The 72,089-nt window shown below is 44.0% G+C and overlaps 1 protein-coding gene and 1 long non-coding RNA gene across 2 annotated transcripts; one reads left to right on the top strand and one right to left on the bottom strand.

Moving 5' to 3' along the window:
• Positions 1-1,410: 1,410 nt before the first annotated feature.
• On the bottom strand, positions 1,411-20,066 carry LOC307207993. Its single transcript, XR_013834927.1, has 2 exons — positions 19,752-20,066; positions 1,411-1,929 (listed from the first exon to the last, which is right to left on the bottom strand). It is a non-coding gene; the product is annotated as an uncharacterized lncRNA (long non-coding RNA).
• On the top strand, positions 11,535-40,894 carry TNFSF8 (TNF superfamily member 8). Its single transcript, XM_079962256.1, has 4 exons — positions 11,535-12,160; positions 24,384-24,429; positions 29,681-29,758; positions 40,342-40,894. The coding sequence occupies exons 1-4, from the start codon at positions 11,963-11,965 to the stop codon at positions 40,773-40,775; spliced, it is 756 nt and encodes a 251-aa protein (XP_079818382.1). The 5' UTR covers positions 11,535-11,962; the 3' UTR covers positions 40,776-40,894.
• Positions 40,895-72,089: the final 31,195 nt, after the last annotated feature.

Consider the following 72,089-nt stretch of genomic DNA (forward strand, 5'->3'; position numbering starts at 1 on the left):
GCTCTAGTTATCTCCCGCTTGGACTACTGCAATGCGCTCTACGTGGGGCTACCTTTGAAGGTGACTCGGAAACTACAACTAATCCAGAATGCGGCAGCCAGACTGGTGACTGGGGGCGGCCGCCGAGACCACATAACACCGGTCTTGAAAGACCTACATTGGCTCCCAGTACGTTTCCGAGCACAATTCAAAGTGCTGGTGTTGACCTTTAAAGCCCTAAACGGCCTCGGCCCAGTATACCTGAAGGAGCGTCTCCACCTCCATCGTTCTGCCCGGACGCTGAGGTCCAGTGCCGAGGGCCTTCTGGCGGTTCCCTCATTGCGAGAAGCAAAGCTACAGGGAACCAGGCAGAGGGCCTTCTCGGTCGTGGCGCCTGCCCTGTGGAACGCCCTCCCATCAGATGTCAAAGCAATAAATAACTACCTGACATTCAGAAGACATCTTAAGGCAGCCCTGTTCAGGGAAGTTTTTAATCTGTGATATTTTAGTGTATTTTTGGTTTTTATGGAAGCCGCCCAGAGTGGCTGGGGAGACCCAGCCAGATGGGCGGGATATAAATAATAAATTATTATTATTATTATTATTATTATTATTATATTCCCTTACTACCTCTTTTCCTATCTTGGGCTGCAGCTCTCTCCTTACATCATTTATTCTGTTGCTATTCTGATAGCAACTGTTGGCTCCTCATGTATACTCCTCCTTTGTGATTTCCCCTTTTTACACTTTTTATCCATGCCCTTCTTAACTCAAAGCTCATCCGTTCACTCCTTATGCCGCCACGCCAGTTTCCTTATATGCCTCCCACTTTTCTTTCTTCTTGGAATTGTCTGCATTTGGGCCTTCAATATTTCTCTTTTTAGAAACTCCCATCCCTCTTGAACTCCCTTCTCTCTGAGTATTTCTGACCATGGGATCTCACCCATTAGCTCCTTCAGTTTTTTGAAATTGGCCTACTTAAAATCCAGAGTGCGTGTCCGACTACACTTAGCTTTCCCTTTCCTTTGTATTGTGAAACATAGGAGGACATTATCATGTCATACCAAGTTTCCAAGTGTATCTACTTCGTTGATCAGTTCCTCCCTGTTGGTGAGGACCTGGTCCAAAGTAGATGATCCCCTTGTTGCTTCTTCCACCTTCTGGGCAATGAAATTGTCAGTGAAGCAATGGAGGAATTTGTCAGACTTTACATTCTTGTGTGAGTTTGAGTCCCAACAGATATTGGGGAAGTTGAAGTCCCCCACGATTGTTATTTCTCTCTATTTTGAATGTTTGGTAATCTGCTCAAATAAGGCATCATCCAAGTTTTCAGTATGGGTTGGCAGTATATAGCATTCACACACAGTCAAGTCACTGTTGTTTCTCTCTCCTTCAATTTCCCCACCCCACCCCCATATACTCTCAATCTGCTTTCTATGTTCCAGGTCATGGATTTATTCACAAGTGTAAACATCCTTTACATAAAATGCTACTCCTCCTCCTGTCCTGTTTGATCTATTCCTTTTGAACAGGTTATACCTCTCAATTCCTACATTCTAGTCATGAGTCTCATCCCACATTTGACATCCTGTATTAAAAGCTCCAGTTTGTCTTGCTTGGTTCCCATACTTGTTACCTATCAAGAAAAAGCTAAAACAGACACTGCATGTTTGATTTCCAGATTATTATTTTTATAGAAACCCTCCTAGGTAAACCACAATTCAGAGCAAGCAAAGAGAACAAAAAAGGTACAGAACAGGGGAATTCTACGATCTCCTCATTCATAGGACTGCTTTGTAGATGAACTGGATAACTTTCTCATGTCATCTAATATTCTAGAATCACAAGAACTCGGTTTGGCAGCTTAGTTGTAATGGATTTGTCGGGGGGGGGGGGCGGGATTCTTTTTTCAGTACTATGCCCACACATTGCAGGATCTTTATGCAGTCCCTGAAAGATAGTAGATGTGTGGTAAATAACACCCCAAAATATTTGTGCATCTATGTGCATTTTCCCATGCAAACACACACACACACACACACACACAAATACACAGGATGAACGCAAACCCCCAGTGGAAATGACACATTGGAAACTTCTTATTGTAGTCACAAACTGCCAAGAGTCAAAAGCATAGAGTCAGACAGATCTTTATCTATTGCCACTGAAATGCTGAGGCTTATTTCTCAAAATTCCAGAACTGAAGTTTCTTCCCCTTGAGGTTATTGCTTATTTCATAACACCCACCACTGCCTCCTCCACCCCAATCATCTTCTTATTTGGCTTCCCTAAGTGCTCATTTTATGAAACTTATGCCCTGCTCTACCCCTTCAGTTTTTAGGGTGCATAACATTTTTTTAAATCACATTGGTGTTCTTTTTTAAAAAAAGCAAGAAGAGATTATAATTACACTTTAAGGCCCCATGGATTCTCAGAACCCCAGGTTGTCTCATTTTGTCAGAGATTTCCTGGTGGGACCTTCACCAGTCAGGCAAAGGTAACCCTCTCATCATTTCCTGAGCCATCAATGCATTCTGTGGGAGTGAGTTCCACAGTTTTTTCCTCTGGCCTGAATCTTCCAGCATTCAGCTTCATTTGATCTCCATGAGTTCTAACATTATGGGAAAGGGAGAAAAGCTTTCATTTATCCTCCTTCTCCATGCCACAGATGCTTTTATAAACTTTTATCATGTCACGTCTTACTCACCTTTTCTCTAAACTAGAAAGTCCCAAACACTGCAACCTCTCCGCCCCGCCCCCCATTTCTCTCTACCTGACTCTGTTTCACAGTGTTTCACAGCTGCTGATGTCCCATCATATCTGGCTCACCTGTGCCTTCATTTGAACTGGCAGCAAAGGGAGCAATGTGGAAGGCAACAGCAATTCCTATCTCTTCCCAACAACAGTGCAACCCTATGCAGAAGTAAGCAGATTTACAACACAAGTCCCTTTGAGTAAGCAGGTGTAGGAATGCAGTCCCATTTTCCTTCTGACCCTTTCCTCTTCTGACCAATGCTTACAAGAGCTTTTTGTGCACACTGATACAATCGAAGATGAAGAAGAGGAGGAGGAAGAATTACGACTGTGGCCACACACATGCATGTATTGTGCTTTCACAGTTACCTCATGAATGTTTGGCTGCAATCTATCCAGATAGGCTGTGGCAGGGATGGGGAACCTGAGACTCTCCAGATATTGTTTCTCTACAACACCCAACATCCCTTATCCCTGGAGAATGGGACTTTGCTATACATCTCAAATAAGAGCAAGAGTAAGCATCCTCATTGTGCACTTCTGCCAGGATGGCTTCTTTGACTGCTGCCCATCAATCAGGATTCTAGCTCTACGAATGTTAAATCTGTCTAACCACTTGAATCCCCTCCTATGCCCAAAAGGGGAACCTATATCTCTCTGGGTTTTTCTGGAATCCAACACCCATTATCCCTGACCGATAGACAGGCAAATGGGAGCAATTGGTGGCAGTATCTGTAGAGCCAAAAGTTAGTCACTCTTGACTTCTGCCAAAACATGTCAAAGTCTCTCTCATAAATACTCATTCCACTATGTTAAATGCATTTTTTGATTAATAAATGTGTCAAATGTCTTCTCCACCCCACTTGACTCATACCTATGTACGCAGGTCTTTGCTTATGTCAAGTTCCAGAGAATTATGTTAATTTGCCCTGACTCACTGTTGCATTCCCATTTTTCAAAGATTGTAACACTGTTTTAATGTTTTTAATGGACTGTTGTATTTTTTTGGCTTTGTGCCATCTTGAGTTGCTATACAAAGAGCAGCACTGAAATGAAAAAATAGTGGGGTCTAACCATTTTTACTGTCATCTTAACGTCAAAGCGTATGAATCTTATAACTCCTCTGATTATAGCACTAAACCACCTCTCTCTCTGTTTCTTTCATGTTATTAGATCTTCTGTTATCTAAATCTTCTGTGGTATCTTGTATATCATTAATATCTCCCTCATTCCATTGAAACCCTTCTCCAATATATAAAAAGATTATCAAGTTTATCTCTTTTTGCCAAAGTTATTTTTATCTCAAATTCAGATCACTTTGTGTTCCAAAGCTGTATTTGATGTCTAATTTATTAATATATTTTTTCCTCATCACAGGAAGGAAATATGCAGCCCACCCCTTCCCTGTACGTGAGACCTACTGCATGCAAAGCACCAATGTACCAATGAGCTACCACACTTCCCCTAAAATAGGAACATAGGAATCTGCCTTATACTGAGCCTGATCATTGGCTCATCTATTGTCAACCCTGGTTGGTAGCAGCTCCCAAGAATTGCAAGGGCATTTCCCTGCCCTACCTGAAGATGCTGGAGATTGAATCATACAAAGCATATACTCTATCACTCATTCACAGCATGAGAAATAATAAATAATAGAGAATGAATGTATTTGAGTGCAGCCCTAACAGAAATTCTTGCTAATGAGCTGTCTGAAGATGACAAAAAAAAAAAAAAGATTGATTCAGTCAGTGAAAATAAAATCAGATGTATATATTTGGAATGGGCTTAGTGGATAAAAGCCATGAGAACTTTGATTGTACTTTTTTAAATAATAATTTTTTATTAATTTGCCAATATTTGCCCAATTGGAAAAGAGCCAGTGTGGTGTAGTGGTTAAGAGCGATAGACTCGTAATCTGGTGAACCGGGTTCGTGTCTCCACTCCTCCACATGCAGCTGCTGGGTGACCCTGGGCTAGTCACACTTCTCTGAAGTCTCTCAGCCCCACACACCTCACAGATTGTTTGTTGTGGGGGAGGAAGGGAAAGGAGAATGTTAGCCGCTTTGAGACTCCTTAGGGTAGTGATAAAGCGGGATATCAAATCCAAACTCTTCTTCTTCTTCTTCAGTATTACCACAGTTTTGCCAATTATACAGATTCCAATTAATATCAAAATAATTCCAATTATTTCCAGATTTATACAATTTAATCAAAGTGGTTTCCCATGCTCCTTGATCAATGTTTTTTGTCCAATTCTTATTATTGCTGCGGTTCATATCTTTTATTAAAACCTAATTACATTTCAGTTGGTATTTTAATCATTAAGATAACAGCTGCATTTTTAGCAATTTCTATCCATTTTAATACCTTATCTAACTTTCCATAGGATTTCAAATGAATTGTTCTAATTATTTTCCTTTTTTCTGTGTGTGTCAGTCTGAATATGTCCATTTATGTAGTCCTTGGCATTTGCCTGCTGTCCTATTCTTGAAATTCCTCCACATGCTGTTGTCTCTCAACGTAACTGGGGTGGGGCTATAATCCTGGAGAATTATCAAAGTATCTCAATAGCTCCCTCCCATCATGCTCTCATCTTGCTTGGTGTTTCCGGACAACAACATACTCCCAGTCCACTCTTTCTCACTACTCAGTCAACATCTAGAAATTTCCACAGCCCAGGAAAGAGGGATCCAGCTTCCGCCACAGGGGATCTTGGAGTACTTTCATTTTAATTAATCACCATGAGGGTCTCCATGCCTCCCTCATCCATGCCTCCAAATTCCTTTCATCTTTACGGCTGCATTTTAGCCAAAGTCCACTAAAGTTGTATCTCTTCTCTGTTGTTGCTGTTGTTGTTGCTGTTTGCGGGGTAGAGATGGTATCTGCTCTAATTTCCCAAGATAATCCATTCAAGCAATAGAGCTCCCCACCACCACCACACAGCTAATTGTTATTTTAATCACAAGTTTTATTCCATACTGCAATCAAATCTAATTTTGTATCTTTAAAATTTTGCATCTGGAGCGGGTTGCCAAATCATTAATAAAGAAACTCAAAATAAACAGGAAACCAGAGGCTCCCCTATCCATCATCCACTGCCCACACCAAATAAAATCATTTTCTCAGTTTTAAACCTCAGATCAATGCAGCTGGGTAATTTTGCAGTTCGGATGACATCTCTCAGAGCGCACCTGCCTTTAAACCCAATTAAAAATCTTAATGGCAGCGTAGGAGAGTTTTTAGCAGGCAAAGTGCTTTTACACTCACCACCTCCCTGCCATTCCATGCCAGAGTGGAGCCAGGTACTGAGACAAGGTAAAAAAAGGTAATGGACCCCTGGATGGTTAAGTCCAGTCAAAAGCGACTATGGGGTGTGGCCCTCATCTCACTTTCAGGCCGAGGGAGCCAACATTTGTCCACAGACAGTTTTTCCGGGTCATGTGGCCAGCATGACTAAACCACTTCTGGTGCAATGGAACACCGTTACGGAAACCAGAGCGCATGGAAACGCTGTTTACCTTCCTGCCGGAGTGGTACCTATTTATCTACTTGCACTTGTGTGCTTTCGAATTGCTAGGTAGGCAGGAGCAGGGACAGAGCAACAGGAGCTCACCCCATTATGCAGATTCAAACCGCCAGCCTTCTGATCGGCAAGTCCAAGAGGCTCCATGGTTTTGACCACAGTGAAGCCTATTCCTCCCTTCCCTGAGAGGAATTTCCAATAATGATTTATCCTCTATCATTGCTGTTTTTCTCTGCCTTCGATCCCCTCAATGTCATGGGAACTGCCTCCGTTAAGGCAGATAGGAACCTGAAACCAAGAACTTTGGTTGTACTGTTAGTTCATATTTATTTACTCTAACATTTTCTGAAAACAAATTATTCATCAAGGGATTGTGCAGCACCAATGACTGCTCCCCGCATCAAATGGGGGGTGCATTTTGATTGGTTGCATGCAGCCCCCCCCCCCAAATCCCAATGTGACTCCTGGTAGTTTGGGCTGGCTTCATCCTTCCCAGGCTGGATACCTGGAGGTCTCCACCTACCTCAGCCAATTGCCCAATCCCGCCTGGGGAGGCGTTGCCAGGAGATTGGCCAGGTAAGGGGAGGGACCATCCTGCCCACATAATAGAAGGTGAATTTTACCTGCGAAGTGGCAGTCAGCACTATTCCTCCAGATTAGTATTGTCTACAGTATTGCTTACTTCTTGACACAGTGCATAGTGGATTAGACAAATTCATGGAGGAGAGGGACACATATCTATGAGAACTTCCCCTCCCTCCAAAAAATTCCATAATCACATCCTACAATACATTATTCAATCTATGCTGAAATAATTCACTCTTGTGGGAAATAATAGCAATAGTATTTTCTGTCATTAACTATGCGCTTGAGTGGCTATGATTGGAATGCAACCTACAGGTTGTGCAATATGAAACATGAAACCATGATGAGGAAGTACAGTCACTTTGAGTCTGTTCATAGGGTATTGGATGCCTCCATTTTCTGTGGGCTTGAGCAGTTGTGGTCATCACATTATCAGCTGAAGTGAGTATTCCAGATACATGTTAATTAATAGGGATGCTGCAGAATTTCTCCCAAAACAGTCTCAGCAAAGTTTTTCAGGGACTTGTTAATACCCACCAAAAAGCAGGGGTAAGTTTTTAAACACACTGAATTCTTTCCCAGTTCAGAAATTCAAGCTGCAGAAGAATTTAGGTAGCAAAATGTCAAATACAATTCAATGTAAACAACTGTAAAGTGATGCACATTGGGGCAAAAATAATAGGAATCACATATACACTAATGGTTCTGAACTGATAGTGACTGACTGACCAGGAACTGCCAGTATTATAATGTTGTTATAGAAAGCTAAAATGCAATCACATTTTAAATATTCTGTACAGTTCTGGTAAGGAACACGCGTGGCGCTGTGGGTTAAACCACAGAGCCCAGGGCTTGCCGATCAGAAGGTCAGCGGTTTGAATCCCTGCAACGGGGTGAGCTCGGTCCCGTTGCTCGGTCCCTGCTCCTGCCCCTGCTCCTGCCCACCTAGCAGTTCGAAAGCACGTCAAAAGTGCAAGTAGATAAATAGATAAATAGGTACCAGAAGGTAAATGGTGTTTCTGTGCACTGCTCTGGTTTCGCCAGAAGCGGCTTAGTCATGCTGGCCACATGCCCCATAAGCTGTATGCTGGCTCCCTTGGCCAGTAAAGCGAGATGAGTGCCGCAACCCCAGAGTTGACCACAACTGGACCCAATGCCCAGGGGTCCCTTTACCTTTACAGTTCTGGTAATCTCACCTCAATAAAGAATCTGGAAGAGATTCCCAAAAAGGCAACCAAAACAATCAGGGGGAGTGAAACAACTCCCAAGTGAGAAAAAGTGGCAACATTTGGGGGTTTTCAGTCTGAAAAGGTGAAGCATCGGGGCAGTATCATGTTTCTAAGATCTGGTCTAAGCTTGCTCATCTCACTGGCCATATCCATCGAAGCAGGAAGAGTTTCACAAGGGTTCTTATTAGGCTGGATTTTGCTGGAAAATAATATTCCTGGGTTGATGCGGTTCACTTTTAGCTTGTGACTTTGCCCCTGAACTCTTGCTTCCATCTTTTTTTTTTTTTTTAATAAAAAATTTTATTGGGTTTTTACATTTTATAAAGACACACACACATAAAAAGACAAAGACAACACATATACATTTTCATACCCTTACTTTCTTTACCCTCTTTCCCGGACTTCCCCCCACCCCCTCTTCATACATCCCAATTCCAATAATTAGTTCAGCAAGTTCTTGCCTATCATCTTAAACATATTGTTATTATTTTTAAAACTTAGCTCTTTTTAGTTGTCCACATTTAACTTATCCAATTCTCTTATAAACATTAAATCCTTTTTCTAAGGTCGACCTAACTTCCCTTCCATGAATTTCTCCCATTCTTATACTAATTATAGATCACAATAGCCAAATACAAAAATCATAAAATTTTGAAATTCAATTCTCCCCTCCCTCCCTACCCCGGTCTCCGTCCCTTCCCAAGCAAACGTCCACAAAAACAGTTCCTAGCCCGGACTCCTCACATCCGAGGCCCTCAACTCTCTGTTAGTCTCTCTCTGCCGATTTTGTTGGTAATCCTTTTTGTTGGTCCTCAGGTCTCGAAGGAGTTCTGTCACAGTTACAACAAATTTTCTTCCATCCGAAATATTTAGAAGCAGTTGCTGCAAAAGGTCAGCTGCTCTCCCATACTCAAAAAGGAAGTCACAATCATGTTTCTTTATTCTTTTAAATTCCAGTGTTCCAAGTACTCCAGGGACTTCCTTCTTTATCTTTCTCATCTTTCGCAGATTTATAATCCGAAGATCTTCTTCTTTCTTTTCTGACAATATAAATTTCTGGTTGGTATTTTCCGCCTGTACTTTCTCCACTCCTTCTTTCCTCTCCATCGGTTCCAAAGATGTCATTTCTGGTTCAGCCACAGATTCTTTATCAGTTGAATCCTTTATGCATTCAGCAGAGTTGTTTGTTTTAGAATTCAAGGTCAAAAGTTCTTTGTTCATAGCCGTGCTCTGCTCTTGCAAAATTCCCACGAGAAAAAACATTTTTTCTATCTCTTGCTTCCATCTTGACTGGGCCCCAGCATAGTCCTGATGCACAGTTCCTTGCTCCACTCTGCCAATTGTATAAACATTTGTGTACAAAAGCCCACAAGAAGCCTTAGTGAAACTAACATGCTTTCTCTCTGCCACCACAAGTACAGATAGAGGTGAAAATGACAAGAAGTTCAAACCCACTGCAATATTCATCTCCATAGTGAAATGGTATCTCTGATTCACTGCAGAGATAGAGGGCAGGGGAGAGAAGCCTAATCAAGATGTGAGACCTCACCACAGAACAGAAAAGATGAAATTGACAAGCTTCAGCAGTTGGAAGGTGTGAGATGGGGAGCTGTTTCCATTCCCTCGTAGCCAGTCTCCCAGCAGTATACATACCAAGGGTGGGTGAGGCCTCAGCCAAAAGTGGACAAGGCAATTGATGTGACTCTCAGTACAGTACTCTACTTTTCAGCCATGCAAAATCCAGATGTTTCTACAGCTTCCGCCTATGCTTCTCCATTACCTGTCCAGACAAACAAGAGACATTTGCACAGTTGGAGGACACATTGCAGTCAGGCAACAACACTCCATGTGAGCATGGAGCAGGGCCAGTGAACAGGATGATCAGTAGAGAGGGGACAACATGGCCCACCTTTCAGTGTGATATTAAGGTAGGGAGACAGCAGAAGAAATGAGAGTGCTTTTATCTATAAATACATGCTTGTATATTTTGTAGGTATGGCTGATTTTTTTTCTTTTGTATTGTGGATCTGCTAATAGTTTTTATGAGCCCTGTATGTTGTTATTTTTTGTAGTTTATACTGATGTTTTAAGAGGGTATCTTATCTCAGGCATAGCCAACATGGTGCACTCTAGATGTTGGACTGTAGAATCATAGAATTATAGAGTTGGAAGGGACCATGAGCATCATCTAGTCTAAGCACCTGCAATGCAGGAATCTTTTGCCCAACGTGGATCTGAAGCCCATGTCCTGAGATTAAAAGTCCCATAACTCCCTCCGCCTCTGGCTGCTGGTCATGCTGTCTTGGGATGATGGGCGTTGGAGCCTGAAAGCATCTTGAGACCACAACATTGGCTATGCCTGTCTTATCCAATTGATCAGTGCTACTCTAAACTGTAGTGGCCCTTTTGAACCTGTATACGGAAATAGAATGAGATTCAGAAAGTAAAAAAAAATATTTCTCATCTCCAGGGCTGTACTGAAAGAACTTCAATTTTAATAATCTAGATTGCAGGTATTCAAGGCTTTGACAAATTGGTCTTCTCACAAACGAAACATATTTAAAGGGCAGGGGTCAAATGACCTTTTAAAAAATATGTGGCATGATTTTATTTCTCATACAAATACAGTGGTACCTCGGGTTAAGAACTTAATTCGTTCTGGAGGTCCATTCTTAACCTGAAACTGTTCTTAACCTGAGGTACCACTTTAGCCAATCGGGCCTCCCACTGCTGCCACGGCGTGATTTCTGTTCTTATCCTGAAGCAAAGTCCTTAACCCGAGGTACTATTTCTGGGTTAGCAGAGTCTGTAACCTGAAGTGCCTGTAACCTGAAGCGTCTGTAACCCGAGGTGCCACTGTATTGAGGCACATGATCACTCAGTGCCATCACATATGCAAATGCCTGGCTCATTTAAGGCTATATAGAACATTTATTCTCAATAATGATGGAATTCATAGATGGAAAATACTTTTATTTTTACAAAACTTTATTATTTGTAAAGGAAATCTTTGTATGAATTAATGCATTGTTATTCCTTAGGAGTTGTGCTGTATCTTTGTACTTCTGTCCTGGGATGCCTTATGATTTAAATTTTTGATTCTTTGTTATTGTTTTTGTTGTTATTGCCCTTTTATTTCTTTTATTTTTATTTTTCTGATATCTTGATGCTGTAAACTGCTCAGAGATTTCGTTATAATATGGAGCAGTATATGCACGACTTAAATAAATAAATAATGAACAAATGTGCTTGGGATGTCTCTAGATACCCAGAAAAAAAAACCTGTGAATATTTGATACCATGGAGTGGAACAGTGTAAAAAGAAAGGAGCATGTTTTCCATTGCATTTATGTTGAGGTTGTACACTTGTTTCTATATATATATATATATATATATATATATCTGAATCAGCAGCTCTGGGAATTCAGATCTCCAAAGCGGAAATCACTCAGTGTAGCTGCATCATCACATGAAGAAAGGAAACAAGTCTGCAATTTGTGAAAGAGGAAGTCACCAAAATTGAGAGTGATTTATTTTACCAAAATGTGACAATGGGGTTGTACAAATCTACTGAGAGAGGGGAATGAGCCGTGTTTTGTTGCTACTCACTATTCAGTGTGAGGCACTACAAATGGGCTCACGCAAGCACTGTCCTTGTGGAAGTCTGTTTTGGGAGTACCGAAAAGCCTTCTCTTTGTTGAGATCATAGTCGACTCACCTCCCGCCTCCAGATCTCCTCTCCTTTTTTTTTTTCTTCATACAGCAAGTGATGAATCTATTTTTTCCAGATCACATGAGCCAAAATGTGGGGGAATCCTCTAAGGAGCAGAGACTTGTTTGAAGGTGATCAGAAAGAGGTATGGAGTGAAAGACTTGAGGACTTCATAAGGGGATGAACTCTCAGGCAGAACGGAAAGCTTTCATGCAAGTGAATTGTCCTCAGGAAGCTACCAGAGATATGACTGAAGAAAGTGTCACCAGGAAGTTCAGTGCCCCAATCCAAACATACTTCTGTTTCGCCATCATTTCTCTCACAATCTGCCTTCTTGCATCTTTGGGAACCATTGTGGTCTTGGTACTTCAAAGGACGGTAAGTTGCTTCCTGCTTCTGCCCTAGGGCTCTCTTAACTCCTGTTATCCAGATAAAATGTTGAGTTTCAGCTTTCACGGCACACCTTTTGCAATTATTCAGGCTTTGGCTTCAACTGATCCATGAAAGCCAACTCCACTGTACTATGCCAGTCAATTGCATTGCAGAGAGTAGGTGATTGGATATGAAATACAGGCTGAGATCTTTACTGCTTGAAATGTCACAAAATTCCTACAAGCAGACTCAATGTGTTGATTTCAAGCTCTTGGAATAAGGACATTTGTTTTGCTGATGGTATTCTGTAAAACATGGGTAGGTAAAATGTTGACATCCAGATATTGTTGGACTCCAATTCTCATTAGAAATGTGGTCAATATTCAAGCATGTTTTAACCCAAGAACTATTTCACAAATACAGAGAACAGCAAAATTTAAAGCGCTATTACATTTTGTTTTATGTATTAGTCTAGAAGGTGAGAAATAGGTTGGTTTGCTCAATTTAAATTCTCCTCCATCCCTAATTGGAAACTGTCTTATACGTGGTCATATTTTACTCCTTGGAGTCTAAGGCAGAGACAGGTCTTTCCTATCACATGCTGAGGTCCTTTAACCGGGAAATGACTGAAACTGATCCTAGGACCTTCTGCATGCAAACACTATGCTCTAGCACTGAGCTATGGTCCTGATCTACCTAGTGAATGCTTATTTAAGAAAAGAAAATGTTTGATAGACTAAAAAGGTGCCCCATATAATTGTGCACATATGTATGTACACACTTATTGGATCCAACTAAATTATACACACACTAGACCCACTGAAATTAATAAACCTAAGCCAGAGATATCCATTCATTTCAATGGGTCTACTCTAAGCAGAACAAACACTGAATTCATAAAATCATATAACGGTAGAGTTGGAGTGAACCTTAGCATCATTCAGTCCAACCCCCAGCAAGACAAGAATCTCAGTAAGGATAGCAATAAGGATTCAAAACAGAGAATGGGGAGAAGGGTTAGAAAAGAAATGGCAGAAGCAATGACTTTAGGGGCATCCAATATCCTTGCTTGGATACTTTCCCCTCCAAAAAGTATGGCCCATTAGTAGATGATTTTGGGATAGTCTCCCTCATGTTCTGAGCTCCTGGGGAGTCTCCAGAGGAAGCTCTCTCACAACCCTTGATTAGTCATTATTAATTTGTGGGTTTCTTTTTACAAAAAATCTCAAGAAAATTCATAGAAATATAATAAGATCATAGTTTTAAAAGCAGTACAAAGCACATACTGAAAGCATGACTTAAAACAGTTCAAAATGAACCCCTAAGGCACAATTTTTTATCCATTGAGCTGTTGAAATGTCTTCAGGTATTCTTGTTATTATTTTTATGTGTTTAATGGCTGCTCACAATAAATTGAACTGATTGCGGAGTAAAACACAGTCAGACTATTTGCTATGCAATATTAACTTGTTTTATTTCTTTTCCCTGGCAGTGAGGCAGTTGAATGCTACTTTTGATTCTTTCTTTTGTCATCCTTTTCTTTGTATATTGTTTAAAACCATATAGAAATAAATAGTAGTAGTAGTAGTAATGATAATAATAATAATAATAATAATAATAATAATAATAATAATAATTTGGGAATGGAAAGAACCAAAGAACAAAATGTTTGGAGAGTGAGATAAGATGAATAGTGGTGGAAATAGCCATGATAATCTCATGAGAAACTGAATTTGAGGTGGGGGGGGCATGTCACTCAAGGGCAGTGGTATGTATTAGAAGGAATGGAACCTACTTTGTAAAGTTGTGCCAACAGAGATGGAGGGTTAGATTCCATTCCCATTAAAAGGCAAATCAACCTGCTTTGCAGTTTCTGAAACAGTATGCAAACCAAAACAGAGCCATTCTATGAAATGAGTACTTCTCCAAAATTTTGCAGGTCATAAATTAACATTATAGATGTGATTGGTTTCCAGGATTATTATTATTTCAATAGGAAACAAGGTCTTAATAGCATTGAATTTAGGAAATTGTTTCTTAATGTTACTGCATAGAAAAATTATCAGTAAGAGTTAAGAGGGGAGGGAGAAACCTGACTGTCTAAGCTAAATTTCACAAGCAAAATTCTGAAAAGGTTTGAAATCCAAAGTCTCAAGGGCATAGGAGCCAACCCTAATAAAATATTTGAGGGGGCTGGGGGCCCCCAAAGTTGAAGAGCATTGTCATTCATATGGTGTGTGTGCATTGCATCATGTGATTGATTATGTGGGGCAGGGCTTACCTGGGTCTTCCCAATGGGATTACATAGGGATGTAATATGAGGATCTCATAATACTAGAATTTGAGGCTATTCATCCAACAAAGCTGAATGTCAGAAGATTCAGAACAGACAAATTATTTCTTCCTGCAGTGCATAGTTAAAGCTATGAAGTTCACTTCCACAAGTTATACTGGTGGCCTCCAACTTGGGTGATTTTAAAAGAGGATTAGATAAGTTCATGGAAGATAAAACCATCAAGGATACTAGCTTACAGTGACTGTACTTTGCCTTCATGGTCAGAGGTAGCATGCCTCTGAATACCAGTTGCTGGGACTCATAAGCGTGGACAGTGCTGCTGTTGCACTCAGGTCCACAGTTTGTGTGCTTTCCATGGGCATCTAGTTTGCCACCTTGCAAACAGGATGCTGGACTAGATGGGCTAGTGACTAGATCAAACAGGTCTACTCCGAAGTTCTTATGAAGGGAAGTTCCTAGCACAGATAATTCAACAGTCGGTCTGTGAGCATTTATAAAAGGATTCTGTGGTTACTAAGACCCAGCATGAGATTCCTAACAATTTTTTTTTTGGGGGGGAGGGATTACAAACTTGGTGGATCAGGGAAATGCTGTGGATATAGTACCGTATTTTCCGCTCTATAGGGCGCACCAGACCATAGGGCGCACCTAGTTTTTAGGGGGGGAATAAAGAAAAAAAATTATTTCCCCCCCCCCAGCCCCAAAGAGCAAAGAAGCCAAGACAGCCAGCGGGATCCATCCTGCTGGCTGTCTTGGCTTCCTCTTTAGCCGCGCGCAACCTCTCCAGCCGGGAGAGGCTGTGTGCAGCTTTGGCAGAAGCCAAGACAGTGAGCGGGATGGATCCCGCTCGCTGTCTTGGCTTCATTTCTAGCCGCGGGGCTGGGGTGGGGGAAGCCCGAGCTTCCCCCGACCCCAGCCCCCAGAACAGGTCCGGGAGCCGTGGCAAGGTTGCAAAGCCTTTGGAGCGCAGCGCGAGTTCCCGCTGCACTCCAAAGGCTTCCGGGATAGCCGACTGAAGCCTTTGGAGCACAGCGGGACTTCGTGCTGTGCTCCAAAGTCTTCGGGTTCCTTTCGCTGAAGCCAGGAGAGTCTTGCTCTCCTGGCTTCAGCAAAAGGAACCCAAAGCCTTTGGAGCACAGCGCGAGTTCCCGCTGCACTCCAAAGGATTCAGGCGGCTATCCCTGAAGCGTGGAGAGCGAGAGGGGTCGGTGCTCACTGACCCCTCTCGCTCTCCATTTGCTCCATAGGACACACACACATTTCCCCTTCATTTTTGGAGGGGGAAAAGTGCATCCTATAGAGCGAAAAATACGGTATATCTTGATTTCAGTAAGGCTTTTGATAAAGTCCTCTATGATTTTCTCTCGAGGAAGCTGCTAAAATGTAGGTTGAATGAGGTAACTGTTAGGTGGATTTGTAGCTGGTTGACTGACCAGACCCAAAGAGTACTCATTAATGGTTCCTCAACATCCTGGAAAAAAAGTGACAAGTGGGGTGCCGCAGGGTTCTGTCCTGGGTCTGTTGTTGTTCAGCATCTTTATAAATGATTTGGATGAAGGAATTGAGGGGAAGCTCATCACATTTGCAGATGACTCCAAACTGGGAGGGGTAGCTAATGCCACAGAATGCAGAATGAGAATTCAAAATGACCTTAATGGATTAGAGAACAGGGCACAAGCTAACAAAATGAATTATAATAAGGACAAATGCACTTAGGCAGGAAGATGCACAAATATAGGAAGGGGGACATCTGGCTTACTAGTAGTACATGTGAAAAGGATCTAGGGGTCTTGGTGGACCACAAACTTAACATGAGTCAACAGTGTGATGCAGCAGCAAAAAAAGCCTAGGCTACTCTAGGCTGAATCAACAGACGTATCAAGGGAAGTCATAGTACCATTCTACTCTGCCTTGGTTAGACCACACCTGGAATACTTTGTCCAGTTCCGGGCACCACAATTTAAGAAGGATGTTGACAAGCTGGAATGTGTGCAGAGGAGGGCAACCAAGATGATCAAGAGTCTGGAAACTAAGTCTTATGAGAAATGCTTGAAGGAGCTGGGTATTTTATTTTATTTTTAAATAATATTTATTGAAATTTCCAAAAAAATAACAGAAAAAAGAAAGAGAAAAAGAAGAAAAAGGAAACATTTGCATTTAGACCTTACTTTCATTAACATCCTTCCAGGACTTCCCCACCCCACCCCCTCTTGTATTCCATTTCCATTAAGTTAGTTCAACAAGTTCTTACCCCAACTTTTAAGCTTATTATCATTGATCCAATATTCAAACCGTTCTTCAACTTAAAAATATTTTTTCCCCCTAAGATCGGCCCCTGTTCACTTCCACGAATTCCCCTCTTTAATACGCAGAACAAAACAAAAAAAAGAATAAAGAACATAATATAATTTTACACCCTTTGGATTCCAAATTTCCCTCCCCCCTTTCCCGGTTTCGATCCCCAATGTCCATCAAGTCTGCTGTCAGCCTGGGAACCCCGCATCCATGTCCAAATCTCTCTCTACTCCACTTTGCCGTCTTTTTGATAGTCTTTGCCATCTTTTTGATAGTCTTTAGTTTCAAACACCCCATCTTGGAAAAACTCTATCTCAAGAAGGTCCATTTTTTCCATCCAGATCTCTATATTTAAGAGTAAAACTCAAATTTTGTTTCTTAGTCCTTTTAAGTCTGAATGTCCCAAATGTTCCCACTTCCAACTTTGTCCAATTCTTGTTGTTCTCTTCCTCACTTTCCTCTGGTTTCTTTTCCTGTTCCGCTGCAAAAATGTTCTAATTCCAAAAGCTTCTAGTTCCTCTACAGAGGCTTTATTTGTTCAGGAACAAAAACTTGCGTCAAGTCCCTTCCGTTCTTCAATAGATATATCTATTGTCTCCTTTAGTGTAGAGACCTCTGTAGACAAAACAATGTTTCATTTTTGCAGCTTTCCCAGGAGATAAAAAGTCCTATTCAGTTCCATAAGTATTTTTCCACTTGCATCAATTCTTGTAGTGTCCCAAAACCCCCTCTAGAGGGATTATGGTAACTCAGTTTCCTTCCAGATCACACCCAAAAGTCAAAGTAACTTGTTATCCCTTGTTTTCAACAATTTATATCCAGATTGTAACGAATCTAACCGGCAAAGTCATCGTAACTGTCAGAGCTGCCCAAGGTCCCAGCTCACAAAGGACCAACGCCAGTTCTTGCTATATACAAAAGTCTTTATTAAGGTTCAGTTTCCATTTCAAAGCCACGGCGTGCAGCTCTACGTCTCAACCCTAGACCGCTGAAGCTCCATCTGACTCTCCTCCCCCTCGACACCAGTTCAAGACCCTAGCCTTGCTCCACCTTCTCCTTTGCTCCTTTCTCCTCTGGGTCCTTCTGCCCGCTGGGGTGTTGCCCTTTCTGGACTCTTCTGATGCTGATTCCCCGGATTCTTCCCCCTGCTTCTGGCGTGCTTTAGGACCTGGCTCCCAATCCGACCTCCCTGCTGTCCCGCGCTCCTGTACATTTGAACTTGGCGTGCGCACCCAGCCAGCAACCTCCCTCCTGACCGTTACACTGCTCCTGTCACTGCTTCCCCCTTCGGGGGGGGGCTAGCTGGATCTGACTTCCCCCCCGTTCCCTCACTTAGCGATAGGGGCGTGGTCAGCCCTGCCTCATCTTCTCTCCCCACTGGAGGGGAAGCCGGCCCTGACACATGGGACTCTTCCCCCCCGCTACGCCCTGGTGGGGAAGCTGGTCCCGATCTCCAGCTGCTGCTTTGGGAGTCGCCGCTGGCCCCTTGCTTCTGGTGCGTCCTTCCCGGGACCCCCCTTGCCCTGGCCATTGGTGCCCCCTTCTGGGAATCTTCCGAATCGCTGGAGAAGCTCATGGAATCTCTCAGCCCACTGTCATACTCTCCTACGCTGCCCTCGGATTGTTCCCCTTCGCTCTCCGCCTCCTCTCTCCCCTGTGCCTCTGCTCCTGATCCCCTGACAGTAACAAAGTTCTCTTTTCATTCTCCAACTTTGACAGCTACTTTGACAGCTGTCAAAATCTCTATATCTCCTCACCAGGCACTCTCATGGATCACTCCCGGTTCCCGGGGGGATTACACTTTAGTCCACACAATCCACTTTTCTCCTCCAGCACAATCTTATAATTTTCCATCGTGAAATTAATAACTTTTCTCAATAAAAAACAAACTCTTCTCTCGATCTTAATTATCAAATCCTTGCTTTAAATCCTCTACAACGGGGGGGAGGCGGACTTCCTTTTTGCACCTCCCCCACTCGTTCCAAATTTTTAAAAAAATTTTCCTTTTAAATCCGATTTTCCAATTACTCACGGGTTATTATTTTCAGTCCAAATTTTCAATAGAAGAAGTCAGCGCTCTCCGTCGAATGGCAAGTGGCTTCGCTCGGCAGGGGAAGCGGAGGACTCGTAGCACCACACCACCTCCCATCCCCCGCTCCGAAGCCTTTAAAAAGGCTTCTTCGCGGGTCGGGGGGCGCAAACGGTGCCCGCTGAGTCACCAAGTCCATGGGCTTCTGCGCCCATGGTTTTTGAGGGTCCCCGCATCGCCGGCGCAATGGGACCCAACCCCTGCCAAGCAGGCTCCCTCCGGAGCTTGGAGGGAGTCCGCCATTCGGCGATGGCGCAAACCCGGAAGTGAAGGAGCTGGGTATTTTTAGCCTGGAAAAGAGGAGACTGAGAGGAGATATGATAGCCATCTTCAGATATCTTAAGGGCTGTCACATGGAAGAGGGAGCTTCCTTGTTTTCTCCTGCCCTTGAGGGTAGGATTCGAGGTAATGGCTTCAAGCTCCAAGAAAGGAGATTCCAACTAAGCTATCAGAAAAACTTTCTGATAGGAAGAACTGTTCAGCAGTGGAACAGACTCCCACAAGAGGTGATGAACTCTGCTTCCTTGGAGGTTGGATGGCCATCTGTCATGGATACTTTAGCTGAGATTCCTGCATTGCAGGGAGTTGGACTAGATGACCCTTGGGTAACTTCCTGTTCTAAGATTCTATGATTCTATGGTTTTAAGTCTGGAAGATTCAGGACAGACAAAAAAAAGTACTTCTTCACATAGCACCTTGCTAAACTATGGATTTCAATGTCACAAGAGGTGGTGATGGCCACCACCAACATGAATGGATTTAATAGAGGATCGGACAAATTCATGGAGGATAAGGAGGATATTGATGGCTAAGTTCTACCTCCTGAATACTAGGAATGAGGGGTGTGTGCAGAAAGCAGTATTTTGTAAGGCACAGCACACAAATTAAGATGCACATCTGCATCTGGTCCCACTTACCATTGGTGTGTCGCCCCCAGAATAATATCCATGAGGGTGAGCACCACCAGGATTGACACCATGATGCCAGAAACAAAGCCCCCAGGATTTGTGCTTTGATCTGGTAGACGTCAGTGCTTCACTTCCCAGACGTCACAAAAGTGGGGGAGGCCAGAAAGAAAATGATGTTGCTATACTTTCAAGAAGTAGCAGCCTGCGGTCATTACATTGGTTGATAGTGTTTATGCAAATCCAGCTGCGAAAATCAGGTGTTGCTTGCTGGTCCTCTTCTTAGCGTTGCCAAGCAGTACAGCTGCAGTAAAAGATAGAAACCAAAACTAGGAAAATTCCCCCATTAATGTCTAGACTCTAGACATTTAGCAACCACTTTCTTCAGCCACCCTGGGTCTATGGAACTCTCCTTCGTAATCCCATCTCTCCATACTTACAATCCTTCCTAGTCTCAACCACTATGGGATATCTTTCCTAAATAAAGCCATACAATCAAAGAGTCACAAGGGATCTTGAAAGTTAGCTAATCCAACCCCAATGGGTCTGTGCTGGATCTTCCATGCAGGATCTGTAAATGGAGAAATCTGAGGGCTCCTTTGGACAAAAAACAAGGACACCAGCCAGGAATACCAGAGCAAAACAGCAACCAGTAGGCTTGGTCTTTATTGAAGACTGTCACGACAGGACTCCCACCTGCCACAAGGTGGAACAAGATAGAAGCCCCGAACAAAAGAGCCCCAAACTTTTATTAGCTGCTAATCCCCATGTTATACCCCCCCAAAAAAAACTGCATCACTCATACATCACGGTTACATCATGAAAGGGGAGGTCTGGTGGCAGTAATCTGAGCATCCTGGACCCTGCCCCGTGGTTCTCCTTGCCCTCCACCAAACACTCATCAATTGTAACAAAAGAGATATTTACATTTCCCTGTTTCCCAGCCAAGTTGATCACACCCTTTTGTCTTCATCTTCATCTGGGTTTATTATTTCTGGAATGGCTACCAGGGATTATCACTCAGGCAGAGGGGCTGCTGAGTTGCTGAGCTCACATGTCTATATGACTTTCTGAAGTTTTCCCTGTGAAACAGTACACAGATACATTTATCAGTGAATTCTTACATTTGGTACCATGCAGCAAAGGCCCTTTGAATAGATAGAAAGAAACTGTGATGAAGTGTTTTGTGGGGACAAATCACAAAAGTCACAAAAGCGATTGTGCTGATTTTGGTAGTGGGTTGCATGTGCATGATATCTGCTGGAGGGGCAACCCCCCCCCCAACCTATACATAAATTCCTGCAACAGATCCAATTACAGCATCCTTGATGCATGACTGCCCAGCCTCTATGACAGAACATAAGAAGAGTCCTACTGCTTAATACCCAAGGCAGGGCTGATGAATTTTAATGAGGATTTGTTTTCTTTACAAAGTGATGTAGGAAAATGAAAAATCAAGAGAAATTGGTATTGACAGATTTGACCAGTCCTAGTCCTGCTAGATCTCCACATGGATTTGCCCTGCCAGACCTTAAGCTTTATTATGAATCAGCCGCATTTTGTTGGCTGAGAGAATGGCTGCTTCTTGAAAACACTGACATTCTGGACTTAGAAGGTTTTAACAACGTATTTGGGTGGCATGCATATTTGTGGTATGATAAGGTCAAAGCACATAAAGCGTTTAAAAACCATATTGTTAGGAAAGCACTGTTTAATGTCTGAATAAGATATAAGGACTTGCTTGAAAACAAAACTCCAAGGTGGCTGTCACCAATGGAAGCGAAGGCTCAGAAAAAAGCTCAATATGGAGGCCAAATGGCCGAAATATTGGGAAATTTTGGAACAAGAGGGAGATAGATTAAAATTGCAGAGTTTTGAAAAACTAAAAAACAAAATGCGAGATTGGCTTCATTATTACCAAATAATGGAGGCTTACAATTTGGACAAGAAAATTGGCTTCCAGGTGGAAAAATCAAAATTGGAAACAGAACTGTTAGATCCCAAAATCAAGAACTTGTCAAGAATGTATAACTTGCTGTTGAAATGGAACACTCAGGATGAAACGGTGAAATCTGCTATGATTAAATGGGCACAAGATGTTGGACATAACATTATGATGGCTGACTGGGAACAGTTATGGACCACGGGTATGAAATTTACGGCATGTAATGCCCTAAGAGAGAATTTAATGAAAATGATTTACAGGTGGTACATGACACCAGTCAAGCTGGCAAAGATCTATCACTTGCCCGAAAACAAATGTTGGAAATGTAATGAGACTGAAGGTACATTTTTTCACCTTTGGTGGACATGCCCAAGGATTAAGACTTTCTTGGGAGATGATCTATAATGAAATGAAAAAGGTATTTAAATATACCTTTCTGAAGAAACCAGAGGCCTTTCTCCTGGGCATGGTCGGCCAATTGGTGCCAAAGAAGGATAGAACTTTCTTTATGTATGCTACAACAGCAGCAAGAATACTTATTGAAAAGTACTGGAAGACACAAGATCTACCCACCCGGGAAGAATGGCAGATGAAGGTGATGGACTACATGGAACTGGCAGAAATGACTGGCAGAATCCGAGACCAGGGAGAAGAGTCGGTGGAAGAAGATTGGAAGAAATTTAAAGTTTACTTACAGAAACATTGTAAAATTAAGGAATGTTAGAAGGATGCTGGAATGAAGTTATGTGGTTTTAGCAGAAATGTTATAAAAGACTAAGTAAAAATGGATTGTTAATTGGTGAAAGAAGAGAATGTAAAATTACAGTATATTAAGATAAACTATTAGGATAAAAACAAAGATGGAAACGATTTGCTGAAATATCTAACTGAACCAGAATACAAAAAAGGGAGGTGTGAGGAGGTCAAGGAAACAGGCAAATGAAAGATAAGTTATGGGAAGGTTTGATTTGGTGTTTTTTTAAAATTGTTTGTATTTTTCTTTTTTTTCTTTTTTTCCCCTTTGTAACCTTTAAAATTTGAATAATTTTTTAAAAAAAATCTCCACATGTGGCCAGTGAGGCTATTTTGGTGAAGTCACATCCACTGGCCCTACTCCTGATGGAGAAAGTGTAACTAGATCTCGGGTGATTGATAGATTGGTAAACCCACCCACCTATCAAGCTTGTCCCTCAGGGGTTTGAGGGAGTTAAGTATCTGACCCAGGGGATAGATCCAGTTCCCCAGGATGGACTGAATGACAGACAGGTAGAAAGCTGTGTGTGTATCTTTCTAGGGAAGGTTGAGAGGGCCATAGCTCAATGGCAATTAAGGATGGAAAGCTCTGTCATTTTGGTGCTCACAGTTTCTGATTTTTCTTAAATTTGGTTCTCCACATTTCTGATATTTATATATAATAATCACCATGAACATTCTTCAGTATTTTAGGAGGAACACATTTTGTGAGCAATTAATCCTCATATAATGCATTTTGGTATGCCATTTTCATTCTTCATGCACACCTTCCCCTGGCATGTGCATTTTTGTAAACATTGCTTGGTTGGAGAAATGAATCACAAAATTCAAAGAAGTGTGCATTTTGAATGATGGCTGTGTTTTAGTTCTCAAATTGTTTTGGAAAGTGCAAACTTATACATTTGGCTTTAAATGCAAACTGAATCAAAGTTGTCCCCCTTCCCTAGTAGTAGAGCATCTGCTTTGCATGCAGAAGAATCCAAGTTCAATTCCTGGTGTCCCCAGGTGGACTGAGCCCGGACAAATGAGATGCATTTTAAATAAATGGACACATTCTTCTCATGTAAAAACACGCTGATTCCTGGACTATCCATGGGCCGGATTGAGAAGGTGATTGGACCGCATCTGCCTACCCCTGGCCAAGATCTATAAAGACTGTTGATTTTAATACCCAGGGAGACCTGTAGAGAAGGACGTGGTCTTTCAGGTATTTGGGGTCTGTGTCATCTAGGGCTTAAAATGCTAAGATAAGCAGCTTTAAATGGGCCCAGAAATGAACTAGCAACCAGTGCTGCTGTTTTTTTTAAAAAAGGGAGTTATGTGAGATTTAAATGGAACCCAACCCAGTAATCTGGCTGCTGCATTTTAGGCCAACTGACGTTTCTGAGTCATCTTCAAGGGCAGTGCAATGTAGAGTGCATTGCAATAATCCAAATCTGGATGTTATAACCCCTGAAACTTCATGCCCCATTGTTGGTGTCTCACATCACCTAAGGATGTTTTATCTCGCTTTGAGAATGTGGGGTTTCAAAACATCATTGACTTCTTTACAAACATATTGGCATTGTCCAGTGGTCCAGGTTTGATGGGGCACAGTTGCAATTTTATCAGTGAAACAACTGGATACTCATTACCACAATTTTCCAAAATAATATTATGTTATTTGAAAAATATGGTATTGGTCAGTGGACTGGAGTGACTAGGCTAGTCCCCTAAATGTTCCCCGGCGCCTCCTTCCCAAAGCCTGGGAAGCTTCTTAGGGATGATGGATGTTGTATCTTAACATATGGGGTGCAGTTTAGCCACCTCTGATTTAAAATAAACTATTATGAGTCAAAGTTCATTTAAATGTAATCTACGATAATGAAAGCAAAGAACACACACACACAAAATATGTCTAGGACATCATAGATGTAACTTTCTCTTGGCTTTTTGTCTCTTTGAAGGGATCTACGGCTGAGTACGATGGACACCAAGGTAGAGAGAAATGTGGTAAGATGATATGAATGAGATAAATTACAAGTGAATATTTTTGGCATGGATGGCCTGAAAATGTTGGATTTGAGCCAGTTGTTGCTTGGGCTGATAATTCCTTGGTGGTGGGGAGGGGGTGCACTTAAAGCAGGCACAGGCACACCTGCCAGGTGGGTTTGCCGAGTCACGCAAAACAATGTAAACAGGTCCCAAGTTGCTAAGGGCTTTATATACTTGGCCTAGTAGCAAATCAGTAACCAGTGTAAAGCACAGGTGTTACACATGCCTCACTCCTGTCAGTGATTGTCCTGCAGCATTTTGCACTAGCTGCAGCTTCCAGATCAAATGTGAGGGAAGTCCCACATGGAACACATTGCAGTAATCCACTTTTGAAGTAATCGGTGCATGAACTATTATGGCAAGGCTTCCCCAGTCCAGGAATGGCTGTTGCTGTCAAAACAGCAGCACTTGGTAAAAGGTACTTCCAGACACTGTGGCTACCTGAGCCTCCAGTGACACAGCTGGATCCAAAAGCACCCCAAACTGTGAACCTGCTCCTTAAAGGAGAAAGCAACCTCATCCAAGGTAGACAACTGACCAGTTTCTTAGAAACAAGAGCTATTCACCCATGGTGCCTACTTGAACTAGTACCAGTGACAGGATGAAGTGGTTTCAGTGCTAGAAAACAGAGGTTTCTGTATGCCAGATGTGTATCCTATAATTTTTGCCTTGCCTTTGTCAGCTACATTGCACAATCTTCATTGGTTGGGCAAAGATGGACCTATTCTACATCACGGTGGGGGACATTTTCCAGACTGAGGGATACATACCCTTCTGATCAACCTCCCGAGGGCCAAATGCCATTGATGGGTGGAGGTCAGAGGCAAAAGTGATCAGTGCAACAAGTGCAAAGTTCTACCTTTGTACATTGACCTGGTTTCTACACTAACACTCATATTGCCCCGTCTATTCTCCATCCAGGAAAGCGAGAGGCATCAACAGAGTTCCATGACAGGCAAAAACACTCCAGAAGGTTGCAAAGCAGAACCAGTGAGGGTTGTGGTTCAGGAGGGTCTGTTTGGCTTAGAGAGAGAAACCAAGGACCAGATAGAGAAGCCTAGTGGACCACATTTTCTCCCATGCACCCAAGCCTGAAGCTCCCCTGTTCTACATGCTGATATCATTTCATCAGATTGATTCCCTCCTTTGCAGCATGTGCCACACTCCCCATAAGAGAGGTGTAAAATGTAAAGAGAAACAAAAAGTGTTCAGTAAGAGATGGAGAGAAATGGTACAGAGCTGTTGTCCCAACACTCCTGTGCCTGGGACTTTATGTTTTTAACCCTGAGTCTTCAGAACCCCACTCTGAGCACACCTGAAGGCCATCCAGGTTGCCTGGGGATTTGTTCTTCTCGTGAGGAGTAGCTTACTCATGAGTGTGCATGTGTGTGTGAACAATGACTGCAAAGAAGTGAAAGAGAGAAGAGTAGCAGCAGTGGGACCCTTTGCAGGGAGAAATGCTTTGCTCCCCCCCCCCACCACCACCACCAAATGTGAAACTTCCATTTGCAACTTCACCACATGTAAACAAGAAGCATATAGGGAGTGGTGAACTGTTTTGGACACTCATTCTCCTTTTTCTTCCTATTATCAGCATTTCTGTCCCAACTTTTATCAAGGTGGCAATCCTGGCTTCCCCCCGCCCCCCAGGTTTTATCCTTGCAACAGCCCTGTGAGGTAGATTAGACTGAGGGACTGTGACTGGCCCAAAGTCATGCAGTGAGCTTCATGGTCGAGTGAGGATTTGAACCCTGGTTTCCCAAGGCCAACATACTAACCAATACATTACACCAGTGCTAGTACATGGGCATAGTAGACAGGGCAACAAGAATGGTAGTTCTCCTAGTCCAGTTCATTTGGCTTTTTCCATTTTGCCTCCATAGAATTAGAATATAAGATGGTTGGGGGTTAATGAGTTCACGAGTAGTCAATATATCCATTAAAAGAGCAAAGTATCCAATCTTAATGCAAGGGTATTTTGTTGGCAAGATAAAGGAAGCTCATGTCTAAAATTGAGCAGATTATCTACAAGACTCTCAAGGCCAAACAGCCTTGCTGAGTTGATTCAGAGCTATTAAAACCACCTAATAAATCTTCATCCCACATTTCTTTTGGCAGAGAACAGGATACCGTTAGCTAAATACCTAGAGGTACTCAAATGTGACTTTATGTGTACACACACACATTACTCAGCTATCAATCATCAAGGGCTGAATTGGAAACACCCCACTAGGATTTAATTGAGATTAATGCATGGATAGATAATTGAAGGGGTATCATGCTCGCATTCAGTGACATAGTGTAGCCTATGTTGTGAGCAAGGAGGAAGTGTCACAGAATCAATCATCCTAGAGAGGCAAAGCTCTGCTTTTGTGCAGTCAATGCTATGTTTCATTCATTTACCCTTGACTGAATATTGAAATCTACGGTATTTTCTACTGATCCAGAAAGATAGCCCATCCATTTAGTTCTAGGGTAGACAATCTTCTTGGTTCAGCAGGTCAGATCCTTATCAGGATCAGCCTTGAGGGACCTCCCAGTTGTCAGTCATCTGAAGTCATGATACAATGCCAGCTGCAATGTACTTTGGAAAAGCACCTTGCAAGGTGTTGCTAAAAGGAAGCTTTCCCTTCTCCTCTCAGTTTTAGCAAAGGAGTCTGATACAAATCCCTTCCTGATTTGATGTGGAACCCTACCAAACTGAGCAGGATTTAAGTCCCATTCATCGGCTGATAAGTGAAGGGGTTAAATCCTGTTATGCTAAGGTTACCAGATGTCGAACTAAGCTAATCAAAAACTGAGGTACCACTGTACAGTATTTATTTTTCCCAATTTGAACCGTATATGAATGATTATTTATTACAACAGCAGTCATAAAGAAGAAACGTGAAACACACAGAAAAAAATGGGATATACAGGTTAAATTGCCCCATTGGCACTTTGCAATAAATAAGTGGGTTTTGGGTTGCAGTTTGGGCACTCGGTCTCTAAAAGGTTCACCATCACTGTACTAGGGCTATGCCCCGATTCTGATGAAACCCAAATTCTGAACAAAATTAGCTTTGGCTGGATTGGGTTGTCCCATGCCAAATTGACTCATCTAGAGCAATCCGGTGCTGTCAAAAGACAGGGCAGGCAACCTCTGCACAGCCTCCTTCACCAACCCTTCCTTGCGAGGAGCACAAGTGGTGAAACAACAAGCAGCCAATGAGCAGAACATTAACTCCTGCTTTCTGCACGGGCTCCTTGACTAGTGCAATTTCCCCAGGGAACATGTTGGCAAGGCAGCACCCAGAAGGATTGAATGCAGTTTTTCTTCTTCCCCTGTTACCACCCTTCTGACAACTTTAAAACAGGCCCCCAAATCAATTTGGAGCCTGGACTCTGAATTGGATTGGTATGTGGGTACACAGCCATAGAATGTGTTCCACATCTCACACTGATGGGCTAAATTGGAACCTGTGTCTCACCTACTTAGGTCTGCTGGTAGGAGACTCCTCACCAGTGCTCTAGAGGTTGCTAGGTTCCAACTTCCATCAGCCCTGCTGACTACAGCTGATGTGACTTTGAGTCCAAAAAAACATCTGGAGAGCACCATGTGGGCTACCTCCATTCTATACCTTGTACCCGTAGAAGTCTTTGCTTAGATCTTGTAGTTACAATGCTGTTTGTCAAGTGTTGTGATACATAAACCATTCAGAAAGCCAGGCAATAACTGAAAAAACATGTTTAATCAAGTGAAAGAACCTAGAGAAGTATTAATAACATATTTGTTGTCCCAGCTGAGTTCAGGCATGAAATTTCCACCCAAAGCCAGTAGAAGGCTCTGTTCTATCACATATGAGAAATGTGGTAGATGCACACAACCTGTTTCTAAGAATCCTGCATCCATCTAGTGTAAAGTCAGAATTAATGACACCAATCAAGCCTCAGCATCAGGCTCTGATCCTTGTCAAGCCAATACAGTAATGTTCTTAAGTTGTGAAATTCTTCCTTGGTGATAGAACTCAAAAAGCTGAATCATTGCTTCTAATTTGAGATGGTGTCTCTATCTAGGTGATTCTTGGTGAATTAATCACAGTGAAAGTTCATTATCCCACCGATAAACTCACATGATCCAGTTCAATGCATTAATAAAGAAATGTTTTATGGTAATGCTCTAACACAGGGGTGGAAGAAGATGTCTATCAGCCCAGCCAATACTGCAAATAGACTGACTTTATAAAGGCTAGAGTCCACTATATCTGGAGTGTCTGAGGTTTACCAGCCAAATGTTTACCACCCAGCTCTGATATTTACAAAGATTCTTCCTTCAATGCTGCCAGCATGTTGAAGCAGTTTGCACATTCACCTAAGGCCTGGGAGGTAACGGTTCATATGCCCACTCAGCCATGAAGCTTACTGGGTGACCCTGGACCAGTCACCATATCTCAACCTACCCCACAGGGCTGTTGTGAAAATAAAATGGAGAGGGAGGGGAGCCATGCATGCCACCTTGAGCTCTTTGAAGCGAATATAAAGAAATTGCTTAATGCAGTACCAACCTACCAATGACACAAGGTGAGGCAACTGCCTCAGGCAGCAGGATCCACAGGGGCAACTGATCTGGCCTCCAAGGAATTCATAACTGTTGCCACTGCTGTGGTGCACTGCTTGGAATCCAGATCTGCCACCTCCTTGGCAACCCCCACCCACCCAATGCTGCCTCTAGGCCAGGGGTCAGCAACCTTTTTCAACCGTGGGCCAGTCCACCGTCCCTCAGACCATGTGGGGGGCCAGGCTATATTTTGGAAAAAATATATATGAATGAATTCCTATGCCCCACAAATAACCCAGAGATGCATTTGAAATAAAAGCACACATTCCACTCATGTAAAAACACACTGATGGGCCGGATTGAGAAGGCGATTGGGCCGGATCCAGCCCCTGGGCCTTAGGTTGCCTACCCCTACTCTAGGCAAATAGGAGGAGCTGCTGGTCTCCTCCCACCCTTATGGAGGAAGTGGGGGGGGGAGCTGCTCTCTGAATTGTCCTGGGGTCTGCAGCCTCCAGTTGTGATTCAGAGCAGGCACCTTTCCCCTCTGTAATGGCCTTTGATTCCCACTTTAACCATCAGGTAAGGATGCTAAGTCACTTTGGAGCATCATTTTTGTTTAAAGAAAGAGCAGTAGTAACAAGGGTTTTGTTTATTTTCTTCTTGTCTTTTCAGTGCCATGGAAAATATCAGCAGAGGCTTTGAAAGGTCTGCAGACAATGGCATCTGAGAAAGCAGCTGCATATCTTCAAGGTCAGTGAGAATAGTCTATAAATCAAACTATGAGAGGTCGCCCTCTCCCACCATAAAAGCCTCATTGCTTCTTTCTGTATACCTTATATTCTTTGAGTTTCACAAATGCTCTTATCTACCCCATGACTCTCCACTGTATACATGTGTATACATGTGTGTAGAATAGGATGTTCCAGAGGCATGTTGTAGATATCTGTGAATCCATAGGATTGCCAGTCAGTGTAGGCGGTCCTCTGCTAGATGGACCAATAGTCTGACTCAGAATAAGCCAGCTTCCTATGCTCCTTTTGCTGTTCACCTAGAGTGAGTCCCCTATCTGGGCCTTCATTTTTTGTCGTGCTCAAGCCGGTGCCTTCAGCAGCTAAGGTCCCACTCCTAGGAGACAGTAAGTGGGCACACTCACTTGCAAAGCCATGGTTGGTAATGCGGTGCGATCTAAACCAAGGTCAAGCACAGATTATCAGCCCAGGTCAAAAACATGATCTAGAGATAAGGCCAGTTCAAGGTCAATATCACAAAGCATTCCAACAAGGTACAGCGTAGCAAGATAGACTTGGGAACAAGGAAACAGAGACTTTTGTTGTCACCATAAAATGGAAGGCTCGCCTTCTCTGACTTCTTAGAACAAACCCCAGCCACAGCTGCTGATAATAAATGCATTTCAGGGACCCCTTACACACAAGGAGACCCAGTCTACTTCTACTTGTGGGAATGTTAAGGATTGTAGGAAAGGATATAATGATTAAGTAGTATCCTTCCTTCACTCACGCTAGTGAGTAATGTAGCAGAGCAAATTCCCCTCAATATAGCTGGAAGCTGTTTGTGAATTTGCTTGAATCTCTTAGTTAATATTATTTCCCGGTGTCCCCTTAAAAGAATAAAGACACAAGAGTCTTTCTGAGTAAAGTAACAAAAAGTTTACTCACATTTCAGTTCACGATTTGATCCCTGAAAGGAAGGCTTTACTTAATAGTTACACAAAGAAGCAGTGAGTTTGTCTCATATGGAGACTGAACTCGTGTGCTGCTGGCTGAGAGCCAGCAGACAGCAAAATTAGATTAAGAAAGACAACAAAATGGCTGGAGGAGAGCAGCATGATAGCAAAAAAAGAGAACAAGACAACACTGGAACAAGACAACTTCAAGACTGACAAAATGGGTGTATGACTCCTTTTATGGAGTCAGCCAGAGCCATGCCCATCTCCCAGATCACATGCAGGGGGAGGAAACTCCAGACCAGTGGAATAGGCAGTTACACTGACTGGATGTCCCCGTGCCTGTGCCCACTCTAGGGGAATAAGGAATGTTGCATCTGACTGTGTACCAGTGGATTACATCCCACACTACTCACATGCCACATGATGACTCTGGGTCTGCAGCCACATGTCATGTCATCTGTCTTAGCAGACCTTTTGGTACTGGTGTTCTTCATGCCTGGAGTTGTGATGACTGCACTTCCTCTGACAGTTCCAAGGGTTCTTTAGCAGGTCTCTCCCAGAGGGCCCCTCAGTCCTGGCTCCAAGGAAACCTGTCTGCTCCTCAGGGTCCTTGGGGCACCTGGTTTATCCTCTAAGGAAGGTGTTGCTGAACTACAACTCCCATCATCCCTAGTTATTGGCCATGTTTGCTGGGGCTGACGGGAGTTGTAGTTCAGCAACATCTGGAGGACTGAAGCCCTGCTCTAAGGACTCCATGTCTGGTATCAGGTGCGGACTCGGTATGACAAGGATTCAGTCCCTCTCATTCCCTACAAAATTAGACTCAAACTGTGCCAGCCCTGGTGACAATAGAAGGAAAACAAATCTCCATACATTCTGCTTCTGTCCTAGCTGCAGCAGGCAACCAGAAATAAAGATCTGGTGGTTACAACTGGGATAATTTTCATTGCTCGTGTTTCCATAGAGCAAGAATGGTCCTAACAAGATGTCGGCCCTGTCATTCTTGGCTCTTAACCATGCCCTTTGGGGGCTGATGGGAGTTGCACTCCAGTGACATCCAGAAGACCAAAGGTTCCCCATCCCTGCCTTGTGGTTAACACTAGGGCTGCCATACATCCGGAATTTCCTGGGCATACCTGGGATTGAGACTCAATCCAGATTAGGGGTGGGAAGAAAAGAAGCCCCCTACACCACAAACACTCGTTTGACTTTATTGCATCTTTGGCCAGGGCCAGCCCATGATGTGTTGTTGCTTGAGGCAAAGCAGAAAATGGTACACCCTTCCCCCACCACTGCCACCTCCTCCGCCTGAGGCAACCAGAGGCAGTCCAGGGGAGCCTCTGCATGCTGAAGGAAGCAGGGGAGAAAAAAAGGCGGCCAGAGAGCAGCAAACAGTGGGTAGGGGTGGAGCAGGAAGTGAGGTGGTGGTGACAGCAAGCAACAAGCACAGGAGGCGGTGAGCGGTGTGCTCTTGGGGCCCCAGACCTGCTGCCCCTCCCAGCTGTTCCCAGCATGCTGCCTGAGGTGACTGCCTCACTCACTGTCTTTGCCTGCCTTACACCTTGTATCACATATTTAAAAAAACCAATCAGGAAATTTGTAGCTTATCTCCATGCCAGTCTACACATATTGGCAGGCAGGCCGGCCTACCCATGAGGCAGGCTGAGGCAGCTGTCACCAGTGATAGAAGCCCAAGAGGTGATATCCCTGTAGACACCTTTTCTGCCCTGCTACCTCTGGCAGTGACAGAGAAGCAGGGGTGCTTCCAGTGAAATCTTGTGAGATTTCATTGACATCTTGCAAGATCTCATGTGGAACCTGCCCCAACTGCTTTGTGGTCACCACTACACTACCCAGGTAAGGAAGGCTACATTATGGCCAGGGGGCAGGGGCAGGGTGGCCTTTTCTCGCTGAGCCTCAGATGGAGAAAAGGGACACATTTCCCCTGCATATTGGCCTAGTGTACATGTCACAGTAAGCATGTCTTAAACAAGCAATGGTTAAATGTAAATGAGCAGTAGGCTTGTGAACACTGCTCAGACTTTCCTGAATTATTCTCCTCCACCAAAGAAGAATTCAGATACCTTACATGTGTTGAGCTTAGCTCCCATCCTTGTCGCCAGTGAAATGTATTCAGAATCGAGAGTGGATTTCATGCTCTTTATTCAGCTCATAGTGGTGAGGAGGAATGGAAGTTCCCCCAGAATGTCTGCTTTATATACATTATTTACACAATGGCCTGCATGTGAGTGGCTAATTCTCCTGTAAGCCAATCAGATCGTGGATTCACTTCCACCTGGAGCTCCTGTGGACCAATCAGACTGCTGCATTCTGGAGCCTATTCAACTCAGTACATTACAGAGCCATATAATAAGAACTTTATTGTTCAACACATCTTTCTTATTGAAGTCTAATTAACCTTGGGGAGTGTTGTAGAGAGGGAAGGAATTGGTTACAGAGGAACAAAACACCCACACCATCTCCAGATGTCACCAAGCTCAACAATCAGGTGCTTTTGTGCTTCCGTGTGTTGCATTTCTAGCCCACTCCACCCCCCAAGGAGCTCAAGGTGGCATACATGGTTCTTTCCCTCCTCATTTAACCCCCACAAGAGCCCTGTGAGGTAGGCTAAGAGATGACGACCCAGTGAGCTTCATTGCCAAGTGGGGATTTGAAACCTGGTCTCCCAGGTCCTAGTCCAACACTCTAACTTCAACACCATAGCACATGAAGTAAAGAATTATGATGTTGGCAAATGTGTCTGTTGGAGAAATTTGCACTAAACTGATGACAGGTGCATGTGACTTGGCTTAAAAGGCTTCATGGGTCATAGGGAGAAACCAAGAGTCCTCATTAGGCCAATCTACTGCAGGATTTCCAACAACTATCTTCTTGTCACCTTGAGACAATTTTTTATAGTAGGCATCTAACACGCTTAACTAATAATAATAATAGAATTATATAATTGTAGAGTTGGAAGGAACACCCCAAGGGTCACCAAGTATTCCTAAAAGAAAAGCTTCTGGTTTCTTAAAAAAAGTTATATTGAACATCCCCCCCCCCAGCTCATTATATATCATTTCCCAGAACAACATCTGCTTCTATATTTAGTAGAGACAAGGCATCCAGCTTGCCTTGTTGCATAGTTGTTGGTTGTTCTGTTGTGGTTTTTAATATACTTCAACCAAGAAAATGAAAGCTCACCTGAGCAATTTCTGCCAATTAATGTTAAAAATCTGGCAATGGAAAATGTTTGTGCTGCCCCCCTTCCCTTGATGCCTTAAACACTGCTTACTTTGCTTAATAGTTAAACTAGCCCTGATGAAGGGCCTTCTGCTCTTCTGCTCTGGGTGAGGCAAAGTAATCTACTGATTATTTTTGGCACAGTGGGAGGTTTCAGATTGCCTTGAAAGCCTTTTGATTGATGAGCTTCTATCTCACCACAATGTCATCAGCTGGTCATGCAACAAATGGTTGCATCAACTGGATGACCTCAATCCACATCCACTTGCATTCTCAGAGCTCAGCTGAAAGCAGCCATAAGGGCGAAACTGAACCAGACATAAGAGCAGGAAGGTCAAATGAGGAGCCAAAACTAGAAACTATTCAATGAGTAATTTCCTTCAGCTTTCTCCTATGCTGCTGCTGGGACTGCAGAAGTGTGTGCCACCACCTGCAGATGTGCTGCATGACAGGATTTGACTCAGTCCTATGCAATAGTCATACACAGTTACTGATGTAACTGAAGTTTCTGATACACAAAGAAGTTCCTCTGGGATTACATCTTCAGTAGGAACATGCTTTGTGTTGAGTCAATTATTTACAGATTTTGCTCCTAGCATGTTTTCTTGACTAAATTCTAAAACAGGTTGCAATTGAGAAGATTTTGGATATGAAGGGTCATCGTCAACTGAATTCTACTCAAAGCAGACCCACTGAAATGAATAATAATTAATAATAATTTATTATTTATATCCCGCCCATCTGGCTGGGCCTTCCCAGCCACTCTGGGCGGCTTCAGATAGCCATGCCCATTCATTTCAGTGGGTCTACACTTTATGACTTGGTTGAACACAACTGAAGGCTTTATTATATCAGGGATGAGGAACCTGTCAACCTCCAAATGCTGCTAGACTAAGATCCCTGGCCACTGGACATGTCCATTGAGGCTGTTGAGAGTTGGAGTCCAACAACATATGGAGAGCCAGAAGCTCTACTTCTGCTGTATATGGCCTGGTGTGTCCACATTGACTTGGTGGTGTGTTCACATTGACACTCCTGACTAGATTCAAGCTCAGAAGTGGGTGCTTAATTCACAGATCCTAACATACCTGTTTCTGCTGGTTATGTAGCAGAAGGTCAGGCACCAAACCCCGTTTACTGGAGTTACTAATTCAGGGATAGGGAACCTGTAGCCCTCCAGCTGCTATTGGACTCCCATCAGCCTCTGCCACTATGTCCAATGGCCAAGGATGATGGGAGTTATAGTTAAACTACATCTGGAGGGTTACAGGTTCTCAATCTCTACCCTGCTTCAAGACTTTTCAGTACCTGGTTCTTTGAATATATACCACCATCTATTTGTGCTTCTTGGAGCAATTGCAAAAAATAAAATAAAATAAAATAAAACAACAACAACACAGCATTAGTGAATTTGACAGTGATAGTTTCTGAGAGAAGCTGAAACTAAAAGGTTTGTTCATCCCACCTGAGTCTGAAGTTTGCTTGAAATGAATTTAGATCTGTGTCTGGGTCAGGACTCAGGACCCACTACTGGGTCATGGCCTGATCCAATGTGGGTTGCAATAGGAGCACCAGTACAATGCAAATATATAAGAAAAGTGGTCCTGGGCCTGAGAAAGCTGAAGATACCTGATCTAATATTCCCAGATCCAATGACAACCTTTTGAGAAGGTGGTACACTATTGCCTACTTAAGGGTAACATAAGGTTGTATTAACTTTTTTGCATGGGCAGAAATGTGTGTGTTCCCATTAGTAAAATGCAACACAAATAGAATCCACACAATGCCACACAAACAGAAGTATGTTGCATTTCATCATACAATCAGATTTGGCTGTTAGGTTTTGCAGTTTCTTATTAATGAGCATTGGTAGCAAGGGGGGGCCGGACAAATGAATGGAAAGTTTCAGAGGACATTATAAAAAAAATTTTTAAAGAAACTCTCAATTTTAAACAAGAATTCAGGACAGGAACTGAGGATAAAGCAAAGCCACAGAAGAACAAAGAAGTGAAAAAGTGAAAATCCTATTGGGCAGGGTCAACATTATTGAGCTCATGGCAAGGAGCATGCCCCAGCAGGAGGTACATGTGCAATATCTGGAGCCATCTGGCCCTACTGCATCTTCTTATCACTATTGAATACCTATTATTTCTGAGCAAATGAGCAGTGGTAGAAGGAGCAGTTCACTGCCAGAGTCCTTGACTTTCCCTCTGAGAGATGGTCAGAGTAGGGACAGAAGGAAAGCCAATGAGTGGTCAGTGATGCAGAGGTGATGTAAACACTGGGTAGTGTGACCCACTGGTGACAGCTTGCCCTAGGTCCCCCAAAATCCTGGCACCAACCCTGGTACCCAGCTTTTTCTAAATAAAATTATTGATGGATTATTATTATTTTATTAAACAATAAAGCAGACAGTACAAATGGAAAAAGACAAACAAAAAATTATATGAATTCAGTACAAGGAGCTTTTGATGATAAAATCCAAAACTCAAATAGTAACACATCAGGAGTAAATAGATTGAATATAGTTATAAAGTTATAAATGGGTGTAAAAGTAATAAATGGGATTTACATTGAACAAGAAAAGAAAAGAAAAGAAAAGAAAAGAAAAGGATATTGCCTGTTTGTAAATTACTCCCGTGTAATTGTGTTGTCATATAGTTTTTATTATTATTTATTGTTCATTAGATTTATATACCACCCTTCATCATAAGATCTCAGTGCAGTTCACAGAATAAAATACAGGATAAAAACACAAGTAAATAATTAAAACAAAACAGCAAAACAATAACCCCGGTGTTATGTATTCAGTGGTCTGTGTATGCCTGAGGTTGAGTCTGGAGTCTGGCCTAGGAATCTGAGCTCCTGTGTTCTGATTCGATACATGTTGTCCAATCACAGAACATTTCAGGATTTTTGCCTCTGCCATTGGCCCTTGAACTCTGAGTCAGACAGCCAGTCTCGTTGGGAGTAGAGTGGCCCAGGTTTTCAGAAATGTATATAAGTAGTTGCTTTGGCTCTGTTTCCCAGTTACGTAGTTCAGTAAAGGTTCTTGCTGTTATCACTATGTCTTGCCTCGTGGGAACCCACCTACACTTTACCCCCCCCCCTTCTCACAGATACATTTAAAAGGCTATGGAATATTAATCAGCTGAAGGCAGAAGAGGAATGTTTTTGCCTGGCATCTAAAAATATATAATGAAGGTGTCTCCCTGTGGAGAGCATTCCACAAGCAGGGAGTTCTTGTGTTGCCACCCTCCAGACCTCACATGGAGGAGGCACACAAAAAAGGGCCTCAGAGGATGAATGCAGAGATCATGACGGTTAAATGGAGAGAGGCAGTCCTTGAGGTATTGTGGTCCTGAGCCATTTAAGGCTTTATAGGTCAAAACCAGCGCTCTGAATTGGGCCCATAAGCTAACTGGCAGCCAGTGGAGTCAGGCCAGGATCAGTGTAATAATATGCTCAAACCGTTATGTCCCAGTGAGCAGCTTGGCTGTCAAATTCTGCACCAGCTGAAGCTTCTGAACCATCTTCAGAGGCAGCCCCACATAATTAATCATTAACCCTCAAATAGAAGTGAAATCAGAAAGATCAGTGCTGTCCCTAACCACATAAAGTCAACAGGTCAATTTCCCTGAGCATTGGATATAATTTTCTTGAGCCAGTCTAAAGTATAAGATGAGACATCTTTCCAGCCCTAAGCAATTATTAATCAAGTGACCACCAAGAGATATATAATTAACTGTTTACATATAAGATCCATACCTAGTTTTTGCATTCATTAAATTAGTCTCTACGCCAATACATTTATTTATTTATTAAATATTTATTAAAAGTTTAAAGATTACAGAAAGAAGAAGAAAGAAAAAAATTAAGCAAAACAAATCAATACATTACAATACACAAAAACAAACAAACAAAAATACATCCAAAACAAAAATAAAAGCAAAAACAGTTAAAAACACATCCAATTTTTCCATTTCTTTGTCTTTCATTTACTTGTTTCATCGACTTCCTCACACCTCCCTTTTTTGTATTCTAGTTATTAATTATTTCAGCAAATCCATTCTTATCTTAATTTATTTTAACCTTATCTTACCATTAATACCATAAAACTTATTTGTATTTAACTCCTTATATCATTTCTACTAAAGCTATGTAATTTCATTCCAACATTTTTCTAACACTCATTAATTTTACAATATTTCTATAAATAACTTTTAAACTTCTTTTCCAATCTTCTTCCACCGTCCCTTTTCCCTGGTCTCGGATTCTGCCAGTCCTTTCTGTCAATTCCATATGGTCCATCAGCCTGGTGATCTTCTGTCCAAGGCTCTTAACTCTTTTCCATGTCCCTTCTGTGGATCTTCTTCATATTTATACATACGCTTTACTTTATCTTCTGCTGATCTTGTTCTTAATTTCCTTCCTTTGGCGCTGAGGAGTAGATCTCGGGGAAGCTCCAACCTAACAATGTCTTTATTCCTTCTCGACAGGTCAGCCCGTTCTCCGTAGTCAAAATTAAACTCCAAAACATATTTCAGGACATGTTTCAAAATCCCTCCAAAGCTGGAGGCCCCCACAACTCCGATCTCTTCCTGATCCAAATCCAAATCCCAAAAGCCAGAACATCCCTGTATAAGGGGATCTGTCCATCTTTCCTTCTCCAGTCCAAGCGAGGCTCCGATCCTCAAAATCTGACTTTCTCTAAATTCAGTCATAGAAGGCAACAACTTATATTCATCAAATTGCCTCTGTAAGGCTGGGGCTCTCTCCACTTGTATTACTTGAGGTTCAACAACCACTTCCTCCCTCGCCTTCTCCACAACTTGCCGTGTCGTAGTTTCTGTATAGATGTTCACTTTTTGTCCCAAGTCAGTCACATTTTGTCCCAGATTATCAATTTTAATAATCATAACATCTGTCTTCTTATGAAGCTGATCCAATAAAGCACTTATCTTACAAAATGCAGTCACCAAAGCTTCTTCTGTCGACATTCTTACCCGTTCAAGGTCAATCCCTGATTCTCACAGTCTTTTATCTCTGCAGCTGGGAAATTCCCTAGATCCACTTCTGTAACAGTTTCAAAGACTCCCTCTAGAGGAAACAATTTCTATTTGTATCAAACCTTTTAAACGCAGATCCAGCAACAAAATTAGTTTCAATTTTCAGTTACTTTTGCTCCTTTTTGAGCGCAGAAGGAAATAATTCTACGCCAATACATTTAATTGCTATCCTTTTGCATTATTGTTATTAATAGCTATACAGTGGTACCTTGGGTTAAGAAGTTAATTTGTTCCGGAGGTCCGTTCTTAACCTGAAACTTAACCTGAGGCACCACTTTAGCTAATGGGGCCTCCTGCTGCCGCCGCACAATTTCTGTTCTCATCCTGAGGTAAAGTTCTTAACCCGAGGCATAGCTGTCAACTTTCAGATTTGAAAATAAGGGATCAGCAGCCTCGAAAATAAGGGATCAGCAGCCTCACCTGTCCCGGGGACAGTCTACTGGATATCTAACAATCCGGGATAGCAGCAGGAACCAGCGGGAAACGGCGCTGGAATAAGGGAATTTCCCACAAAATAAGGGAAGGTTGAGAGCTATGACCTGAGGTACTATTTCTGGGTTAGCAGAGTCTGTAACCTGAAGCGTCTGTAACCTGAAGCGTCTGTAACCCGAGGTACCACTGTACTGCTTACCGGCAAAAATAGCTTATAGGCAGTTTACAAGTATATAATCAATTGTAATATGCACACAGAATTAAAATCCACAATAAAACAATTTCATTAAAGCATTCAAAAACATCCATGATTAAAATGTGCAATAAAACAAGTTACAATATGGTTGAAAGACATAGCAATTTAAAACTTTTTTAGTAAAGCAATTAAAACAATTATAACAGGAAGCTCAAGTTCAGGGGAATGTTTCTCTAAACAGGTGTCTCTTCAAGAGCTGACAGAATGCCAATCTTGATGGGGTCTCTTGTATTACAGCATGGATCGGATAAATCATGGGTGGGAAACCCTGGAACCAAATGTTACCCTCTAAGTTATCTGGCCCTCGGGACTCTCCACACCACACTCCCTCCCCCAAGCCACGCCACTCACTGGCTCTGCTTCATTGAGTGTGCCCCCCCCCCCGAGTAGAATATGTCCTTGAGCTGTGATAATGTTTCTTGCTTGCTTAGATGGAGGATAGAGAGGAGTATGTGAGTGCAGGCTGTAGAAAACAGCCTACTGTACAAAGGCAAAAATTACAATTGCCGGGCCTCTCACTTTTGTCCCAGGCCCGGCCCACCTCTGACACGGTTGTCCCAGAAGATAATGTGATGGTCTGGCTGAAATTGGCTTCCCACCCATTTTAAATGATGAATGCTTATATCTCATCCTCTCCTTTCTTTAGTGCTTAGGCCAATCAACCAGTCAGAACTGCGATGGATTAATGAGGGCATCCTGTACAACATTCACTACAACCATGGAAGGCTGGTGATCCAGACACCTGGAATGTACTTCATCTATTGTCATTTGCACTTTTACATTGCCGAGTGCAAAGGTGGGGAGATCACCATAAAGTTGGAGATTCTTGTGAACACATCTGTGGCGAGGTCAACTTTGCTCACTTTGTGCAGCTCTCAGAAAACTTTCAGAGACAAAAGACAAGACCTCTTCGTAACTTTACTGGCAGAATTGAAGAAGGGGAATACAATAGGAGTACAGGTCAATGAATTCAGCTATGTTGATGTATCTGACTTTCCTGAAAACAATGTTTTTGGAGCCTTCAAGTACACTGGTGAAAACTGGAGGTACTCTTTGTTCAGGACAGAAGATGAAAAATGACTTTAATTGTTCTAAATAAAGGTATATGTATACTGAAGGCCTGTCATTTGAGATGTGCCAAATTCAGTCCCTCTTGAAGGGACTATGGAACATTTGGTGGCTATTATGCAGAGAACACGGGTGGCGCGGGTGGCGCTGTGGGTAAAACCTCAGTGCCTAGGACTTGCCGATCGTATGGTCGGCGGTTCGAATCCCCACGGCAGGGTGAGCTCCCGTCGTTTGGTCCCAGCTCCTGCCCACCTAGCAGTTCGAAAGCACCCTTAAGTGCAAGTAGATAAATAGGTACCGCTTTATAGCGGGAAGGTAAATGGCGTTTCCGTGTGCTGCGCTGGTGCTGGCTTGCCAGCTGCAGCTTTGTCATGCTGGCCACGTGACCTGGAAGTGTCCTTGGACGGTGCCGGCTCACGGCCTCTAGAGCAAGATGAGCACGCAACCCTAGAGTCGGACACGACTGGCCCCTACCTTTACCTTTACCTTTATGCAGAGAACAGTGGAGGCTGGTCCACTAGGACAAACAGGGCACTGCCCCATCAACATCAATCTGTCCTTAGCCAGCCTGCCCTTGCCTGCCTTCTTCTTTACAACCAGACAAGGGTTGACCCTGGCTTTCAGCTTCATAGTGTTATCCTGGTAGAACTCAAAGGGGAGGAGGATGGGGACAAAACCAGAATTAGTTGACTCCACCTGTCATTGGCTCTGGATCTAGATCTGTCTTCTGCCCTCCCTCCCAGTCCCTTTGGGCACCACTCACCAATCGCAGAAAGTGGGGTGTGAAATACACATACACACACAAAGAAACAAACTTGTTATTGCTGCAAAAAAGTTCAAAGGTATTTCTGATCTTATAAAATACAGTGGACGCTCGGGTTGCAAACATGATCTGTGCGGGATGCACGTTTGCAACCCACAGCATTCGCAACCCGCGTCTGCGTGTTTGTGCACACGCGGGTTGCGATTCAGCACTTCTATGCATGCACAAAGCACGATTTACCACTTCTGCGCATGCGCAACCGCCGAAACCCGGAAGTAACCCATTCCAGTACTTCTGAATTTTGGCGGTCCGCAACCCAGAAGTAACCCATTCCGGTACTTCTGGGTTTCGGCAGTCTGCAACCCAAAAAAACGCAACCTGAAATATCTGTAACCCAAGGTATGACTGTACAAGGATACCCTGAACTGGCATAGAAATGGGGGGACTGGGTGCTATATTTTCTTTTTTTCTATTTATATGGTAGGAGAAAATACAGGTATGATCTAGCAGTTATATGTCCCATTGATTTCAGTGGAAGAGCTTTGTGGTGCAATTCTACATGTTTGCTCAGATATAAGCCACATCAAGTCCACTGACAGGGATAGAAGAACCTCAGGTGTGGGGGCCATATGTGCCCATCCAGGCCTCTTTATTTGGCCCTTGGGATTTCCACCAGGCTGCACCAGTTCTTCAGCCACATCCCCTCTCCCTAGGCCACACCATTCACTATCTCTGTCAATGCCTCTTGCAAGCCTGGTCAGAGGATAGAGAGCGGTACGTGACTGTGTATAGAAACTAGCCTACCGGAAAAAGTAACATTCACATTTTTTGCTCTGCCTAGTCTTTCAGCTGGCTCACACACCACTTTGGCATGTGGCTGCAGGAAGCTTGCCCAGAAGGGTATGTGGCCCTTCGGATGAAAATTATTTCCCAGGCCTGGTGCATAGGATTGCAGCCCTTCTCTCCCCCGCTGAGAATAATTGGACCTAAAAGTCAATTTTGCCCATTGGATTTATATTCCAGGGATGCAATCCCACACCCAATTTCCTGGGAATAAGCCTGTTAAACACAGTGGAATTTATTTAGGAATTGGAATAGCTGTCTATAATATTGTTAGAAGAAGAGAAAAGCTGTATCTTCAAGATGACCTTAAAGCTCAAATGACATTTCCCCAAAATCTGATAGAACTTCAATGTGACTTCCAAAAAGTCAAACCTTAGCAAGTTTCTTTTCAGAAATGCAATTTCTGAGGAATGGTATAACTCTTAACTTTTGTTGATGTCTTAGGAGGCACTATATGAAACCACCAATCAATGACAATACTATTAGAATACCACTGGTTATTTTTTCTCTTTTCTTTTGGAAAAATCCCTAAATCCATAATGCAACATGAAAAGGAAAACGGTGGGTTGGGAGCCACTAGTGGTTCACAGCCTGGACACCTCTTGAGATTCATCTGCTGTAATAGCAGAGTCTAGAGTCTCTCAGATGCAAGCAATTTTATCCTCAAAATGCTTTGCAAACAAGCCACAACGAGCTACTGTCGGTTCTGCCACCTCCTTGGGCCAGACTGTTCAAGACCACACACTCCCAATAGAAGTTCTGCTGGGCAGCACAGTGAAGATGCAATGGAGGCAGCAAAGTATGCCTCCATTGCCACTAGGTAGGCTTGATGATAAGCCCTCACCGTGTTCCATTGCATTTGACTAGAGTTTTCCTCTACTCACGTTCAACCTATCTCCCAGCTTGTTTCCTTAACCTAAGCTCTGGAATATACCAGAGAAGCAAGCAGGCTCCACAAAGTGAGAAAGAGTACTCAGGGGCAATCATGTCAATGGCCTAAGCCGTTCTGATGTTCAGAAGTCATCCAGGGCTTTGACAGAAGCACCAAGCATATCAGTCAGAAAATCCCAGAGAGTCACCTGGAAACCCATTGGATCTACCAGCCTTCAAGGGTGCCCCATCCTCATAGGTCCCTGCCTCTTCAGAGGAGATAGGGTGCGGAAAGCCCAAATCTCCACAGGAAGTGAGATGGCTATGTCAAGGGACTGCTGTCAATATCCCCTCAGGAACTCTACAGTTCTATGATTCTAACAAGTACCCCAGAATTGCAGAGTTGGAAGGGACCCCAAGGGGTATCTACTATAACCCCCTGAAATGTTTTTGTTTAGAAATGCAGAATTCACAGCTAAATAACCCCTGACAGTCAGCCATCCGACCTGCTTAAAAACCTCCAAGGAAGGTGAGTTTACTACCTTCCAAGGTAGTCCATGCTATTGTCAAATGTCTCTTACAGTGCAAACTGATTCAAATTTCTCCTTCATTCCAATTCTCCACTGCATCCCAGTTAAGATTACTCTGGAATAAATTACATGAACAGAGTACAGATGTTTAATAAAAGAAGCTAAAAGTGCATATAAATGGTTATTAATCTTTGTAAAGTTCTTGACAGCAGGGAGGCTGGATGATTCAGGATATACACCCAATGTTTATGCCAAAACCTAATGACATCTGTAATCAATAAAGCTGTAGCCTGTCTGATCCCAAAATGATTGTCCTGTAACGATTACATCATCCCATCCTTTAGCCCTCACCACCTACATGTGAGCTTGGCAATATTCCTTATTTAGCAAATATTCACACTGTCCCACTATCTTGTGATCAGCATAATGAGAAATAAAAGCACACTATAAATGAAAGCGATGCTTAGGATATCCTGTTATAGAGCAAGAGCATGGTGCAATGGAGTTGTAATTTTCAGGCAGATGACAGAACAAAGAAAGCCTAAAAAGGACCACCTCTCCCCATATGACCCAACCATCAACTGAGGGTATTCTTCATGTGCCCCTTCCATGATAATATACAAAAACACAACAGAACATCACACATTAAATGCTTCCTGATACAGGGCTGCCTTCAGATGTTTATGGAAGGTCGTATGATTATCCATCTCTTTGACATCTGCAGGGAGAGCATTCCACAGGGCAGGCACCACTACCAAGAAGGCCCTCTGCCTGGTTCCCTGTAACTTCACTTCTCGCAATGAGGGAACCGCCAAAAGGTCCTCAGAACTGGACCTCAGTGTCTGGGCTGAAGTATGGGGGCAAACATGCTCCTTCAGGTAGACCAACCATGCCAGAACCCAAGCCTGAACCCAAGCCCTCGCAGACACAAAAAAACTATAATAAATTAAAAATGAACACACACACACCAGACCCAGACAATTGCTATAACTTGTAAAAATGCCCCCAGATGGACATGTAGACCCCCCCCCCCGAAAGAGGACATGTCCGGGATTTCCCAGATGTATGGCAACCCTAGGCTGTGTCACCTGTCTGAACAAAGGACTTAAATTCTAAAAGCAGCTCTCAGACCCCTCATAAAACCATTAGTTGAGGTTTTAATTTAATCTAAAAAACACCCAGTCAATAGAGTTAATAGTGCATTATGCAAAAGTGCCACAGAACGAATCGACACTGGGTTGTGTCCAACTAAATTCTACTCAGAATAGGCCCATTGGAATTAATGGATCTTAGTCAGTCATGTTCATTATTTTCAGTGGGGCTATTCTGAACAGGACTAATATTGATTGAACCTATTGTCTCATTACATTTATATTCTGCAATTCAGAGATGGAGGACCATGGCTATGCTTGCTGGAGCTGGTGGAGTTTTGAGTCACATGTCTGGAAGACATCCAGTTCCCCATCCATGCTCTGAATCAACCACTGACGTGGATGGGTATGTTGAGGGGAAAACAGAAACCACCTATTGTTAGAACTAAAGAAAACAGATATAATCTCAGTAACCTTTCTTCTTCCTTTGGGTTTTAAGCCAATATTTGAGAACAGGGCAAGTGAGCTCTTATTTCAGTTAGCAACATTCTTGTTTCAGTTTGTAAGAAAGGAAGTCTTAAGTACCCACCACCCAAAGTATAATAGAACTTCCTTTGCATGTCTGGAGCCTGAGGCAAGTCTGGTGATGAGATTTGGCTTCCCTTGGAGAACAATGAGCCCAGCAATTGTCACCTCTGGGCATTTCCTGGGGTAGGAGGTGTGTATACATGTCTTCAAGCTTGGTCTCCTCATCGCCAACTGCCCCTGATTGTTACAGAGGTTGTATTCACACAGCAGTTTATTCCATTTCCCCATTTCCTTAACTATTGGAAGATTCAAGACACTTGGGCAAAAAAAATGAGAGGCACAAATACAAGATGGGTGACACCTGGCTTGAGAGCAGTACATGTGAAAAGGATCTAGGAGTCTTGGTTGACCACAAACTTGACATGAGCCAACAGTGTGACGCGGCAGCTAAAAAAGCCAATGCAATTCTGGGCTGCATCAATAGGAGTATAGCATCTAGATCAAGGGAAGTAATAGTGCCACTGTATTCTGCTCTGGTCAGACCTCACCTGGAGTACTGTGTCCAGTTCTGGGCACCACAGTTCAAGAAGGACACTGACAAACTGGAACGTGTCCAGAGGAGGGCAACCAAAATGGTCAAAGGCCTGGAAACGATGCCTTATGAGGAACATCTAAGGGAGCTGGGCATGTTTAGCCTGGAGAAGAGGAGGTTAAGGGGTGATATGATAGCCATGTTCAAATATATAAAAGGATGTCACATAGAGGAGGGAGAAAGGTTGTTTTCTGCTGCTCCAGAGAAGCGGACACAGAGCAATGGTTTCAAACTACAAGAAAGAAGATTCCACCTAAACATTAGGAAGAACTTCCTGACAGTAAGAGCTGTTCGACAGTGGAATTTGCTGCCAAGGAGTGTGGTGGAGTCTCCTTCTTTGGAGGTCTTTAAGCAGAGGCTTGACAACCATATGTCAGGAGTGCTCTGATGGTGTTTCCTGCTTGGCAGGGGGTTGGACTCGATGGCCCTTGTGGTCTCTTCCAACTCTATGATTCTATGATTCTATGACATAGAAGAAAGTACTTCTTCCATCCATTTGTGGAATGCTGTCCTCAGGGAGGTTTGCCTGTTGCCTTCATTATACATCTTTAGGTGCCAGGTGAAAACATTCCTTTTCAACCAGGCCTTTTGCTGATTAATATTCTACAGCAGTGGTTCCCAATTAGGGATTTGGGGATGCCTGCAGGTCTGTGAAACCGACCCAGGGGTTCTGCAGCCCCATCCCTTGCCTCCACCCAACTAATTTTTTGTCACATTTGCATGGCAATATCACAAATTTCATGGTCTGTTTTAGCGCTGTGTGATTTTTCAATATGTTGGCCAAAATCAGTTTTGAAATAACACCACGATAACGATTTTGACCCAGCAATACACAACGATATATTGCTCCTCGCACGAGGGAAAGCAGGGCAGCTGATTTCAAGGCACCGCCGATATTGCACAATGATCTCAGCTGATAAACACTGCTGATCTGAGCTGCCTGCGAGTGACATGGCACGGTAGCTCTAGCGCACTACAGTCACTCACAAGTCCCCTCCTGCTGGAGGGGTGGCCAAGGGGAAAGTGGCAGGTGGCACCAGGCAAATGTTTTTCGGGCAGCACAATGCCTGCAGGCACTCGAGCCACTGCGTTGCTCACAGGAGAGATGCCATGACTTGGGCGTGCTGCAGGCCCAGTGATGCTTGCGGGGCCAGCGCGTGCCAATTGCATCATTTTTGGCCACCGTCTGGTGGGAGGGACAGCAGCTCAGCATGCTAAGAGCCCAGCCCCAGGCTGCACTGCTTTTGGGAGCAGAGAACCGGGCTCTAGGGCACCTGGACTTGCACATCACCTTGATCTCCATCATGCCGCCCCCAAGGTAAGTGTCGCCCTGCCCCCTAGCTATGCATAGATTTATCAACACTTTCAAAAGTAGGGGGTCCATGTTAGCTGGAATGTGTTCAGAAGAGGGCAGTCAAGATGATCAAGGGTCTGGAAACTACGTAAGCCAAATGAGGAATGCTTGAAGGAGCTGGATATGTTTAGCCTGGAAAAGAGGAGACTGAGAGGAGATATGATAGCTGCCTTAAATATCTTAAGGGCTGTCACATGGAGGAGAGAGCAAGCTTGTTTTCTCCTGCTCTGGAGGGTAGGACTCGAACCAATGGCTTCAAGTTACAAGAAAGGAGATTCCGACTAAACATCAGGAAGACATTTCTGATGATAAGAGCTGTTTGACAGTGGAACAGATTCCCACAAGAGATGGTGGACTCTCCTGGGGGGGGGGTGGTTAAGCAGAGGTTGGATGGTCATCTGTCATGGATGCTTTAGCTGAGATTCCTGCATTGCGGGGGGCTGGACTAGATGACCCTTGGGTCCCTTCCAACTGTAAAATTCTACAATTCTAACAGGTTCTGCAGTGTGAAAGGAACATTAGAAAATGGAACAGAAGCACTGGCATTATATTGGGGAAACTAATACAGTGGTACCTCGGGTTAAGAACTTAATTCGTTCTGGAGGTCCGTTCTTAAGCTGAAACTGTTCTTAACCTGAGGTACCACTTTAGCTAATGGGGCCTCCCGCTGCCACCACGCCATCGTCGTGCGATTTCTGTTCTCACCCTGAAGTAAAGTTCTTAACCCAAGGTACTATTTCTGGGTTAGCGGAGTCTGTAACCCAAGGTACCACTGTACAACATTCCCCACATCTTTATGCAACCAAGAGTTCCCTGTCAAGTAAAGCCTGCTTCTGATTTGCAGCTACCATTTGGTTGAAATTTGACAACTGTGAGAGATAATTACGTAATATATAAATCTGTGTGGACCAGGAAGCCACTCCTATTTGTTTAGCTGGGAATGTATCAGGCCTTGAGAGGATGACATAATTTCTGAAATTTCACAGATTACATTGCCAGCACTCTCGTGTATTCACAGCATTTGTAGACTCAGGGCCAGGGATCCTCGCCAAGTACCTCCCCCACCCCTGTGTTTTGCTGACGTTTTCTTTCTGCCTCTGCCTGCTTGCTGTACACTTTATGTATCTGCTCACCAAGGGTGGGTCCTGTGCTGACTTCCAAAACTGGTTATGTTAGCATCTGACTGTAACTGTAAGAGCTTTCTGAGTTGTATGCCAAGCAAACAAAAACATGAAGTTCAATAGAATGTTGATTTCACAAAAGATCAGTATACTGTTTTGCATATGGCATCTGGAAGCCTCCTTCACTTCTATGGCATGGGAAGTTTAAATTTGAAGCTTGTGCATTCTTGGTAGACCCTTATCTCTTCTGGTTTATCTCCCTCTTCATACCCCTGCCCGCAGACAAAAGAGGATGATTCCAAGTAAATGGAGATAGCTGGGTTGTTCAATGGAGTTCACCATCTCAGCAGGAAATCCATTCATACAATGGAGGAACAGGGCATTTCCTCTTGTGACAGCCATCCTTTGAGGAATTCCCTCCCCTCGAATATTACACAGCCACCACCTCTGCTGTCTTTTCAGTGCCTAACTGAAGCCCTTCCTCTTCCAACAACCCTTTTAAATTGAAAGCTCCCACAGACAGAGTTTGTACTGACATTGTTTTGTTGGTTTTATCACTCATTGTCTGCCACTCTGAGCATCTTTGAGAGGAAGGGTGGGATATAAATTTCAACAAAGAAATAAATAAAATGTTATCATTAAAGTTTCAATTTGTTACACACCTTCAGCATAAGGCCCCAGGGTAGGCCCCAGTACAATGGTGCCTCACAAGATGAAATTAATTCGTTCTGCAAGTTTTTTCATCTAGCGAATTTTTCGTCTTGCGAAGCACGAAATCCCATAGGAATGCATTGAAAATCAATTAATGCGTTCCTATGGTCAAAAAAAGTCCAAACAAAGCCAAATTTGGTACAAAAAGAGTTTATTAACTGCTCTTTAAAGTCACACATACTGTAAGGAGCATTTCAAAAATTGAAGGAACAATAAATTAAGTTTCTAAACATGACAGAAAAACATTTAAAAATCAACAAAGTGTACAGTACATTTTCTAAGACTCTGGGGGACAACTCGAAGAAGGTTCCTCTTCCACTCTTTGCTTCTTGCTGAAGAACCTGTCCATGGTCTGCTGCTTCATCCGCCTTTTCAGCACCTCCCTGAAAGGCGACATGACCCTAGTATCAAAAGTGTTCACAAGGTCATGTGCCAGGTCCTTGTCAGGGTGGTGCCGCTGTGCAAAAGCCTGCACATTTTTCCACTTCAGGCAAATGTCCCTCAGTTCTTTGGAGGACAGCCGTTCCTCAGTTGCTTCCTCCTCTTCCAGCGAGGCCTGCTCCTGCGCAGCCTCTGCCTGCAGTTCGACCAGCTCCTGGGTGGTCAGCTCATGGTCGTGCTCCTCCACCAGCTCGCTGACGTCCTCCTCTGTGACCTCCAGGCCCATGGTCCTCCCCAAGGAAACAATGTCCTGCACCACTGTTGACTGGTGCATCAGAGTTACTTGGTGCCACACAGTCCGGCCACAGGCTGCGCCAAGCGCAATTCAAATTTCTCTGGCTGATCCCGTTCCAGGCCGTGGTGATCATCTTCAAGCAGGTGACGATGTCGAAGTGGTCCTTCCAGAATTCCCGCAGGGTGATGGTGATGCAATCAGTCACCTCGAAGCATCGCCTGAAAAGCTCCTTGGTGTAGAGTTTTTTGAAATTGGTGATGAGCTGCTGATCCATCGGCTGGAGCAGTGGTGTGGTGTTAGGCGGCAGGAACATGATGCTGATGAAGCTGAACTCCTCCAACAAGTCCTCCTCAAGGCCTTTAGGATGAGCAGGAGCATTGTCCATCAGAAGCAAAGCCTTCAGCGGCAGGTCGTTGTCCAGCAGGTACTGTTTGACAGCAGGGCCAAAAGCAAGATTGACCCAGTCCACAAACAGCACACGTGTGACCCAAGCCTTACTGTTGGATCGCCACATGACACTCAGCTGCTCCTTGACGACCTTGTGTTTCTTGAAGGCCCGTGGGTTCTCCGAGTGGTATACCAGCAGGGGCTTGATCTTCAGGTCGCCACTTGCGTTGGCACAGAAGAGCAGGGTCAGACGGTCCTTCATGGGCTTGTGGCCAGGCAACTTGGCCTCCTCCTGTGTGATGAAATTCCTTTTGGGCATCCTCTTCCAAAACAGCCCGGTCTCGTCGCAGTTGAAGACCTGCTGTGGAACGTAGCCCTCCGTCTTCACAACCTCCAGGAACTCTGCTGCAAAGTCTTCAGCCGCAGGAACATCAGAACTGGCAGCCTCTCCATGCCTGACCACGCTGTGGATTCCAGATCTTGTCTTGAACTGGTCAAACCAACCTCTGCTTGCCTTGAAGACTTCTGGCTCGCCTGAGGTTCCTGGCTGTTCCCGGACGAGGTCTGCGTGCAAGGCCTTGGCCTTCTCACAAATGACGGCCTCAGTCACTGTGTCCCCTGCACGCTGCTTCTCTTCTAACCAGATGAGCAGCAACTTCTCCACCTCCTCCAGAACAGCTGGGCAGTTCTTCATGATTCTGGTGACTCCCTTGGCTGCATCAGTCGCAAGGATCTTCTCCCTCATCTTCAGGATGGTCCTGATGGTCGATGGATTCCTCCCGTACTCCCTGGCGAGGTCTGTCACACGCATTCCACCGTCGTGCTTCCGGATGATCTCCTTCTTCATTTCCAGCGTAACCTTCTCCATCTTCCTCTCGCCGGCCTCTGCAGCAGCAGTTTTCTTGGGTCCCATGGCAGCACAGCTCCTACCTTTGCAACCCCCCCCCCCAAAAAAAATCAGTGCTTCACATCCAAAAAATTCAAAAGCACCCAGCCACCCACCACACAGAAATTCAAACCCAGAATTTTTTAAAAAAAAACAGCAGAGTGGCCCAATGGTCACAGAAAATCATAAAAATGCAGGGGGGGGGGAACACACAAGCTTCCAGATTCTTGCAAACCCCTCCCCAACTGTTCCCCCAGCCACCCACCACACAGAAATTCAAACCCAGAATTTTTTTTTTCAAAAAACAGCAGAGTGGCCCAATGGTCACAGAAAATCAGAAAAATGCAGAAAAAAACACACAAGCTTCCAGATTCTTGCAAACCCCTCCCCAACTGTTCTCCCAGCCACCCACCAGACAGAAATTCAAACCCAGATTTTTTTAAAAAAAACAGCAGAGTGGCCCAATGGTCACAAAAAATCATAAAAATGCAGGGGGAAAAAACAAGCTTCCAGATTCTTGCAAACCCCTCACCAACACCAAGTCCTTGAATTCCAAACACCCCAACCCAAAATCCAAAACCCCCCAAAAAAGTTTTAAAAGTTTAACTTACCAAATGGCTGCAAAAGAAGTTTTGGAAAAGCTTCAAAAATCACCAAAGTCTTCAAAAACCTCAAAAAAGGCTACCACACTGCGTGCTATGAGTTGCTCCTCGAAGTCAAGTCACAACTGCACCTCTTCAAGCAATGCACCCTGGGTTTTAACGGTTTTACAAAAAAGGAAACAAACTTGCAAGACGTTTTCATCTTGTGAAGCAAGCCCATAGGGAAATTCGTCTTGCGAAGCAACTAAAAAAATGAAAAACTCTTTCGTCATGCGAGTTTTTCGTCTTACGAGGCATTCGTCTTGCGAGGTACTACTGTAATCTTAAAATATCCTATAAAAAGGAGTACAAAACAAATTGGAGTCAGGCTATATACGCTATATGAATATAGCCAAAGGCCAGGGTAATGAAATGTTTTTCAGCATATATGGAGCAATTGGTTTGTTCAAAGTACACTACATGTAGTAGCAGTCCTTAACACTGTTACTGTAAGGTTCATCCTGTGCTTTTTTCCCTAATAAATAAATAAATGTTTAGAGGTACTCTCATTTTCCTACTCATATTGAAATAATGCCCCTCAGTGAGGCCAAATATAGATTCACAAAATGTTTAGGGGTATGTGTACCCCTGCATCCCACCCCCCCAGAAAAAAGCACTGGGTTCACAAATACTATTATCACCATGTAGCAGACTGGAGGCTTCTGGCAGCAATCCCATGCACACTTATCTAGGTAGTAAGATCTACTGAACACAGTGAGTCTTAACAAGAAAATACAAATATGATTGGACAGTAAGACTGAAAGAATGATGAAGCCACCTACTGTCTCCATAAGGAAGCTTGAGAAAGTTATTCTTTGTAATTTATTTATCTACTATATCTTTTGAACATTCCCTCTCCACCCCCACCCCACCCCGGTGTGGTCATTCTCTGTGCATTTGGAACTTCTTAAGTTTAAGCTGGTTTTGATCTATGTTTGGATACTGTTGAACTCTATTTAGAATGAAGGTGGCAGGCTAAACTGTTCCAAACCGCACTGGTTTGGTCACCTCTAAGCATATTTTCACCCAATAGGCAAGATGGTTCCTGAGATGGAAGAGCAGGTTTAAATCTTTGTTTGGAAAATATCAGATGCCTTTTGGCTCAGGGTGTGGATCCTGGCAGAGTACTGAAATGACATACAGTGGTACCTCGGGTTACAGACGCTTCAGGTTACAGACTCCGCTAACCCAGAAATAGGACCTCAAGTTAAGAACTTTGCTTCAGGATGAGAACAGAAATCGCACGACGACGGCGCAACAGCAGCGGGAGGCCCCATTAGCTAAAGTGGTGCTTCAAGTTAAGACCAGTTTCAGGTTAAGAACAGACCTCCAGAACAAATTAAGTTCTTAACCCGAGCTACCACTGTATTCATACTAGCTCTTCTGTATGACTCAGCTTGTATTGTAAATGGTGATGCAACCTTGGACTGCTTCCAAACTTTGCTTCTTATGTTGCTCTCCCTGTATTTTGACCTTGGCTGCAACCAGACCTTTCATTTTGCATTGCCCTGGGAGTGGATTAGGAACTGCTGGATTTGTCTTCCCCTGAAACTGCACAGTACCTAAATACAGTTATCAGCTATGGTTTGTAATGGAAACAGAGTCTTTTTGAGTTAGCTGCTCACTTCTTGGGAAGTTCACATGGTGCTGGCACTGCCTTAATTTTGGTGCCAGGTACCAAGCACTGAAATGGGACGCAGGTGGCGCTGTGGTCTAAACCACTGAGCTTGGGGCTTGCCGATCAGAAGGTCAGGGTTCGAATCCCTACGACAGGGTGAGCTCCCGTTGTTTGGTCCCTGCTCCTGCCCACCTAGCAGTTCGAAAGCACATCAAAGTGCAAGTAGATAAATAGGTACCGCTCTGGCAGGAAGGTAAACAGTGTTTCTGTGCGCTGCTCTGGTTCACCAAAAGTGGCTTAGTCATGCTGGCCACATGACCTGGAAGCTGTCTGTGGATAAACGCTGGCTCCCTCGGCCTATAGAATGAGATGAGCGCGCAACCCCAGAGTTATCTGCAACTGGACCTAATGGTCAGGGGTACCTTTACCTTTACCAAGCACTGAAGAACATAAGAAGATCCTGCTGGATCAGGCCACAGGCCCCATCTAGTCAAGCATCCTGTTCTCACACTAGCCAACTAGATACCTATGGGAATCTCGCAGGCAGGACCTCAGTACAATAGCACCCACAATTAAAATGAACAGTAAAACAAGCCAATTTAGTTATAACAGCAATAAAAACCTATTGCAACATGAGATTTAAGCTGTTGTGTGTGTGGCCTGTCTCTTTAAGAGATGTGTCTGTTCTGCCAATAAAAACATCCATTTCCATCTCTTGGTGTGGTTCCTTCCACCCTTAAGCTATGCTATGCTGCAAAGCTGTTTACCAAAAAATAGGACTAATTAAGTTATTATGACTCCTTCTGCTTTCTGTATTAGGGCAGACCCATTGTGAGATTTCCTCACATAGTGAATAATCTTCCCAACAACCACGCAATACCACACAAGTCAAGAGAGCAAGGAAATGCATTTCAAAGCTGGCATGTATTCAAAAGCCAGCAGAATCCCAATACTGACAGAGCCCCACATATTTCATCAGGGAGAACATTTCACAGCAATGGTGCCATCAGGGGGGAAACCCACTTCTGTGTTACAACAAACCAATAATCTGTTAGAAGCAGGGGCTTCTTATCCAACTCTGATGGCTAATCATCAGAAATGCTCTTCAGATAGGAAACGTCAGCAATCTGGATTACAATGGCCAGAGCCAAGAATGGGCAGAAAAACAAATGCAAAGTTTCCCTTTGTACAGTGGGCCAGTTTTTTAATAGACAGCTACCCACATTCTTCTCTAACATCCATCAAAGAAATCAAGAGGCATCATCAGAGTTCTAGTACATATTCCAGCCAGGCACACATACTGAAGGAGTGTATAAAGCAGGGGTCAGCAACATTTTTCAGCCGTGGGCCTGTCCACCATCCCTCAGATCATGTGGTGGACCAGACTATATTTTGGAACTAATTCCTGTGCCCCACAAATAACCCAGAGATGCATTTTGAATAAAAGCATACATTCTACTCATGTAAAAACACGCTGATTCCCGAACCGTCTGCGGGCCGGATTGAGAAAGCGATTGGGCTGCATCCGGCCCACAGCCCTTAGGTTGCTTACCCCTGGTATAAAGTAACACTGGCGAGGGGTGAAACCTAGTGAGAGTGTGTGCAGCTGAGACTTAGTGGTATGGCTTGGTGAGATCCCCATATGTCACATTTGCCTTCCAAGAAGCGTTTGGATTTAATATCCCACTTTATCACTAGCTGAAGGAGTCTCAAAGTGGCTAACAATCTCCTTTTCCCTTCCTCCTCCACAACAAACACTCTGTGAGGTGAGTGGGGCTGAGAGACTTCAGAGAAGTGTGACTAGCCCAAGGTCACCCAGCAGCTGCAGGTGGAGGAGCAGGGAAGCGAACCTGGTTCACCAGATTATGAGTCCACTACTCTTAACCACTACACCACACTGGCTCTCCAAGGCTTGAGGTTTCCCACCCCTGCTATAAACAAACGGAGCAATGTGGAGTGTTCCTTTTTTCAGTTCCAGTTAGCAAGCCATACACTTCCAAGAGATACTCCATTCCATTTTGCAGAAGTAATAGTAGTAGTAATAAGTAGTAACCATAACTACATAGAAATAAAGCATGGATGGCTCAGTTGGTTAGAGCATGGTGCTGATAATACCAAGGTTGCAGGTTTGATCCCCATATGGGACAGCTGCATGTTCCTGGATTGCAGGGTGTTGGACTAGATGATCCTCAGGGTCCCCTTTTAACTCTATGACTCTATGAAATATTAAAAAGAGAGAGACTCAATTCTATTCTGCCTCCCATCCAGTTTTTGAGTGTTTCTCTCCCTCCCCCCCACAGGCATTCCCTGGCAGGAGCATCCTCAGTTCTCCTTGGGAGATGTAGATGTAGATGTAGAAAACCCATTGATTTTCCTCAAGCCAGCTAGTATTTTCTGTCATGCACAAGTGTTGGCATGTTAGCTTTATAAGCCTCAGCGCTCAGAGCCTAAACATTAGAAATCAGAGGCAAATTGTTTTCCCCGACCTGCATATATTGTTCAACAAAAGAAAGAAAGAAATGCCCTTCCTTTGCCTTTTCAGGTGAACACAAAGCAAACTATTGCATACAGCAGACAGAGAACAGTATCCCCTCAACAGTGATGTAAGAGTGTGTGCGTGAGGGGTGTGTGTGCATTCAGGTAGATATCATTACAGAGAAAATAAGGGTGTCACTCACCTAGCTCAAGCTGATTTAGTGGTCAGGAAGTTATCTTAACATACGGCCCTGGGTTAGGTGGAGAACTTTCACTGCCTGTGTAAGCAAATCAAGACACACCACATTCCACAATCACTGAGTCACTTAGGATATCTGAACTTTCTGACTTACAACCATGAGAGGTTCCTGCCAGGCCCTTTTGTACCTGACTCAGGCACTGAAAGTATCACCTTTGCATGTTTTGATTCATAAATATGTCTTCTCCTGGTTCAGCCTCACTCTCAAAAAAATTCACACACACAAAATAATGCCTTTTCTTAAGAAACTAGATAAGTGCTGACTCTTGCACTGAATCTCTTACAGTATTATTGATTCATTAGTCTTTTATGTAGCTCAATGGGGGAGGGACATAGGGTCCAGTGGAATCACATGCCCTGCAAAATCTTGTAGGAGAGTAACCCACCATACAAGTCTTTGCTTTATGTTTCCATCAGAGGTGGACAATATTGGCAATTTGAAACTCCTAGACATGCATTTATCAAATAGCATTGCTATATACAATATTTGTTCCATTTTTTGGTGCTCGCGGGGGGGGGGGATTTTAATTTTGGAAAGGCATATACTCTTTTTACAAATAAGACTTTTAATCCAGGCCATATTCTGTTCTCACAAGGCTCCTGGAAAAAACAGGAGACTTGACAGAAGCAACAACAAGCAAGCAGCAACAAAGCAGTTTTCAGGGCCCATCTAAGTAAGAGTCCACACTCTGAGATGCCAAATCTGAACACCCTAAGCACAGCTTTCCAAACTTTTCATGCTACACTTTTTAAGGCATGCATCATTTCGTGACCCAGTAATTCTGTTTTACTAGCAAAACGGAGATTAAAAAACTAAACCCTTTCCAGCCCTGGGAGCATTCATGCGACAGACCTACACACTGCAGCTGACACACTAACGTGCCGCAACACACAGTTTGGAAAGTTCTGGGTCAGGATCCAAACTAGCAAAGTTCACAGCAAGGGTCAGGTGGGAAGCAAACTCAGGGCAGTCTGTGCTTAGTCTATGGCACAGGCAGGTGAGCTAACAGTAGTCAGATCATAGAGGTCATTAATAAACATAAACAGCAACTACCTTTCTTTTGGGCTTGGGACACATTTGGCCTTGATGACGGAGGCTGGATTTGATCCAGGTGTTCTGTTCTGTTATATATATATATATATATATATATATATATATATATATTATTAGAGTTTGGAAAAAGTAATACAAAGATGACTTATTATTATTATTATTTTAACATTTGTAGGCCACCCATCTGATTGGGTTGCCCCAGCCACTCTGGGCAGCTGGTGGGAGGGCATCATCTTTTTTATCAAAACTAAATTGTTAATCTGAATAAAAAGACAAATCAAAAAGAAAAAAAGAAAAGAAAAGAAATAGAAATAGAAAAGGATAAAGAGATAGAAAAAAATCAAGTAAATAAGGAACTTCCAAATGTTCTATCAGCTCAGCCACTCTAATATAACATCCAGTAGAAACACTTTCTGTAAACCAACATTATCTCCAATCCTCAAACCCAAATATCATTAATTAATTTTCTTTTTCACACAAAAAGTCTGTGAGGGGTTTCCAGTGTTTAGTAAATGTTAGCATTGACTTTCCTCTGTTTAAACATAGAATCATAGAATCATAGAATCATAGAGTTGGAAGAGACCACAAGGGCCATCGAGTCCAACACCCTGACAAACAGGAAACACCATCAGAGCACTCCTGACATATGGTTGTCAAGCCTCTGCTTAAAGACCTCCAAAGAAGGAGACTCCACCACACTCCTTGGCAGCAAATTCCACTGTCAAACAGCTCTTACTGTCAGGAAGATCTTCCTAATGTTTAGGTGGAATCTTCTTTCTTGTAGTTTGGATCCATTGCTCCGTGTCCGCTTCTCTGGAGCAGCAGAAAACAACCTTTCTCCCTCCTCTATGTGACATCCTTTTATATATTTGAACATGGCTATCATATCACCCCTTAACCTCCTCTTCTCCAGGCTAAACATGCCCAGCTCCCTTAGCCGTTTCTCATAAGGCATCGTTTCCAGGCCTTTGACCATTTTGGTTGCCCTCCTCTGGACACGTTCCAGTTTGTCAGTGTCCTTCTTGAACTGTGGTGCCCAGAACTGGACACAGTACTCCAGGTGAGGTCTGACCAGAGCAGAATACAGTGGCACTATTACTTCCCTTGATCTAGATGCTATACTCCTATTGATGCAGCCCAGAATTGCATTGGCTTTTTTAGCTGCCGCGTCACACTGTTGGCTCATGTCAAGTTTGTGGTCAACCAAGACTCCTAGATCCTTTTCACATGTACTGCTCTCAAGCCAGGTGTCACCCATCTTGTATTTGTGCCTCTCATTTTTTTTTGCCCAAGTGCAATACTTTACATTTCTCCCTGTTAAAATTCATCTTGTTTGTTTTTGGCCCAGTTCTCTAATCTGTCAAGGTCATTTTGAAGTGTGATCCTGTCCTCTAGGGTGTTAGCCACACACACCCCCAGTTTGGTGTCATCTGCAAATTTGATCAGGATGCCCTTGAGTCTATCATATTAGCTTTGGACCCAGGAGTCCTGTTCAGGTTCCCCTAACTGGAACATTATATACCATCTACTACAATCTACTACAATCCATCTGAATCTGTTTAGTAACTGGAATATAATTATTCTCAACAAGATTTTCCAATTATTTATCTAGTGGTGTGTGTGTGTGTGCTATTTCTATTTTTCTATTTCTATATCATCTTTCACTACAGAGAGTACTGAAGAGATTTAAAGAGTAGTAATGGTTTAAGAGTAGTAATGGTTTGGATACAGCTAAATGATACTGGTGCAACACCACAGTGGTGGGAAACCTCTGACACTGTCATTTTTTTAATTCAATTATATGAATTACAGTATATTGCAGGACCTGCAGGTGATGTCCTGTTTGATGTAACATGTTCCTTTCCTCCTGGGACTTTTAAAGTTAACTGTCTCCATGAGATACACACCATTTGGGATTACAAGGATGATCCAGACAGCTTTGTGTTCTCATTTTTTATTTTATGCTGTGAATGACCCTGTGGTCTTTGGATGTAGGGTGGGACACAAATTTAATGAATTGATAATTAATAATTAAGTACAACTGTCACTAATAATTTGTGTAGATTTAGAAGATGTTTAAATGTATAACAGGAGGCTTGTCAGTAGCTTTAGCAAGCCATTCAAAGTTTGCTAAGAATGGGTACCTTTCTCTGATTGCCAAGTGATAGTTAAGAGTTGTTGGATGGAAATCTACCAGAAATGGGATATTATTATTATTATTATTAGTAGTAGTAGTAGTAGTAGTAGTATATCAGCATTAATCTGAGGATCACACGGTTGTTTATAATATAAAAACACAAAAATACATAACATAGCAACAAACAGAACAATACCTCCACACATAGGTTAAAATGCCATAGATTGTTTAATCAGTCTGAGCTGTCTGAAGGCAATCCTGTATAAGGAATTTTTAAAAAATGTCTAATGTCTTATTATATAAGTTTTATATAAGTTGGAAGCTGCCCAGAGTGGCTGGGACAACCCAGTAAGATGTGTGGGGTATAAATAGTAAAATTAACATTATGGAATGGGACGTCCCTGTTTTCATTGGAGAAATGGAGGGTATGGTGGTTATAGAGGAACAGTTTTGCCTGGTGCCTAAAGATATGTAATTATCAGGAGCCAAAGTCAAAGGCAGGTTAGCAATAAAAACCCCAGGGTTAGGGAAGTTATTCTTTATTCAAAGAAACCAAAACAGTGCAGGCCTAGTATTAACAGCAACTCTTCCCTGTAGGTAGTTATGAGGACTGAAGATCCTTGTCTTCCCACCACTCCCTAAGAGTCCTCCTCCCTGGGATCCTTCCCGAACAACCTGAGGGTCCTTCATCTTGTCTCTCATTGCTCTGCCCTCTTCATTCCTCTGTGTGTCCTGGGAGTCCAGGGAGGAGGGGAGCTGGTCACAGCAGGAGGGGAGACTCCCTGGATTCTTCAGCAGCCTGCTGCCACTCTCCCTCTTGACCCCATCTGTGTCTGCTCTCTGCCACAGCCTCTTCCTGCTCATTAAACCCTGTTACCTCTTCAGCTTCTGACACCTTTCCAGCCTGCCCCCTCTTCTCCCTCTGACCACTCATCATCATTCCACTACCAATCCTCTGGCTCTGAAGTTTCTTCCCCTGAGGATTCCCTTTGAGTTTCCCCAGCTGGTGCCTCCTGCCACTCCTCGACATCCAGCCAGTCCACAACCATAATGAAGGCATCAGGCAAGTAGGAATGAAGGCATCCCGCAAATAGGAAGTTCCTGCAGAAAAGGTCTGTTCTCATATTGCCACCCTCCAGACCTCTTGTGGAGGAGGCACATAAAGAATGGCCTCAGATGATCTGGGTTGGTTCATATAGAGAGAGGCAGTCCTTGAAGTATTGTAGTCCTGAGCCATTTAAGGATTTATAGGTCAAAACCAGCACTTTGACTTAAGCCCAGAAACTAGAGTTGCCATATGTCCGGGAATTCCTGGACATGTCCTCTTTTGGGGCTCCTACATGCCTATCCGGGGGAGATTTTACATTTTAAAGCAAATGTCTTGGCGTGGGCAGCTCAGGCTCAGCGATGGCAGAGAGGCTATCAGGCGATTGCCCTAAAAAAGCTCAACAACTTTTTGTGTCTGGATTTTTACCTCTTGAAATATGGCAACCCTACCAGAAACTAATTGTCAGCCAGTACCGTCAGGCTAGGATCACTGTACTATGCAGACTGAAATGTGTAGGGCAGTGCCCCATTTGTCTCAGGAACCAGTCTCTGTTGAGTCACAGATTCCTTTCTTAGCACATTAAAACAGAAGATCAAAGAATGATCTTGTTGAACATCATATGCCTAAAATTTCTGATGCTTGCAAGAAACCCACAGGCATGGAGAGAATGCTAAGAGATGTTAATGGCTAATGTTTCCCAACTAACCACCAATTAGCTTTATCTGATAAGTGAATAAAAGAGAGTTATAGAATTAAAGGTAAAGGTAAAGGTACCCCTGCCCGTACGGGCCAGTCTTGACAGACTCTGGGGTTGTGCGCCCATCTCACTTAAGAGGCCAGGGGCCAGCGCTGTCCGGAGACACTTCCAGGTCACGTGGCCAGCGTGACAAAGCTGCATCTGGCGAGCCAGAGCCACACACGGAAACGCCGTTTACCTTCCCGCTGGTAAGCGGTCCCTATTTATCTACTTGCACCCGGAGGTGCTTTCGAACTGCTAGGTTGGCAGGCGCTGGGACCGAGCAGCGGGAGCGCACCCCGCTGCAGGGATTCGAACCGCCGACCTTTCAATCGACAAGTCCTAGGCGCTGAGGCTTTAACCCACAGCGCCACCTGTGTCCCTTTAGTTATAGAATTAGCTTTGTTGTAATTACTTCCAGATTGGTTTGCCACAATCTCTCTTTATGTGAGTTTCTTTAAGAACAATCTGGAAACTTCAGTTCATTTAAAAGGCAGATGCTAGGTGCTTTTCTCCCACTCACAATTCAGAGTGGATGTTTCCAACCTTTTCCTGCTGGCTGACTATTTGTGCTGGGCTTTATTTAACACACTGGCGTTGACATGCAATATCCTAAATGGCCTGGGAAGTGAGTCATCTCAGAAACTGCTTACTCCCATGTCCGAAGGGCCGTTTCTACTATTAGGGTCACCAACCTTTGGAGCACATTTGGAATTTTAAGAACTTGTTGTGGTCTATGTTTGGATATAATTTTTTGCCAGTTTGAATCAAGAACCTTTCAGAACTGGGCTTCTTATCAGAATTCCTGAACTATATCAGGTACAAGGCTGCTAGTATTTGGACCCCTCTTAAGATATCACCACCAAATTTTGCATGGTGCAACTGAGAAGGAGCCACTTCGAATAAATAACCTTTGAAAACTGCACTGATATGGGGGGGTTGGAGAAGTGAGTGCTTCTCAAAATTAAGTGACAACACCAGCTATGAGGCTGCTAGTAATTGATATGTGGTTGGTATGCATGCTTTGCAACTTTATTGTGAAGTTTATTGTCACTTTATTGTGTCGTAGGTGGCACTGTGGTTGACGGTTCAAATCCCCACGATGGGGTGAGCTCCTGTTGCTCGGTCCCTGCTGCTGCCCACCTAACAGTTCAAAAGCACCTCAAAGTGCAAGTAGATAAATAGGTACTACGGCGGGAAGGTAAACAGCATTTCCGTGCGCTGCTCTGGTTTCGCCAGGAGTGGCTTAGTCATGCTGGCCACATGACCCAGAAGCTGTCTGTGGACAAATGCCAGTTCCCTCCACCAGTAAAGCGGGATGAGTGCAGCAACCCCAGAGTCATTCACAACTGGACTTAACTGTCAGGGGTCCTTTACCTTTTTAAAAAAAATGGTGATGTGCAAAACACTTAAGATATGGGCAAGTGTAATGTGCAGCAAGACTTGAGTAGCTGTAATTGATATGTGGTGTATATGCAAGCTTTGAATCTTTATAGCGAAGTAATAAAAATGGTGAAGTGCAAAACACTCAAGATATAGGCAAGTGTAATGTGCAGCAAGATTTGAGTAGCTGACTGCCTCTTCTAGGAAACCCAGCTGGATTTACCACTACTATGGTATCAGTTTCCCAAAGTTCATTATGTTTTTGGCTTTGGTAGGTTGTTAGCTCTTGGATTAGGCACATACTTCACATGCAGATGGTTTGGGTTTTAATCCCCAGTGTCTCCTATTGCGGAAGATCTCATGTCATAGGACTGGGAAATATTGCATCAGTTCAGCTCTGATGCTGATGAAACCATTATGTGAGCAGCCCTGACGGTAGCAGCTACGTACCTTGGGCGGTTCCTCAGATAACAGTTATGTTTTATAAGTTATCATCAGATAAACATATGGAGGAGGAAGGGACACAATAACATAAATAAGTATTCCTTCTGGGCGTTACTGAACAGCAAATAACACATAAAAATGTCTGAAGCTAGGATGTAAAATATGAGATTCCCCAAACGCCTAGCTAAAATAAAACTTAAATTTAATAAATTCAAGTTAATCAAGTCAGCTTTGCAACCCTCTGAAATGTTGTTGTTGTTGTTGTTGTTGTTGTTGTTGTTGTTGTCGTCATCCTGGTATTACTGCTAGGGATGGATCAGACTAAGCTTGTACTGTCCTATTTCCAGGTGAGTTTATAATGCAAAACCTGAGAAAACTGCTGAGAAACACACTAAAAATAAAAAGTAGTTACAAAGTGGTCTGAAGGTTGCATGCTTCTTCTGTCTTCCTTCTATTCCCCCCCCCCATACTTTTAATGCATACTTTCCCCTCATATATGCACCTTTGAATATATTGATTAGCTGGAGAACTGCACTGCAAAATTCAGAATAGTGCTGTGCAAAACCGCGAACTCATTTCTGGGCCTAGACTGGGCTGGATCAGGATAGTCCTGGGCTGGATCAGACCAGATCTAAGACTCTGAATTGGTCCCAGGACCAGATCAGGTCGTGTGTACAATGTTGGAGGGCGTCCCTTTTTCAGTTCAAAAATTGATTTGAAGTGTGAATTGCATGTCCCAGTTTTCCTGGGACATTCCCAGAATTACAGAAGCCATACTATCTTCTGATTTGATCCCAGAATGTCCTGTCCCCCCCCCCCACTCCAGCTCAGGGAGGAGGATGAGTCTTGCAATTGTGCCACACTCTTGTGCAAGTTAGCACAGCACCAAAAGATACATGTCCCAATTTTCATCAGAGGAATGTTGGAGGCAGAGGAGTCAACTCCTAGGGGTTGAGGTCCCTTTGCCCCTCCAATAGAATATTTGAGGGGGCTGCCCTCCCAAGTTGATGGGCATTGCCATTCTTGTCATCAATTATGCAGTGCCGGGCTTATCTGCCCCCCCCCCCAATATTTTATTCAAGTTGGCACCCCTGGTTGGAGGGTATGGAATTGGGTAACTTTGCCTATAAATACACACTGATTCAAGTTTCTCTTTCATCTCTACTTCCAAGAACATAACACGAAGAAGAACCTCCTCTGCAGATCCTAAAGTTGTTACTGTATATAGACAGGCACTCCACCATGTGAATAAATCCATTTGAGAGGATCTATACTAATCTAAAAGTTGACATTCCACAATATTCTGTTTTGACAGAAATTTCAGTCGGGGATTGAAGCTGGCACCCACTTCTAAGAGAACTTGTTTGTTTATTATTGCATTGCTTATTATCACCTTTCCTCCAATAAATTCAAGATGGTACACATGGCTCTCCCTCCCTCCCTCTATTATCCCAACAAAGCTGTGAGGTAGGTTAGGCTAAAAGTCGATGCCCAGCCCAAAATCACTTAAGTGAGCTTCAGGGTCAATTAGGGATTTGAACCCTGGTCTTCCATGTCCTAGTCTCTCTCAGTAGGTTTCAACCAGTGTGCCATGGACTCAAAAAGGTTGAAAATCTCTGCTATAACTGTCAGAGGTGGATTAGTGTTCATGAAAGAGCTGTCAGAATGTATAACCCTAGAGAAGGATCATGCACTTTGCATGTACAAGATCCCTGGATCAGTCTCTGGCATCTCCAGATAAAGCAGATGTGGCGAACATCTGTGGACTTCCAGATGTTATTGAATTCCACCTCCCATCAGCTCCAACCATCACACACTCCTATCTATCCTCCATCCAGGCAAGCAAGAAGCACTGTCTGAATTTAAGGACACACTTCAGCCAGGTAAAGAGGTCTGGAGGGACACAATTGATCAATGGCCCTGAGGTTCCTCACCACTGCCTAAAGATGGAAAAAAGCTTCCTCACCAGTGCTCCTCTCCATGCTTTCCATATAGTGCTCGAGCCATTAAGCCACAGTATTGCTCCCAGAGGTCACAGACATAAGCACGGGCTCTGTAGCACGTCTTCCTTCCAGCACACCTACGCTGTTCTGGAGGTTTTCAACAGTTTGGCACAATCCAACTTTCTCCTTTCTTACAATCCATTGCATGATGTTGCAGCTTGCCCAACATTCCTTTGTTAAATATTGAAAAGGCTTTCCATAGAAAAGTACACATCTGGCTCTGTGGTCATGGATAATCAAAAGAGATGAAAAAGAGCACCTTCATCTTTTGTGGGGGGGGGGGCATTTATGGGAAATTGAATCGTCACTTGCTTTTCCCTCTCAGTGCACACCTTTCCTTAAACTTCTCGCATCACAGGAAAAGAGAGAGTACACCACATGGAAAAGCAAACAGCTTGAGAACCTGAAATATTTAATTTAAATTTCTGCCTTCCTCTGAACTATGTTCTCCTTACCTCCATTGGTAAACTTTCCATGCTAAATTCAACAGAAAAAGGTAAAGGGACCCCTGACCATTAGGTCAAGTCATGGCCGACTCTGGGGTTGCAGTGCTCATCTCGCTTGTTAAACCACAGAGCCTAGGATTTGCCAATCAGAAGGTCAGCAGTTCGAATCCCCGCGACGGGGTGAGCTCCTGTTGCCCGGTCCCTGCTCCTGCCAACCTAGCAGTTCGAAAGCACATCAAAATGCAAGTAGATAAATAGGTACCGCTCTGGCGGGAAGGTAAATGGCAGTTCCATGTGCTGCTCTGGTTCGCCAGAAGCGGCTTAGTCATGCTGGCCACATGACTCGGAAGCTGTACGCTGGCTCCCTCGGCCAATAAAGTGAGATGAGCGCCGCAACCCCAGAGTCGGTCATGACTGGACCTAATGGTCAGGGGTCCCTTTACCTTTATGAGCACTACTGTATGCCTTCATCGGTATTCTTGCAAGAAACTGTGCATAAGATGATTCTTATCCATAAGCTGGACAGCCCCTGGTCAATAAAGTGCTGACCTGCCACTGTCCAACTGCTTTAATGGGTGCTTGGAGCTCAGAGTATCACTTGACAAGTGGACCAAGCTACTGAACCAGGCCGAAAAAAGAAAAGAAGCAAACCCTTTTGTGCCTAGCAAGCTGGAACATCAAGACCGTGTGCGCTGGCTTGTCCACTGACATGCTGCAGGTCAACAACTCACAGAAGATGGCCATCTTTGACTGTGAGCTGAAAATGCTCAACATTGACCTTGCTGCTCTACAGTATGGTCTACAGTATGGTCTTCAAATGGCTGCCTCCAAGAGAAGAACTACACCATTTTCTGGCAAGAAGGGCATCCAGCATAGTTTTTGCAGTAAGGAATTCTCTTCTGTCTGTGATAGAACCACTGACCAAAGGATCACAATGCTTGCTTCCCCTCTGCCTCTCAACCACCTCTGGTTCAATTAAAATCTTGAGCACTTATTCTCCTTCTATATGTTCTGGCATACAGACCAAAGACCAGTTCTACAAGAACCTAGACCAGGCTGTCAGGAGGGTCCCAGCCTGTGAACACCTATTCCTGCCAGGAGATTTCAATGCCAGAGTTGACAGCAATCATCACACATGGGACAACTGCATAGGACATGAACAAGAATGGATGTGCTGGTCTAGGGGGGAGGTTACCATGGGGCGAGGTCCAAGACCTTAGTCGAGGGTCGGCAGACAGTCCTCCACGGGCGAAGCAGGGTCCACAGCAAGGAGCCGGGCAAGGACAGGAACTCTGGGGGAACCGGACTGGGTGCTGGCCAAAACAGCTCTTCAATGACGTTGCTCCCGCAACCTGGGACCGGGCTGACTGGCCTTTATCTTCTCTGAGGCCAGGGGCGGTCCCGGCCCCCAGGAGACCCGCCTCTCCTGGCCTTAAGGCGAGCACTCCTCCTGGGAGAAACCAGTTCCCTCCGCCTCTCTGCCCTGAGCCTCTGCAGTTCAGGAGAGGTTGAAGGGTTACTGGACCCAGGGGGAGACTCACCTGTAGGCACTGAGTCCTCAACCACCTCCGGAGCCAGAGTGGATTCACCTGGTGCCTGCTCCTGAGGATCTGGCACAGGTGCAGGCGCTTCAGAATCAAGGCCCTGCCCCAGTTCAGCTGGCCCTGGAAGCGGGGACTCCTGTGTAGGCTGGGATTCCTCCAGTTCAGCCTCTGAATCGGATTCCCAGGCCATCACAATGGACAAGAATGGACAAAGGCAGCTTGAACTGTGCTTGTATCACAAACACTTTCTTCTCTACCAAAGTAAAACACCGAGTGTCCTGGAGAGATCCAAGGTCAGGTCGCTGGCACAAACTGGACTTGATTGGCCAGCACTGAAATGTATGTGTGTCACATAGAGCTATCACAGTGCCAACTGTGACATGGATCACTCCCTGGTGGCAAGATACTTCTCCAGCCAGAGAACTCATAGCACAAAGCAGAAAGTGTGGCCATGAATCACCACTGCCAGTACAGCCATACCTGAACTTTATGAATGCTTCTGTGATTCCGTCGAACAAGCTCCACTGAACTGTAGCAAGGTGGAACTACATCAAAGAGGAAAACATACAAAACAACTACCATATTTTTAGCTTTATAAGATGCACTTTTTCCCTCCTAAAAAGTAAGGGGAAATGTGTGTGCGTCTTATGGAGCGAATGCAGGCTGCACGGCTAAGCCAGAAGCCAGAACAGGGAGAGGGAGTGCTGCACTCCCTCTCGCGGTTCTAGCTTCTCACTTAGCCACGCGAAGCCTCCGCAGGGCAGTGGGGTGCTCCCTCTCGCTGTTCTGGCTTCTGGGATAGCCTGCGAAGCCTCTGCAGGGCACGGGGATGATGGCTCCCTGCTGCCCTGCGAAGGCTTACGCGTAGCTCTTGCGGGAGGTGGGGGGAAGGGACAGAGCACACGGCTCTGTCCTTTCCCCCACCTCCCAGAAAAGCCAGCAAGAGCCGCACGCTCTTTAAAGAGCCGTGCCTAGCATGTGTGCGGCTCTTGGGGGCTTTTGCGGGAGGTGGGAGAAGGGACAGAGGGCAGCTTAGCTGCGTGCAGCCTCTTCCAGGCAGGGGAAGCCTTCATCCCACTGCCTGGGAGAGGCTTCGGCAGCTATCCCAGAAGCCAGAACAAGAAGAGGCTATCCCAGAAGCCAGATCCCTCTTACTGTTCTGACTCCTGGGATTCAGAATATTTTTTTCTTGTTTTTCTCCACCAAAAACTAGGTGCGTCTTATCCTCTGGTGCGTCTTAGAGAGTGAAAAAATACAGTAAATCCTCCTTTGGCAAAAGACATCAGCAGATCCCTGACTGGTTTGAGACCAGCATTAAGGACATGGAACTTGTTATTGCTGCAAAGTGTGAGGCTTTTGTAAACTACAAGTGTGTGCTTGCTGCACTGAGAAAGGCAAAGAGTGATGTGCTGCAGATTGCCAGATGATAGCTGTGTCAGAGCATTCAACATGCTGCTGACAGTGGCAACACTTCCAAAATGTACAAAGGCATGAAGAAAGCCTTTGGACCAAGGCAGTCAAGAAAAGCGCACCACTGAAAACCAAGGTCTAAAGAGACAGCAAACAGATGAAGTGATGGGCAGAGCACGATCAAGACCCATAATCGTGGGAAACATGGTCACTGCACAGCAGTTGACAGCATCCTGACAGCCTCTTTTGGAAGGTGCCCCTCCCTCCCTTGATGAGCTGAAGAACTCCATCAACTCTCAGACATTGGTAAAGCCCTGGGACAGGATGAAATCGCAACAGAAGTACTGATAGCTGGTGCCAACTCCTTCCTCATGATGCATCTCCATGGCTTTCTCTTGCAGTGTTTGGAAACAGGATCTGAGCCTAAAGACATGTGTGGCTTCAGCATTGTGACTACAAAAACAAAAGCGACCACCATGACTGTAACAACTACCATTGAATCTCCCTTCTGAATACTGTGGAGAAAGCCTTCACTCATGTAGTTGGCCATTCATGGCTCAGAGAAGATTTGAGCTAGGGACATTCTAATCTGGAGATGAGGAACTCAGCAGCCCTCCAAATGCTGTTGGACTCCTAGTCCCGTTGGCCCCAGCAAGCTGAGTCAATAGTCAGAGATGCCAGGGTTGTTCCAGCCAGATGAATGATGATTGTGGGTAACTGGTGTTAAGCTGTTAACCACATATTCAGAATGTATGTTCCAATCAGTTACCACAAAGACAGGGAACCTGTGGTCTTCCACATGTCAGAATCCTGGAATCATAGAACTGTAGAGTTGTACATGCCTGTTGTCTTTGTCCATGGAGTTTTCTTGGCAGGAATACTGGAGTGGCTTGCCGGTTCCTGCTCCAGGTGGATCACATTTGGTCAAAACTCTCCACTATGACCAGTCCATCTTGGGTGGCCCTGCACGCCATAGCTCATAGCTTCTCTGAGTTATTCAAGCCCCTTCGCCACGGCAAGGCAGTGATCCATGAAGAGTGCCTGGCGTGCTCTGGTCCATGGGGTCACGAAGAGTCGGACACGACTAAATGACTAAACAACAACAACAGCAACAGAGTTGTACATAGTTGTACATAGAATTGTGCATCTAGGCCAACCCCTGTAATTAAAGAATCCCTGACAGATGGCTATCCAACCTCCCATGAAAGCGAGTTCACCACATTCTGAGGTAGTCTGCTCCACTATCAAACAACTCCTACCACCAGAAAATTCTTCCTAATGTTTAGTTGCAACCTAATTTCTTGTAATTTGAATCCATTCCTTTGGATTTCTCCCCTCTGGAGTAGGAGAAAACAAACTTGCTCTATTTTCCATGTGACAGCACTTCACATATTTGAAGATGGCCGTGTTATCAAACGTAGATCAAACCTATCCATTCTGAAGGAAATCAGCCCTGAGTGCTCACTGGAAGGACAGATCCTGAACCTGAGGCTCCAATACTTTGGCCACCTCATGAGAAGAGAAGACTCCCTGGAAAAGACCCTGGTGTTGGGAAAGATGGAGGGCACAGGGAGAAGGGGACGACAGAGGACGAGATGGTTGGACAGTGTTCTCGAAGCTACAAACATGAGTTTGACCAAACTACGGGAGGCAGTGGAAGACAGGAGTGCCTGGCATGTTCTTGTCCATGGGGTCATGAAGAGTCGGACACAACCAAACGATTAAACAACAACAACGTTATCATCTCTAAGTCTTCTTTTCTCCAACCTAAACATACCCAACTCCCTCAACCTTTGTTAATTTCCAATTCCCATTTGGCCCCAGCAAGCATAGCCCAGTAGGATGCTGGGAGCTGTCACTCAGAAACATCTGGTGGGCCACATATACTCCACCCTTCTTCTAATGCATAGTTCAGGCTCTGCATCACATCATTTCTTAAGAGGAAACAAGTAATGAAGAGAAATTTGTGAGTGGGGCATCAAAAGGCCACCAGCATCTCAGAGCATTGCTCAGATGCTTTGTGGTTTGGATGGCGGAAGGAAGCTGCCTCTTGTGTTTTCACAGGCAGAGTGGAAATGTCAGTGTGGAATCTAGCTTTCTTGTCTCAACTCGTGACAGCCTCTCCATTAGCCTTCCAAACATCATCTGATATGATGTAACATGGAACAAAAGGGAAATACTTCCTCCTCCCAAGCCTGGAATTTCATCATGCCCAGAAGCATTAGTTACTTGCTATTTTAAGACATCTGCAGGGGGAGGGGGGTATACATCCCGTTGAGGATAGAAATCAGCACATCCTTAGCATGCCTGTGTAAGCGCAGCTGCTGCTGGAGAAATCCCCTTTTCAAAGTTCGAGAGTTCTCAGTTCTTTGGAATGTTTTTAGAATGCCATCTTTGAGGGGAACATATTCCCTGCTGTTCCAAGAGATGGGATAAGTTGGTTCAGTACCTGGGACATGCACATGCATACTTGCATACACACACACAGACACCCAGGGCCGTCTTAAGCATATCCAGTGCCCGTGGTGCAAGAGATCCCTCCGACACCCCCCTTCTCCGTTTCCCAGAGTTGTCAACCTTTTTAAAGGGGGGACCCCAAAGTTGTTGACTTTTTTTAGATAAGGTTCCCCAGAGTTGTTGGCTTTTTTTAGGGAGCTGACAGCACGCTTACACATTATCTCTGCTTGAGAAAAGAAAACAGGAAGCATAAACAAACTTTTTTTAGTTGCTCATTTATTAACAATGCACCTATATATGCACATATGTAGTCTCGGGTGCATGTGGGCCACCCAAAATCTGACAAGTCACTCCAGGTCTTAAATTGTCCAAGCAAAATGGCATAGCTTCAACTGGCACCAAAATGAGGGGGGAAATGCTGATCTTAGATATACCTCAGTCAGTAAAGCACCAGACTCTTAATCCCAGGGTTGTGGTTTCAAGGCCCATGTTGGGCAAAAGATTCCTGCACTGCAGGGGGTTGGACTAGATGACCCTTATGGCCCCTTCCAACTCCGTGAATGGTTCTGTTATTCTGTTGTATCTGAAGGGATGTTCACAGGGAAGATGGAGCAAATGTGTTTTGTGAGAGATGCTTGCGCTGTGATTCCTGCACTGGAGGGGGTTGGTCTAGAGGACCCTCTGGGGTCCCTTCCAACCGTCCAGTTCTGTGATACTATGATTAAAATACTCCAGGAAATAAATAAACGGGCTTCTCTGGGGCAGTCACTGGAAAGGCTCCAGGGGCGGCCATCCCACAGAAAGTTTGGTATGTGCCCTGTAGCCCAAGCCCCATCACCAGGCGAGACCCGGTGAACAGAAGGAGCTCTCCGCAGTGGCAGCGCAGGAGAGCTTGCGTACGTGACTGCACGCCTGAGGGATCATGGCGGGAACTGATGGGGTTTGAAGTCCTTGGCCAAAGGTATTAAATGGCGTTGGAATGAAGCAAATCGGTGGAACTAGTGATTTTATATGAATTTCCAAAGTTTTGAGGCTTTTTCCTAAAGTCGGCAGGTTTCGGAAACACTCTGACGTTTCATCCAGGTTATGAAAGAGTTAACAAGATAACAAGGTTTCGATAGAGTCCATTGTTCTCGCAGCGGGAGATCGATGAGGTGCTAAATGAGGAAACAGCGCCGGGATGAAGGATGACCCTGGCGCTGCAGAACGGAACAGGGTCCTAGTGCCTCCGACAGGCTCTGGAGGCGCGCAGGCGCCAAACCTCTGCTCTGCCTCGCTTACCTCCCTGCTTTCCCCTCCACTGCTTGGCACCCTGTCTG

This window comes from Podarcis cretensis, assembly GCF_951804945.1.
Source record: "Podarcis cretensis genome assembly, chromosome: Z".
NCBI classification, from domain to species: domain Eukaryota; kingdom Metazoa; phylum Chordata; class Lepidosauria; order Squamata; family Lacertidae; genus Podarcis; species Podarcis cretensis.

Bases quoted from the DNA above. Each gene is read 5' to 3' on its own strand.
- TNFSF8 (XM_079962256.1), top strand. From the start codon at position 11,963: ATGAACTCTCAGGCAGAACGGAAAGCTTTCATGCAAGTGAATTGTCCT. The intron at 24,430-29,680 runs GTAAGATGATAT...TTGTCTTTTCAG, and splicing joins CCAAGGTAGAGAGAAATGTG to TGCCATGGAAAATATCAGCA. The intron at 29,759-40,341 runs GTCAGTGAGAAT...TCCTTTCTTTAG, and splicing joins AGCAGCTGCATATCTTCAAG to TGCTTAGGCCAATCAACCAG.